Below are 72089 nucleotides of genomic sequence, written 5' to 3' on the forward strand. Positions count from 1 at the left end.
AGTTCCCCCAAATAATTTTTTTAACTGTGAAATTCGGATAAGTGTCATTTCAAGATAATTTAACTGAATATATTAAACTTACAGAGAGATTATGTATTTGAAACTTTGTTTTATAGCATAACAAAGGAAGCAATTAATGTTAAAAACTTCAGGTTGATAAATGGAGATCTCTACTAGTGAAAAAATGTAAAGGTCTACACTATTCTTTATATAATATAAATAATAGTGAGGTTAAAGATTAATAAACTGATCGGAACGTATAACACCTCAATTTTTTAAATTATTACCTTCGTAAGTAGTAAAAACACAACTTTAAGTTGAACTATAAAAGCCTGAAGTGTAAAATGTCGCATCTTAGGTTGATAAATGATTACCTCTAAAAATACAAAAATATATACTTGAGGCTAAGAAATAATAACCTTAGGTAGGACATGGAACGCTTCATGTTAATAAAAAATAACCTTTCCAATTGTCAAAAAATACACCTGAAGTTGATTTATAATAACCGGAAGTATAAATGGCACACTTTACGAAGATAAATAAATGCCTAACAACCATATAAATCAACACTTGAAGTTTAAAAATAACGACCTATAGTGGAGCATCGAACACCTCACGTTAATAAAAAATAACCTTTCCAATTGTCAAAAAATACACATGAAGTTGATTTATAATGACTGGAAGTATAAATGGCACACTTTACGAAGATAAATAAATGCCTAACAACCATATAAATCAACACTCGAAGTTTAAAAATAATGACCTATAGTGGAGCATCGAACACCTCACGTTAATAAAAAATAACCTTTCCAATTGTCAAAAAATACACATGAAGTTGATTTATAATGACTGGAAGTATAAATGGCACACTTTAAGAAGATAAATAAATACCTAACAACCATATAAATCAACACTCGAAGTTTAAAAATAATGACCTATAGTAGAGCATCGAACACCTTACGTTCGTAAAAAACAACCTATCCAACGGTCGAAAAATACACTTGAGGTTGGTCGATAATAACTTGATGTGAAAAACGACGCAACTTAAGTTGATACAAAAATGCCTCTACAAGCACAAAAACATATACTAGAGGGTGAAATATAGTAACCTGAGGTAGAACACAAAACACTTCACGTTAGTAAAAAACTACCTTTACAACAGTAAAAAAATACACTTGAGGTAGATCTGGAATGACCTGAAGTGTTAAATGAAACATCTTAGGTTGTTGAGTAAATACTTCTACTGGTGTAAAAAATATACTTCAGGTTGATGAGCAATAACCTATAGATAAAAAGGAAGCACCTTAAAGTTGTAAATATCTACCTCCGCACAGATGTAACATGAAATACCTCAGGTTGATAATGTATTTTAATAACAACTTCATTTATACCTTTGAAAAACACCTCATTTATACCTCAATTTTTCCGCAAGGAATCCGCTTCTGGATTCATAGCCTAGCTTGGTCTAACGATCTGTTCAAAATTTTACATGTTAAACGATTTTAACTCTACCGTTCATTCAGGCATTCGAATTCGCTTCTGGACTCATAGTATAGTTGGGTCTAACGATCTGCTCACAATTTTACATGTTAAACGATTTTAACTCTACCGTTCAGTCAGGCATTCGAATTCGCTTCTGGACTCATAGTATAGTTGGGTCTAACGATCTGCTCACAATTTTACATGTTAAACGATTTTAACTCTACCGTTCAGTCAGGCATTCGAATTCGCTTCTGGACTCATAGTATAGTTGGGTCTAACGATCTGCTCACAATTTTACATGTTAAACGATTTTAACTCTACCGTTCAGTCAGGCATTCGAATTCGCTTCTGGACTCATAGTATAGTTGGGTCTAACGATCTGCTCACAATTTTACATGTTAAACGATTTTAACTCTACCGTTCATTCAGGCATTCGAATTCGCTTCTGGACTCATAGTATAGTTGGGTCTAACGATCTGCTCACAATTTTACATGTTAAACGATTTTAACTCTACCGTTCATTCAGGCATTCGAATTCGCTTCTGGACTCATAGTATAGTTGGGTCTAACGATCTGCTCACAATTTTACATGTTAAACGATTTTAACTCTACCGTTCAGTCAGGCATTCGAATTCGCTTCTGGACTCATAGTATAGTTGGGTCTAACGATCTGCTCACAATTTTACATGTTAAACGATTTTAACTCTACCGTTCAGTCAGGCATTCGAATTCGCTTCTGGACTCATAGTATAGTTGGGTCTAACGATCTGCTCTCAATTTTACATGTTAAACGATTTTAACTCTACCGTTCAGTCAGGCATTCGAATTCGCTTCTGGACTCATAGTATAGTTGGGTCTAACGATCTGCTCACAATTTTACATGTTAAACGATTTTAACTCTACCGTTCTTTCAGGCATTCGAATTCGCTTCTGGACTCATAGTATAGTTGGGTCTAACGATCTGCTCACAATTTTACATGTTAAACGATTTTAACTCTACCGTTCATTCAGGCATTCGAATTCGCTTCTGGACTCATAGTATAGTTGGGTCTAACGATCTGCTCACAATTTTACATGTTAAACGATTTTAACTCTACCGTTCATTCAGACATTCGAATTCGCTTCTGGACTCATAGTATAGTTGGGTCTAACGATCTGCTCACAATTTTACATGTTAAACGATTTTAACTCTACCGTTCAGTCAGGCATTCGAATTCGCTTCTGGACTCATAGTATAGTTGGGTCTAACGATCTGCTCACAATTTTACATGTTAAACGATTTTAACTCTACCGTTCAGTCAGGCATTCGAATTCGCTTCTGGACTCATAGTATAGTTGGGTCTAACGATCTGCTCACAATTTTACATGTTAAACGATTTTAACTCTACCGTTCAGTCAGGCATTCGAATTCGCTTCTGGACTCATAGTATAGTTGGGTCTAACGATCTGCTCACAATTTTACATGTTAAACGATTTTAACTCTACCGTTCATTCAGGCATTCGAATTCGCTTCTGGACTCATAGTATAGTTGGGTCTAACGATCTGCTCACAATTTTACATGTTAAACGATTTTAACTCTACCGTTCATTCAGGCATTCGAATTCGCTTCTGGACTCATAGTATAGTTGGGTCTAACGATCTGCTCACAATTTTACATGTTAAACGATTTTAACTCTACCGTTCATTCAGACATTCGAATTCGCTTCTGGACTCATAGTATAGTTGGGTCTAACGATCTGCTCACAATTTTACATGTTAAACGATTTTAACTCTACCGTTCAGTCAGGCATTCGAATTCGCTTCTGGACTCATAGTATAGTTGGGTCTAACGATCTGCTCACAATTTTACATGTTAAACGATTTTAACTCTACCGTTCATTCAGGCATTCGAATTCGCTTCTGGACTCATAGTATAGTTGGGTCTAACGATCTGCTCACAATTTTACATGTTAAACGATTTTAACTCTACCGTTCATTCAGGCATTCGAATTCGCTTCTGGACTCATAGTATAGTTGGGTCTAACGATCTGCTCACAATTTTACATGTTAAACGATTTTAACTCTACCGTTCAGTCAGGCATTCGAATTCGCTTCTGGACTCATAGTATAGTTGGGTCTAACGATCTGCTCACAATTTTACATGTTAAACGAACTTTAACTCTACCGTCCATTCAGACATTCTAATCCGCTTCTGGATTCACAGTCTAGTTGGGTCTAACCATCTGCTCAAAATTTTACATATTAAACAGGCTTTAACCAGTGCCGTAACTTCACCCCTCGGGGCCCTGGGGCAAACATTTTTGGCGGGGGCCCTTTCAAAAACTTTCAGTACTCCATCTCTAACCGTCATTTTAGCTATTTATGTATTATGTTCGTGAATATATTTATGAAAACAAGTTATTTGTATGCATATAAATTGGATTGCAAAACATTGTAAGTTTTTAACATGACGAAATGCAAAATTTCAGCGAAATCGACTAATCCTGAGAAATTAAATTTTAAAAAAGTCGTACTTATAAAACTCGATTTCTCAGGAACTAATGCACTATTCAACCAATTTCGCTCAAATTTTTATTTTCCATGTGGAATTGAACACTTTAAAATGATACAAAAAAAAAAAAAACTATATGCCTTACGATTCAAAAGTTTTCAGACTACTATTGTCCCAAAAGGACAATAATAATAATAATAATCGTTAAGACATGGTTTCTAGCAGATCACCGAAGTCAAGCATCAGTGGCTGTGGTCAGTGTGCGGTTGCGTGACCACTTGGGTCAGTCTGCGTAGGGACCGAGGGTGTGCGGTATTGGTCCTCGTTAAGCTGTTCAACGATAAAGTGCTCGACTTCGCGTGCAGGTCACCGGCTACCGAAGCGGGGGTGCCATCCCCTCTACAAAGGATCAAACCTCAAGGGATGTTTCCCAGACCGTCGCCAATAGCCTATTATTGTGCAGCACTAGTGCGACGTAAATGATCAACAACAGACTATTATTAAATAAAAAATAATAAATATTTACTAAAAGTTATTTTATGCATGGAATTATCTTTAGATAACAGAATTTTATAATCGTGTGCAAAAATTTTTCAATTCCCTTAAAAAGCTCTCGATCTGTAGTGAAATACAAAAAAATAAAATTAACATTTGGGGGTCCAAACTTTGGACAGCTCACCCGACACAACTATTGGGACCATATTCCCCATATTACAGCTACCTCCTATACTACGGGGGTTAGGAAATCGAATCTGTTGAACAAAAGTTATGTTTCTTCAGAGAAAGTATGTTTTTGTGTCTGATTACGTAACTTAAAATATCGTGCACTAATTAATTTGCCTGTTTGATGTCACACCCTCGAATTATTAAGATGGAGTCCTAGAACGTGAAGATCCGATCATTAAATCAAATCAAAAGTTATTCAGGGTGGTACTTTTTTGGTTCACTGTACTGTACGTAAATGTTACCAATTTACGACATCTCACCGAGGGAATTTGACTTAGGGGGAAAATAGCTATTCATGTTGTCCACTCCTGTCCCCCATGTCCAGAGTAGCTTCCTTTTCCTCTAAATATAATGCTAATCATAAAGTGCCAATTTTATAAACCTGTTAAATCCGGTTACTATACCGTTAGGAAGGTCTTTTCAAGCAAAACCATTATAAAAATTAAAATTATTTTTTAGTTTCAAATCTAAAAGTTTTTGATCGCGTTATGGAAACAGAAGGAAATTACAGACTTTGTTTTTCTATCGGCACATGTACCCACATTTTAAAAAGTCCTATTTAAAAAAATATTCAGAAATTGTTTCTCTATATACATCGATTAACAAAAACAAAGTTGCCTTACTCCAATATGGACATGTCCCCAGAAAATCGCTCTTGAATATTTGTCCTATGTATTCATGAAGCCATGTAATCATATGTGACAAAATTATGACAAAGAGTAATAGTTTTTTTTATGAAAGAAAAATGAGAAAAACTCAAAGCATATTTGCTAATTAAAAAAAAAATTCTTTTTAATGGTTTGTCTTGGAAACGAATTTTAATTGCCACGGATTTCTAAGCTGATATTCATAGCTTTTTTATTAAATTAAATGCGTTCTTTTATTAAATTAAATATGATTTTTTTTAATATAAATAAAGATTGCATTTCACTTTTCAATGAAAACAAAGTTGTTAAAAACACTAAAAATTTGAAGTTCCAATTTAAAAAATTTAAAGGTCTTAATAATTTGAAGAATATAAAATAAGAACAAAATCCATGCACACAATAAGCAGTAAAATTATAAATTAAAGTATTTAGTATACAAATTAAATTTTATATACGAACATAAAAAAAAGCAATTTTTATGTTACCATTCTTATACAAGAATTCTAACAGTATATAAATATAAAATTTAAATGTATTAAATGAGTTAATGCAAACATTTACTTACCTCCTTATAAATAAATTTACATTTGGTTTTCTTGTTTTCCAAAGAAATTTTTTATTAAGAATGGGAATTATTGATATCATGATTTATGTTAGAAAAAAAGGAAGTTGCAAGTAATTTCAATAACTCTTAATTAAAGTTAAATTTTAATATCAAAAATTGAATAAAATAAAAGCTAACAGAAAATTTATACGTTTGTCTCAGAAGAAATCTCTTGACAAAATGACCTAAGTAAATGTCAACAAGACTCATCCCCTTTGATCCCTTAAAAGCTTACATCTATTTTCCTAGAACATCTAGATAATTGCTAGTTTAAGACAACTTAAGGGACATATAGATGGTACTGTAAATATATGACATTTTATAAAAGCACAAAAGAGACCAGGGTCACAAAAATGATTAAGGCAATTTAAAGAAGCAAAAGGTCAGTTTCCCATGGTGTAAAAGGAGATGGCTATTTTTTGAGGAGTCAGATAACTGTGGGTCAACTCTGTGGGTGGTATGAAGGTTTAAACACTTTCATACCACCCACAGTCAAAGGATTCTTTAAAATATATCTATTAGTCTCAGTGCAGGATGCATTTTTCAGGATGCAAAACAGTGGTACTTATTTTAGTTTTCTAAACACTTGTTATGTTTTTTTATGATGTGCTCCTATTCTCCTTTCGTGTTTTAGTTTTAAATTTTTTTAATGAATTAAAAGTCGTAATATGTAGAAAAAAATTGAAACAAAATCGAAGTATTTTTCTTGTGGGGGGGGGGGGGGAGTTTCTACTTCAATTTGGAAAATTGCTAGTAAATTGGAAAATAAAGTAGTTTCTTTTTCTAAAATTCTCAATTCTATTTTACATTATTGTAGCAAACGTCAAATTTTCAGAAGGGGTGGTGCACATTATCTTCCATCTCAATTGAATTTCAGAGGAAAATAAAGTTTTCGATTTGGAAAATAGCTTTAAAGTCGAAAATAAGAGTTAAATATATATTTTACTTGACTCTATTCCTGCGAATGTCTGAATTCCAGAAGGAGTGAAGTATATTCTTCGCCCCTCACTTTAATTTAAGAGGAAAATAAAATTTTCTTTTTGGAAAATAGATTCAAAGTTTTTTTAAAAAAAAAAAAAAAAAAAAAAAAACTTTTACTAGATTTTATTATTTCAAATGTCTAAATTTCAGAAGATATATAACACATTTTAGCCCCCCTTACTTTATATCAGAAGAAAATAAAGTTTCCTATCCCTTTACTATAATTTTAAGAGGAAAATGAAGTTTTCGATTTGGAAAATATCGTCGAAGCTATGAAACAAAACAATTCTTTTCTTCTAAAATTTCCTACATTACTTGATTTTATTCTATTAACGTCTAAATTTCTGAAGATGAGAAGCAAATTTCCCGCCCCCCTCACTTTTATTTCAGAAGAAAATAAATTTTTCTATTTGGAAAATAGATTCAAGGATGAAATTTTCCTCAGTTACCAATTTCAATTATTTTTTAGCACTTTGAAATTTCAAAAGGGGCGAAACACTATATTCGACCCCTCATTACTATTTCGGAAGAGTGAAAATTGGAAATAAAATATTTTTTCCACTTTCACTTTACATTTCCATGAGTCGAAAAACACATTAATTGCCCATAAAAAAATAAAGTTTCCTACTTGATGTATAACTTCAAAGCTGAGAGAGAATAGCTTTTCTTTTCTTCTCTAACATTACCTATTTTAATGGACTTCGTCTTGGCGAATAACTAAATATCAGAAGAGGCAAAGCACATAAATGTTAGTGGAATATAAAATTTTCTTATTTCAAAAATAGCTTCAAAATTGAAAAAAAAATTTCAATTTCCGATTATACTTTATTGTTGTGAGTGTCTAAATTTCAGGAGGGGCGAAACGCATCGTTTGCCCCATCACTTAAATTTTAGAGGGGCACTCTGCCTCCCTCTGGTTGGCACGCCACTGGGTCTGACGCTAGATAATAGCGGAAACAACTAAGTACAGAAGTGCAATATACAAAGTGTGAACAATCAACTACATGCAGCTGTGGCCTTTCCCATTCTCTGCAGAGCGTGTTTGTTCTTCTGAGAAAGGGAAATAATTCGCGAAAAGGTATTTTACCGTTTTATACCCTTTCCTTTATGTTATAGTAGGTACGTAATTACAAAAAAGGAAATTTTCAGCAACTCTATCTTAACACAATTTCTTTCTTACATATATAGAGTACTGTATTTTGAAAAAACATGATGTGGTCACTTCATGTGGGGCGCCCTTGACCGTCGGGGCCCCGGGACGGTGCCCCGGCTGCCCGGCGTAGTTACGGCCCTGGCTTTAACTCTACCGTCCATTCAGACATTTTAATCCGCTTCTGGATTCACAGCCTAGTTGGGTCTAACGATCTGCTCAAAATTTTACATGTTGAACGGACTTTAACTCTACCGTCCATTCAGACATTCTAATCCGCTTCTGGATTCACAGCCTAGTTGGGTCTAACGATCTGCTCAAAATTTTACATGTTGAACGGACTTTAACTCTACCGTCCATTCAGACATTCTAATCCGCTTCTGGATTCACAGCCTAGTTGGGTCTAACGATCTGCTCAAAATTTTACATGTTAAACAGGCTTTAACTCTACCGTCCATTCAGACATTTTAATCCACTTATGGATTCACAGCCTAGTTGGGTCTAACGATCTGCTCAAAATTTTACATGTTAAACAGGCTTTAACTCTACCGTCCATTCAGACATTTTAATCCACTTATGGATTCACAGCCTAGTTGGGTCTAACGATCTGCTCAAAATTTTACATGTTAAACAGGCTTTAACTCTACCGTCCATTCTATTTTCTGAAATTTCAATAATTTTTTTTACTCTCTTGTATTTGATCCTAGACAATTTTTTTTCGTTTTAAGATGAAGCCGATATTTTCTTATGGTAATTTTTCATTTATTATTATTATGCAAAAAAAAAAAAAAATTATACTTTTTTTGTCGAAATTTTTTTTTGACCAACCTTAATTAAAATAATAAATATTTACTGAAAGTTATTTTTCAGAAGGAAATATCTTTGGATAAACGAATTTTATAATTGTGCTCAAACATTTTTCAATTCACTTTAAAAGTTCTCTAGCTATAGTGAAATATGCAAAAAGTAAACTTAACATTAAGTGGTCCAAACTTTGGAGAGCTCTCCTGACCAAACTATTGGAACCACATTTCGCAGATAGCGGCTACCCGCTATATTTTTGGGGTCAAAAATCTAAATCTGTTGAAAAAAAGATATGTTTATTCAGAGAAAGTACTCTTTTGGATCTGATTTCGTATTTTAAAATATCGTCTGCACTTATTATTTAGCATATTTGAGGTCACTCCCTCAAATCTTTTAAGATTGAGTCTTAGAACGTGAAGATCCGATCATTAGATCGAAAGTTATTCAGTGTGGTCCTTTTTTTAAAATCTTTTTTGCCCAACATATTTTCAGAATTAATTTCTGATTTTTTCATTTTAAATAAAGTTTCTGTGAACAAAATACCGAACATCGAGGAATTTTTTACTAACTAAATACTTTAAAGTTGCAGTAAGCTTCGCAAATTATGAAAATATAATTTAAACACATTACTTGCAGAAAAATGTAATTGTAGAATTGTTACATATCCACTTTAGAGAAAAATAAGGAAATATAAAGTCTTTATAATACGGAAAAATAAATCCGAATGAAGCAATTTATTGAGGTGAATAGTCAAGCTTTACTTTCAAGGTTATAGGATTTTACAGTGAATATCGTTACTTAAGCATTTAAATTTCTATACAATGGTAAAAATAAATATGACATTCATTTTACATTTGCTTACATTATATACTGAGCGCGAACATGGGCTGATGAAACATAAAAAGGTAGAACACTAAAAAATTCCGGAAATCAGATTGCCCGTTCTTCTTACCGGGGCATGTTATAAAACAAAAAATCTGTCATATCAAATATTTACAATGAAAATTGCAGTAAATCATATCGAGTTAAATATTATTGTAAAAATTACAGCATAATACTTAATGGTAAAAATGAATTTATGGTAAAATGGAATTCAAGAATGATGCACCCAAAGTACAGGTATTTAATACCGCAATTTCATCCAGAATTTTTTGCGGTGCACAAAAAAGTACTATCAGTTGTCTTTGAGTAAAAAGGAGAAAATAAACGCAATATTGTGAGCAAATTATTCTGTGTCTACCGCAATCTTCAATCTTTTCTGATTTTTTATTGTTAAACTATTTTCGTACAGAATAAAGCATATCGGGAAATTTTTTTCCCTAGAAAACGCTATCGAGCTGCAATAAAGTTGCGCAAACTATGAAACTCTAATTGCAACTAATTACTTGTTCAAATATGTAAAGGTAGAATTTTTTCCCATTGTAATTATACATTAGAGAGCGATAAGGGAATATTAGTCTACATAATCCGGTAAAATAAATCGAAATGAAAAAAAAAACTATATAATACTTACTAAATTATACTGAACTGTATAATACTTAAGGGTAAAAATGAATTTACGGTATAATGGAATTTAAGAATGATACTCCCAAAGTACTGGTACTTTATGTCGTAACTTGATCCGGAATTTTTTGCGGTGTACAAAAAAATTCTATCAGTTGTTTTTGAGTTGAAATGAGAAATAAACGCTAAATTGTGAGCAAATTATTCTATGTATAACGCAATCTTCGAATCTTTTCTGATTTTTTATTGTTAAACTATTGTTTTTGTACAGAATAAAGCATATTGGGAAATATTTTTTCCTAGAAAACGCTTTCAAGCTGTAATAAAGTTGCGCAGATTATGAAACTCTAATTGCAAGTCATTACTTGCTTAGAAATGTAAAGGTAGAATTTTTTTTCTATTGTAATTATACATTAGAGAGCGATAAGGGAATATTAGTCTACATAATCCTCTAAAATAAATCTAAATGAAAAAAAAACTATGTAATACTTACTATATTATACTAAACTGTATAATACTTATGGGTAAAAACGAATTCACGGTAAAATGGAATTTAAGGATGATGCTCCCAAAGTACTTTATGTCGTAAGTTGATCCGGAATTCTTTGCGGTGTACAAAAAATTCTATCAGTTGTTTTTGAGTTGAAATGAGAAAATAAGCGCTAAATTGTGAGCAAATTATTCTATGTGTAACGCAATGTCCGATTTTTAATTTTTAAACTATTGTTTTTGTACAAAATAACGCATATTGGGAAATTTCCTTTTCTTAGAAAACGGTTTCAAGCTGTAATAAAGTTGCACAAATTGTGAAACTCTAGTTTTAACACATTACTTGTGAAGGAAAATGTAAAGGTAGAATTCCTCCACCTTCCCTAATTTAACATTAGAGAACGATAAAGGAATATTAGTCTACATAATCCTCTAAAATAAATCTAAATGAAAAAAAAAACTATGTAATACTTACTATATTATACTAAACTGTATAATACTTATGGGTAAAAACGAATTCACGGTAAAATGGAATTTAAGGATGATGCTCCCAAAGTACTTTATGTCGTAAGTTGATCCGGAATTCTTTGCGGTGTACAAAAAATTCTATCAGTTGTTTTTGAGTTGAAATGAGAAAATAAGCGCTAAATTGTGAGCAAATTATTCTATGTGTAACGCAATGTCCGATTTTTAATTTTTAAACTATTGTTTTTGTACAAAATAACGCATATTGGGAAATTTCCTTTTCTTAGAAAACGGTTTCAAGCTGTAATAAAGTTGCACAAATTGTGAAACTCTAGTTTTAACACATTACTTGTGAAGGAAAATGTAAAGGTAGAATTCCTCCACCTTCCCTAATTTAACATTAGAGAACGATAAAGGAATATTAGTCTACATAATCCTCTAAAATAAATCTAAATGAAAAAAAAACTATGTAATACTTACTATATTATACTAAACTGTATAATACTTATGGGTAAAAACGAATTCACGGTAAAATGGAATTTAAGGATGATGCTCCCAAAGTACTTTATGTCGTAAGTTGATCCGGAATTCTTTGCGGTGTACAAAAAATTCTATCAGTTGTTTTTGAGTTGAAATGAGAAAATAAGCGCTAAATTGTGAGCAAATTATTCTATGTGTAACGCAATGTCCGATTTTTAATTTTTAAACTATTGTTTTTGTACAAAATAACGCATATTGGGAAATTTCCTTTTCTTAGAAAACGGTTTCAAGCTGTAATAAAGTTGCACAAATTGTGAAACTCTAGTTTTAACACATTACTTGTGAAGGAAAATGTAAAGGTAGAATTCCTCCACCTTCCCTAATTTAACATTAGAGAACGATAAAGGAATATTAGTCTACATAATCCTCTAAAATAAATCTAAATGAAAAAAAAACTATGTAATACTTACTATATTATACTAAACTGTATAATACTTATGGGTAAAAACGAATTCACGGTAAAATGGAATTTAAGGATGATGCTCCCAAAGTACTTTATGTCGTAAGTTGATCCGGAATTCTTTGCGGTGTACAAAAAATTCTATCAGTTGTTTTTGAGTTGAAATGAGAAAATAAGCGCTAAATTGTGAGCAAATTATTCTATGTGTAACGCAATGTCCGATTTTTAATTTTTAAACTATTGTTTTTGTACAAAATAACGCATATTGGGAAATTTCCTTTTCTTAGAAAACGGTTTCAAGCTGTAATAAAGTTGCACAAATTGTGAAACTCTAGTTTTAACACATTACTTGTGAAGGAAAATGTAAAGGTAGAATTCCTCCACCTTCCCTAATTTAACATTAGAGAACGATAAAGGAATATTAGTCTACATAATCCTCTAAAATAAATCTAAATGAAAAAAAAACTATGTAATACTTACTATATTATACTAAACTGTATAATACTTATGGGTAAAAACGAATTCACGGTAAAATGGAATTTAAGGATGATGCTCCCAAAGTACTTTATGTCGTAAGTTGATCCGGAATTCTTTGCGGTGTACAAAAAATTCTATCAGTTGTTTTTGAGTTGAAATGAGAAAATAAACGCTAAATTGTGAGCAAATTATTCTATGTGTAACGCAATGTCCGATTTTTAATTTTTAAACTATTGTTTTTGTACAAAATAACGCATATTGGGAAATTTCCTTTTCTTAGAAAACGGTTTCAAGCTGTAATAAAGTTGCACAAATTGTGAAACTCTAGTTTTAACACATTACTTGTGAAGGAAAATGTAAAGGTAGAATTCCTCCACCTTCCCTAATTTAACATTAGAGAACGATAAAGGAATATTAGTCCACATAGTCCTCTAAAATAAATCCAAATGAAAAAAAAAAATTATTGACGCACTCATTCAATGTGTATTTTCTCAAGGTTATCGGATTATACAATTAACACTAAAATTTTTGCACTTCATAAAAGCAAAACGTCAACCGTATGATGAAAATAGACGAGGAAGCAATGCCCCTCATTACATACCTGTAACTTCTTAAAGGAAACAGAACTCATTTTTCATTCCTAATTACTAAAAAAAAACGTCTCCAGTTCATATACATTGAAGAGGATGTATTTAAAGCTAAAATAATAATAATAAAAAAATAGTTTTTAAATCACATTTTTGATCCTAGCCTGATCAATTGTGTTTGAAAGGTTTAATACTTCTCGTCTCTTGGGAGGTTATATTGATTCAGGTGAAGTATTTAAAAAGGAAGATAGGCATTGGTTTTTGGGTATTTTGTCCATTTTGTGTTTGTATCGTTTTATTTAACATTTTATCTAAAAATGGTATGGAATCATGCTGTGCAGTTTTATAACAAATTATTCGATGACAAATCTGGTAAGCCTTTTGTTAATAATATATTTTTTAATCCTGTATGCTGTAAAATATTTAAATATTGTCTGCTTCAATATATTTTGTGATGCGACTTATTTTTTTTTTTGAACTAGTAAACTTCAAATCATATTTTCAATTTTTTCACATTTGATTTTTAGTAATTTTTAATTATTAAGAGATTTTTTTTAGTACAGCGTTATAATATGTAACAAATATGTTAGTGAAATAATGCATGTTAATTTTTTTTTTAAATTTTACTATCGCTTTTTAATTTTTTTTTCGGATTTTATTTGGGCTGTGTTGAGTGATAGTACCAATAGAAATACTTGAATAGAAAATAAACAATCATAAATGCAATAATAAAGGCGACTTTTCTCTGAACTAGTAACCTTCAAATCATATTTTGAACTTCTACACATTTGAGTTTTCTTAATTTTTTGTCAGGAGTATTTTTAGTAAAACATTATAGAAATGTTAATTACATAAGGTATGCTAAAATTTTTATTTTAATTTACAATCGCATTTTCAGTTTGATCACATTTTATTTATTTTATGTAATAGAGCCAATTCTAAGAACTCAAATGAAAAATATACGATCATAAATATTATACAATACTAATTAAAATACACGATATATTTTAAAGACGGCTCTTTTCTGAACTTTCGAACTTAGATAATTATTTTCACCTTTTTCATAATTGTCTGTTAGTTTTTTTTATTAGGAGATTTAACATTAACATTACATTAAACATGTACTGTTAATAACAACATTAAATAACATGTAAATGGTTTATTTTAAGTCATTTTCTTCACATTTTATATAGGAAATGTTATGTTGTAAAATCAACACAAATACTCGTATAACAAGAACATTATTATTATTATTATTTTTTTTTGTTGAAAATATGAGTTTGATACAAATTGCTTAATTATTTGAATAATAACTATTTACTTCTAATAAATGTTGTCCTCTTCTTTAACTACTGTTTGTAACAATTCTTCTATAACTCTTATTATAGTTTATCTCTCTGTTTACGATAATTTTAATATTTTATTCCCCTGATTTTGATTATCGTGAGACATTAGGAGGAGTAGTAAAATTATTCAAACATTTTATGTGCATGGGTCTGTGTGTCTCTTTTATAACTACGGAAGCCTTTGTACTAGGATCTCGTGATTTAGGCAGCGTACTCAAGGAAAAATTTTAGCTACGTATCGTAAAACAAGCATTAAAATCCCGATTAGTTAGTTTGTTTCAAAAATAATATTTTTTCATGGGTTTAGCATTAGGCATTCCTGCAAATTGACACTTCTTTTCATTTATTTAAAGAAGGGCGTCATTGATGTTTACAAGTTTTCAGATCTATTTAATCAAAAACGAGTTTCCCTGGGAGTCTATTGCGTGCTCTTTAACTATCTTTTGTTTGTTATGACAGGTAAGATCAAGGATCAACGTGATCGGTATGTGTGGTTATGCCTCCGAATTAGTGTTTCTAGAATAATATGAAATAACGTGTTCATTTCGTTTATAGTTTGGTTCTTGCAACTATGTCTTATCAAGTGGTTTTTCATGGCGTGTTAATGTTACAGTCTTGGATTTATTATCCCGACAAAACAATTTTCGGATTTGACTTAAATGGATACCTGCAAGCGACATCAGACCTGCCTGTCGAACTTGTCGTGTTTTTATAAATCTAAATAATGTAAAATCAACTATAAATGAAATAAAAAAAGTTATGTTTTGTACTGAAGTGCGGAATTATCGGAAACAATGACTCATTAGTGGTATTGTTTGACTGTCATAAGTTGGACTCGAGCAATAGCATAATTTTTGGTGACAATGTGTAGTTAATTTTTGCATTGATAAGTTCAATTTCTGAAAAGTCTTTCGTAATATACGAGGTGTGCTACAATTGGGTATAATATGAAAAAAGCACAACTACTTCCACTTACTAGGAATAACATTTACCTTTTAGTTTAATTAATAAACTGAGTTTTAAATATGCTTACTAAATTCATAAACTTCGGTAAAACAACAATATAAATTATTTCCAAAGGAACTAGACTAATACAATTCCAACCTGGCGAGTAGCGACTTATAACAAGACACTTCGTTTGATGCTTTTACTTGTTGCTAGAAATCAGGCTCGCAGAAAATGCTGTTTACTAGTTAAATTTAGTAGGAATAATACGATCTGTGACGTAGGCTATAGTATACCCAATTAAAAATTATGATAAAACTAGTGGGCTGCGCCCCCTGCTCGCTGACGCTCGCCAACCCCCGAAAATTGCTACGCAATCTTATATGGTTTGCTTCGCAAACCAAGCTCGCTTCGCTCGCTACTAACTTAGATACATTGCAAATTCACAAAATTCTAAGAATTCAAAACAATCATTCAAATCCATATAACGACTTTTTTTTTTTTAAAATTTACATCTTTTTAGTAAATACTAAGTCAGTAAAATAAATTTTAATTCAAATAAATGACATGTAATTCGTTAAACCTATTAGTAATGTGCTATAGTATAAAATCTTAAGATAAAATTTCTAAAACTGATATCTCTTTAAAAAGGTTAAAATTTTGGCTATAATTAAGTATATTAAAAGTTGAAATAAGTGAATTGCAATGGAAAAACCCGTATAAACAAAACATTGAATTTCGGAAGAAATCACATTTGGTGAGAATGCTCTCTCTTGTCAAAAAATACAAAATAAACTGACCTCAAATAAAACTCAAAGGACTTCGAATCAAATAATTTAGGTAACTACTATCACGTTTAATACAAAAGGAAGATTTATTAACTAAACAATAAAATTACAGCATCGCAGTTCCAAAAAAGAAATATCACACTCACTCAAAAAAAAAAATAAATAAATAACAATTTACATTCTAAATAATCACCATAGCAACCACAAAACTCTTCTCGTTACCACCTATAAACTGATATATAATAAATAAATTATTTAACAAAAAATACGATGCGCATACGCACATAATATTTTACACTCTGGTTATTTCAGTTTCCGCTTTTAAAAGCGCTATATGTTGAGCCACCTCACCATGTGACATTCTTAGCAGCAATGATTGGTCGATTTTCTAGCGTTGCCATTCGGGGAGTTGTAATGTGGCTTTTTTTTATCGCCGTGTAAGAGAAATATATATATAGATATGCCTAGTTGCGTAGTGTTAATTATTATCGATATATAGATTGCTTAAGTTTTCTATTCCATACTACAAAAAACGGTATACGGCTAGCTCGTAACTTAGAAAAACACATAAATATATTTACCATGTACTCTTAATACATTTCTGTAATAAAAAGTAAATCAATAGTAGAAAAGTTAAAGAAAACAGATAAATATCCTTTTAATGCATTTGTAATTTCATTACATCGCAATACTAGAATTGTATATTAATATTTCACGAAATAAATATAATATTTTTATGGAAAAAAAACATCTATGCTTGTATTTTAATAAATATTTATGTATTTTGGAATTAATAAAAATGTTTTTTTTTCTTTACGTTTTTGGACCCTTTTGTTGTGACCTTAGACTATTATCTAAATGAAATCAGAAATTTATAATTGTTTGTATGATTTTTATTTTGATAGATACAAAACTGATTCATAACTTCCACGCAGAATACAAAGCAAATTAACGATTTGAAATGTATTCCGAAATTTTTTGATAGATACAAAACTGATTCATAACTCCCACACAGAATACAAAGCACATTGACGATTTGAAATTTATTCCGAAATTATATAGAAACAAAGGTAATATGTCATGTGTCGCTGCTCGGTATACATTCGCCCTGTATTCTCTTTATTGATGATTTTAAGGTTATAGCTACTGCTCGGTATATACTACCCTGTGTTCTCTTTATTGATGGTTTTTTAAAGGTTAAGTCCTACTGCGTGGTATGCATTTGCCCCGTATTCCCTTTAATGATGATATAATGTTAAGAAGTGCCCAGTATGCATTTGCCCGTATTTCCTTTACTGATGTTATTTAGGATTAGAAGCTACACTGGTCGACAAAATTAAGAGATGGAAGACATTTTCCCAAATATCTTAAAAAATACAGAATATAAATAAATTAAATTTGGTATGGATATAGCTTATTCCATGATAATAAAGTATGCAAAACAAAAATTAAAGTGACACTCACTGGCAAGACCTATTGCCAATAAATCCAATGTAGTCTTAATTTAAGGATAAAAGATGACAATAAAGGAGAGGCTTGTACAGTGTGTGTTGCCTCCAGTATGGTCACCCCTGACAGACAGACAGCATGCACAACGAGTATGCATGCTGTTAATAAGGGAGTTAATGAGGACTTGTGGAAGACCCTCCCATTCTTCCACCAGAGCAATTTTTAACTCCAGAATGGTTCTGGGGGGAGGTTGGCACATCGCAATAGCTCTCCCAAGAGCATCCCAAGCATGTTCAATAGGATTCAGGTCAGGGGATTTGGCTGGCCCATCCATTCGTTGAATATCCTCGCTTTCCAGAGACTCATCAGCCATGAGAGCCCTATGTGGTCGCGTATTGTCGTCCATAAAAATGAACTCAGGGCCAACAGCGTCCCTGAAAAGACGCACATAGGACTCTAGGACCTCCTGCCAGTACCACTGGGTATTCACGGAACCATTGTCAAACACATGGCATCTTGCATGATTCCTGACCAAACCATGAGTCCTCCACCGGCATAATGGTCCCTTTCGATAATGTTGCTGGGATGGTATCGGGTTCCAGGTTCCCTCCATATCAATAGCCGTCCAGAAATAGCGTCATAAAAGAATATAGCGTCATAGAAATGTGCGAAAAGGCTTTCCATCTCTTAATTTTGTCCAACAGTGTACAATCTTGTATATATTTGCACGGTATTCTCTTTACTGATGGATTAGAAGCTACTATTTTGAATATATTTGTACGATATTCTCTTTACTGATGTTTTTCAAATGCTTTTGTCTGGTATACAATTGCCTACATTTTTTATAGATTTTTTATTTAAAAGTTAAATGCCACTGCCCGGTGTATATTTTCCTGGTGTAAACTAGAGAGAAATTCAGACTCGCTTTTAGTTGTTTAAGTCAATCAGAGGCCAAGGAATTTTTATCCGGGTCAACCCCGAGCCCAAGACACGTCGGATAACTTATAACCCAGGTCCGAGTGAGGCCAAGATATATGTCCATTAAAGACCAAATTTTGAGGTATCGCTACTCAAAATTTTTTTTATCTAAACATTTAATTTAATCATTAAATTTTCCTTTCCTATAACCTGTAAAAAAAACTTACTGAAATATCAAGATGACTAATACAAAAAGGAAAATCAAAATCTTGAGTAAAATTAAAGTCAATTTACAACAATTGGTGTAAACCTTACAAAGTAAAAACACCAAATAGAAATAGTAGATTGCTGTAATTATAATACATTTAAGTGTTTCATTTTCTTAAATATTTAATTACTGATCAGATCATCAGTTGACGAGGAAGTCTCCTTTTTACCACTTTCAAACGTTTGTTTGAAAATAGTAAAAAAGTTTATGAAATTTTATCATGAGTCTGAAACCTGTTTTCAGTTAATGTCGTCCGAGCTCGCGTCGATCCCAGGCTAGGGCCGAGCACTGTCAGTTGTAGTTTAGATTTCTTTTTTTTATCATTAGAACATACTTGTATTTTTCGACATACGCTGGTGATGGTCTGAATATGCATGAATATAATCAAATATTCAGTCTTTCATACAACATTAGGTATGTGTTGACTTTCACTAGTGAAAGTCGACATTTTCCGATTTCGGTTAATCACATCAACATTTATAAAATAACTCGCACAAATTAGTATAACATGTAATTTGTTTCAGCTTTTGTCAGTTTGGTTACATCAATAGCTCTGTCTCCAGCTATTTTACAGTGTGCATTAAAATTAATAAATTCAGTGTTATAAATGCTTCAAGATTATTAATTCTCTAAATATAAAAAAATCAAGTATAACTACTACCAATATATATACAAGAATTAACCTATTACCATTTCGCCATAATGTATTTTTTCGTATTTTACTTTATTTTCACAACAATAAATTAATATGCAAATTAAAAACTAATGTGTCTGAAAGGAGACCAACTGAAATATATGAGATTCCCCACCTTACAAAAGAAATTTCACGAAAACAGTTTTTTTACTTAGCACCTAAATATATAATAAATTACCATTTCAGTTGCAAAACATCAAAATATATTCTTCTTTTAAGCGTGCTTTATTTCAATTTGTGATGAACATTGACGATTTAGATCTCTATTTTTCACTTTAAAGGAAGCATTTGATTTTTTATACCAGTCTTGTGCCAATCCAAATGAATTTCTTATGTTGCCTTTGTTATGTAATTTTGTTATTTTTTTTATATAGTTTCATGCATTTTTTTTGCTTTCTATTATTACAGTGTTCAACAATATATGACATCTTATGATGAGCAAAATAATTTATGATTGTAATACCCCCCTTTTTTTATTTCTTTTTTTTAATTTCTATTTTAAATTTATTGTATTACTTTTCTTTGTCGCCTGGACAGGAATTTCCACTTGACGACGAATGAGTCTGAAACTGAATGATTGATTCCTTGTATTTATGTGTTTTTGTTCCCAATAAAGTTATATTTGTTTGTTTAAAAAAAACGTTACTATACTGTTGCAAATTGTGAAATCTTTTTAATTTGATTTAAACTTTTCTTCTGGAGATTGTTGATGAATTTTTTTAAAGTAATAATGTCCGTAACTCTTTTAGATCCTCGAATTGAAGATTGGGTTATGACTAAAAATCCCATTCCCACACTATTTATATGTCTTTCATATGTGTATGTAGTGAAATACTTAGGACCTAACCTAATGAAGAACAGGAAGCCTCTAGATATTAGATGGATGATGATAATTTACAATTTTTCGATGGTTATATTTAACATTATATTGTTTTATGGTGTAAGTATTGAAAATTATTACTCTTATATAATACAGAGAACTAAAGCCCCTTGCGCGCTATCACTTGCAAACCTTCATAACAGCACTTTCTTTCGCATAACTTCATGATTGTTTCTTGCTTCATGCGCTTACCGGCAAATACTAAAATATAGTTATATAATTTAATGTTTGTTTAAACAATATATGATCACACATAAATCAAAACTATCTAGCATTTCGACAGGTAAAATCTATTGGTAAAATGATGGAATACGTTGGACAATTGGAGCAATTTTCCAAAAAAAAAAAAAAAAAAAAAAAAAAAAAGGCCGCCAACGCCGAAGTGAAGCGTCGACACTTGTTGTCAAACTGTTGCTAACCCAGAAATAACGCTCTTAACATTGTCGCTGAGAATTGGCTTAGGCAAAAAACATATTAAATCATAACCTGAAGAGGGGAAATACATAAACATAAAAACCCATCCCTAAGCTAGCAAAATCAAGCTCAAGAAATTTCCAAATCTCAAGCTCAACCGCAAAATCACGCCATGAATTTCAAAATGAAAATGCAACCCACCTAATAAAAGCATCGATTTTTCTTACTCTTATATTTTGAGGTGCCCCATAGATTATCGGCAAGTCGGTCTTCAAAATTGATGATATTGTTTTATTTACGGAAACTCAGTTATTTTATGATACATCTCATGTTTATATGTTTTTGTTATGTTAGGCTTTGTTGTCGTTGTTGTGGCTTATCTTCCAAATGCCTGACGAAGTCAGACAAGATCCATCAGACCGTTGACCCTAAGGTAATCGAGAACCAGAAGGGGGGATGAATATATGTCCTCTCTGGAAAGTCCCAAACAGTTCAGGATGTGCTCGGGAGGAGCCTGCTCAGTTTGGCATTTGGAGCAGACTTTGAAGACCGTCACGCTGGCTAATCAGGGTTTAGGCAGTGGGCCATAAGTGTTAAATAATGCTAGGCTTTAGTGTATATAGATGCTTTTTTTATGTATTACTATTTCGCCATTTTATATGGCAACACGTAACACGTGAGACAGGCTTAATCCGATCCGCCCCTGAATTGGGGCATCCGGAGTATACTAGGTGACTCATGGTTACAAAGATCCTCAAAGTCAGACGGCGGAGCCGGTGGTGCATGGACACTTGAGGGTCCATGGCCCCGAGTCACGCACGACAAAGAGCACCACTTCTTGTCAATGAGCAAAGGAGAAAAGTTTGTCAACGAGTCCGAACCCACAGGGGCGGCTTCAAATCACCTGCAGATGAACCAGGTCGACAGCAGTGGGCGTCTGCCATCCTGCGGTCCGTCGAGATGTCCCAAGACTGGAAGTCTCCAAACCAATACTTTATTCAAAACTTAGAATACAAACAAAAAACCAAAAAACAATTGATCACAAACAATTTGAAAAAAGTAATGAAATAGTCAAGAGTTACAAAAATACTGGCTGTGCCAGAACGCTCTCACAATTCCGGAACTCCCAGGAAAATCTAATACTTGGTGTTTTGCTGAATCTTTTCTCTGGCCCATTGCAGAGAAGGACATGTTTGATTCCATGCGCTATGATTTATACGAAGTCTCGTATTATACTTTTGGTTTGCTTCTTTGCAATTAATGCAGGAACTCTTGTTACTGCAAGCATCTTTCTTATGTCCTTGTTCTCCGCAATTAACACAAGTTTCTTGATGTTCACACACTTTCGCGACGTGGCCAAGCCTGTTGCACTTATAGCAACGCAAAGGACGGATGTATTCTTTCAGTCTCACGAATGTCCAGTTAAGACTCAGCCTGCCGCGCCTTATTATTCTTTTAAATGCACTCGGTTTAGTCGTAATAACCCAGGGAGTTTTCATTCGACTCCTGATTGGAAACAAAACTTTGGGTGTTGACTCTTCAAATTCCTTATTCGAATTTTTCAATATTTTTTCAAAGTCTTATTTGCAGTTCGTCTCTTCTACTTCATATAATATGACTCTAGGATTTCTCTTTTTAATTTCCTCGCAATGAAACACCTCCGTCAGGCCCTTTTCTTCTAATTCATCCATTATTGAGCTTTTCTTTTCAATTTTGAGTAATACTCCGCCGTCTTTTATTTTCTTTATCCTTATGAGACCCAGCTTTAGGTCACCGGGATTGATCTTTTCTTTCACGACCTTCTCAATGTCAGTGTCGATATTTTTGCTCGTGGGTTTTAAAGTAATGCAGTGTTCGATAATTGGTCTGCGTGAAATGGTGACTGATGCACGTTAAATCTGTCGAGTCTCAAAGTCCTCCATGTTCCCATAACAAATCAATACCTCTGGGGGTACTGATCCAGGAGTTTCCTTGTCTTCTGGATTGGTTCAAAATTACAAGGCTACGGAGTTGAACGTAAGTAGTCGTAAACCCGTGAAAGTGGGTCGGCTGTTCAACGACGGTTATAAAATAAAATAAAATTGGTCTGTGTTCTCCAGCACCTTGACTCCTTAATGCGTCTGCGTAAGATTGGCCTTTCTGCTTAGTTTTATTCTTTTTCCCTTTTATGACTTCATTCAGCGCTCTTTCTGCTTCGTGTTGGAGTCCTTTAGTGTAAGACAACACTTCATTCTGCTTCGTTATTATATCACTGAACTCAAATGCCATAGCTATTAGCTTTTGCGCCATGACCAGATTCAAGACTTACTCTTGGTTATAAATTTCAATAATTTCTCTCTTAAGAAAATTCCAGACGTGGCCCATTCCTTAAGTGATTCCTCAAACGAGTTATTAAATGACTCGGGAGAGTCTTCCTCCTCCGAATCACACCCTGTCTCGGACGTGAATAAAATGAGAAGTTAATTCAGCAACTCTAAAAAGAAAAAAAAAATTCTTTCACTTCTCTCCTATGCTCAAATCTAGATCACTCAAATAGTGCTCGAATTCTAAAGAGCAGTCTAAAGCTCCTCCGTCTGCGTTAGCCGTCCGAAGACGTTTGACCCTCGAACCACGATGAGGTGCAGAGCGGGGAAAATTAAAAAATAGAATTTGATGTTAATTGGTAGGCCGTTTAAGAGTTTGGCGCTGGGAATAGACTCTGAGCCTTGTTTCGCTGCGGGTATTTGCTACTCAAAGTAGCTTTAATGATGATATCTTACCAAACTCTAAGGGGCTCGAGGGATCACATAAGCAAAATTCGCAAAAAATTACCCGTCTTCGCCAAGGGGTACAACAGTATATATTTATCCTTTTTACTTTCCAAACAAGAGAGATCCTAACTCTACTTCTCTTTTATGGTAAAATTCTAGAATAGTCCAACCGTCGGCGACCTTTTGAAATCTCGTAAAGTTGGCTATTATTGCTTAGATCAACGTTGTTTTTTTATTATTAGCAAAACAGTTTAAATTATTACCAATTTATAAAAATGTTTTTAATAAAATAAAATAAAAAATATCTCACATAAAAGAACAACATATCTATCCGAAATATCTTCCAGAAACCTAGTTTAGCGGGATTTCAAAGAGTCGCTTGGCGAGATTTCAAAAAATCGCCACGGGATTGGCTATTCTAGGATCCACGCTCTTTTATTTTAAAAAATGAATTTAGTTCAAGAAATCTTATTTGAAATGTAAATGATATCATGCTGATGTTTGCCACTTGCTATCGCGCGATAGATATCGGTAAATTATAAGTAAAAAAAAATTCTGCTATATTTCCTTGAAAATAAATAAATAAAACACTACAAATAGGACAATGAATATTGGCACTTGTTACTAATGCTCACACATTCTTTCTTTTTTTTTTTCTCGCAAACATTACAGGCAAGCAAAATCAAGCGCTTGTACGTCGTGGCATAAGCAAATGTCAGAAGCAAATTGATTAAGCAATTTGAAGCCTAATAGCTGTATAGTTAACATGCCATCTATGTTCATTGCGCTCTATATAATAGTGTTTAATGTCATATTTGATCATTAAGTGTGATGATGTGTACCATAATGTGACTGATCATATAATCGTGTTTGTATAGCAAACATTTATTAGGTCTACCAAACCTTTAATTATATTGATTGAAATAAATGTTGCACTATTGCTTACGGCAATAATTTTCATAAATGTTACTAATTATTTGCTAATGTTATAAATGTTACTTAATTTTTATGTTTCTATATTTCTAAAAACGGTTCTATATTACGATTTCTTTTTGAATTTTCTGACCTGTCCATCTTTTCCTGAGTTCGTCATTTTATTTCATTTGTATTGCAGATGCAGTATGAAATATTACATATCATAATCAATAAATTTGATGAGAACTGTTTCTCGTAGAATTATAAGGGTGAAACATATGATTTTTAATATATTCTTTATTTTAGCTTGGAATCTATGGTTGGTTTGGTTTATACAGTTTTAAGTGCCAACCAGTTGATTATTCAAGTAGCCCTGAAGCACTTGGTGTGAGTTAATCATTTTATTTTCCTTAATATAAGAACAGTGTTCTGTATTAAGTTAATTTAAATTTTAAAAATATTTGTTTAAAATTAGGTAGCAAATCAAGATTTAAATAAGAAAAAAAAATGCTTAAAAAATCTTTAAAAAATAATGTTAATTTAAAACTTGGTACGTCTGGCTATAAAACGTGTACTGTCTGGCAATTGAGTACTTGCAACACGAGAAGAAGTCAAATAATTATGCCTAACCATGTGATTTAAATCAGATTTAATTGGATATCTGTAAGTGACGTCACGTGTGAGCATCGAATATGATTGGTTTCTGAATCGACAAATGTCACTGTTTGCCTAGCCTAGGATGACGTCATTTGTAGGTATTTAATCACTAGCTGAGTCCCCAACCGTATTGCACCTAGAAGACAACCTCACGGAAAACTCATGGATTCAAACAGTGGGGAATTTTTTATTTAATTTTTGACCAGTATGTTGAAAATGCATGGGAAATACTGTATAAAAATGTACTGTCTGTTCAATTCTATTATTAATCTATTATTATATAAAAAATATTTTTACAAATTACTATTATTACAAATATATTTAATTATATTTTAAGTAATAGAGATAGGTGATAATAGCTTCTTCCAAATAACTCGTTACTTTACAGAAACCTTTTCCTAAGAAACAAAATAAATTTTAAATACTTCTCTATCATTGTAAAGAAAACTTAGCCAATAATTTATCCGTGTCTATTTTATATTTCAAATCTTTTGATATATTTTAATTGTAATGTCTTTCCTTATTTGTTTCAGATGTTATCCATCTCCTGGTGGTATTACTTGTCAAAAATGGTGGATTTTACTGACACAGTAAGTATAAAATGATCGAAATGAAAAGTTAATTGGGTTTCCAATGATTATTTTTCTATTATTATTATTGCTAAATTATGATTATTATTTCAAAATTCTTTTGACATTTTTCAATTTTAGAGACTTATTTCGTTTGTCTGCGCAGAGGGGCACAAACGTGGCCAAACTAAATTTTTCATTTAAATCTATCAAAGAAGTAACGTTACAAAATCTAAAACAAATGTAAAAGATGCTGATGCATTACAGGAAAGGATTAAAAGAAAGTAAAAAAAAAATAATAAGCAAATTATGAGAAGCTTAAAATAGAACAAAGAATTAAACATTCAAAGATTAAAAAATTAAACATCATTAAAAAGGTTTACAAAAATTAACATTAATTATTATTATTTTTAAATTTTAGAAAAAATGATTTAAAAAGAATTTTTTTCTCTTGTTTTTGAAGAACGCGCATAAAACAGAATCAAAAGTAAGAGACTCATAAAGAAAGAAAAAATAGCATGAAGTCACTCAAATACTGGGTACTAATGCACGATTTCTAAAATTTGAACTAATTCAGTATGAGGCTAGTTAGGAAATGATCAAATCGTACACTAAGAGTACTGGTAGCTATAAATACATATCTGCCAACTTTTACACATTTTGCAGAAAATTTACACATTTTGCGGGTTTTGAAAAGAACATTTTAAAAAAAATTAAATTGATTTTATTTTAAATTTTGGAAGTACTTAAATATTTCCCCTTCAATATAAGTTTTTTTTTATACACATGCATAATTATTTAAAAATCCTGTATCGTAAATTCATTTCTAATTAATTTTTAAATTCTAAGAATCAAATTTTAAAGTATAACCATTATTACAACTTGATAAAACTCTTAAACAAAACATTGCACTGTATCTCCGAATGAAATTACGGTAAAAAGTGCACCCTGAGTATGCATCCGTAAAATTCACTTTTCCATAAAATCTACCTTTATCGTAAAATTTTTAACCCAGTTTGAATTCCAGTGATGACTGGTCAATACAAATTCCGTATCCGACTTGCTTCGACCATAGTGCTGGCGTAAAAATATCCTCGTGGGAGGTTTTCGTCGTCTTGCTCACCATGTAACGCAAATATGGTTTAGTTCCTTCTAAAGATCCTCCACGAAGGCAAATTTCTCCCAATACTTGATCCAGGAGTTCCCTTGTCTTCTGGATTGGGTTCAAAATTACAAGGCTACGGAGTCGAACATTAGTAGTCGTAAACCGAAAATTGGATCGGCTGTTCACTGACGGTTATAAAATAAAATATAGATAAAAATCTAATGATAGTGTCGCAGTTTTCCATTGAATAATTAAATTCTGCGTTACATTTTAAGATAAAGTTGTTTACATCGGAGTCGAATCTTATTAATCGTTTTACAATTATCTCTTTTGGTGCAAATTACATTAAATTACGGTTAAAGTGATTCGTTAAATGATTTAGAACTTAACTTCCAGATTTATACGCAACAATACGGTAAGTGCAAAAATTTTATTCAAAATACATCCGTCCGTTTATTAAGCTAAAATATTAAATTACAGTTGCAAGCTCACCAAATTTGTTATAACAATATACTTTTAATTTTATATGTTATTTCAAAAAATGATTACTTAGAAAAATGATTTATGTTCACTTATACATCTTAAGGGAAATAATTAGACATGGGAAGTGGAGGCACAAGTGTTCTTTTTAGTACATATATTTTTAGTTGAATTATTATTTCAACTGTCTTATTCCAAGAAACAGCAATTATTGCGAAGCAATCCTCGAGGTTGGTGAGAGTGAGCGAACCTAGTACATTAAGCTTAGCCCCCTAGTTAAAGTGGTTCGGTGACTTAGCGGTAAATATTAGTGTATAAAAATTTCAGTATAGAAGAGTTTTTGTTCCGTAAAACACTACTATAAGAATCCCTAGCTCGATGAGTCATCACCTCCTACATCAAGAAGCCTCCACACGGTCTTTCATAAGTAGTCCGCGCAGACTGCTTAAAAAGCGAACCAGTTGTGCGCATGTACCTAAAACCTTTTATAAAAGTAATTGAGAGAAATTTAACTTATATATTTGAGAATTGAATCTGTAGTGGTTGACAAGTGAATAAGGCATTTCAATAATATTCATAAATAAAATAAATTTTTAGTCATATATTTGCTACCACTTTCTTTTTTAACTATATTCTGTATTAAATGACTCGTTCGGTAAGTGGATATCCTCCACGATCGGACTACCAATAAAAAACCGTGTGGAGGCTTTCAGTTGTAGGAGGAGTTGGCTGAGCGCTTATACTTTTTACCGCGCAACTTGATCCGGAATTTTTTACAGTGTGTAAAAATTGGTAGCCAGTCATTTTAGTTATTTCTTTCATTGGCTATTTCATAATGAGAATGGCAAATCTTATGAACAATAACTCCATAAACATAAACTACAAACTACATACATATGAACATAAACTACATAAATATTAGTTAGATATTATTTTAATATTTTTGATGAAGAGTTAGTTATTGAATTCTGGGGCAGTTTCGCCTAATCTTTGGTTTCTAAAGTTCATTAAGAAGTTAAGGGTAAAGCAAGCATATTTAAGTGAAATGAAGTATGACCTAAAAAAGCAAACTTTAGAATCGCTGCTTATTGCATTATTGAAAAAAAACAAACGATTTAGCTATCTTTCGTTTCTACCGTATAACTAAACTTGCCCAAACTTTGTATGGGTTCAAATTGTATGATTTAAAAAAAAAGTCAGGCTTTAATAAATCAAAATGTATAGTTTAGCAAGTTATACAACCCACTTATATGGTTATATATAGTTATATACAATCTTCTATACAAATATGGTTACATACAATCCAGAAAATGTTGTTTTAGTCAGGAAGCAAACATATTAACAAGCATTTAACGAAAATGGATATTTTTAGTATAACAGTATTTTAAATAAGCAAGATCTGTACTCAAACTTGGAGTATTCTGAAAAATATTTTTAGAATATTGTAATTTAAATAAGATTTTTTGCACTTTTTTAAGCATACTGTTCTCTATAATTGGACGACCGGAGGCTAAGTGGTAGCGCTTCGCGCTCCCATGCCACAGGTCCTGGGTTCGATCCTTGGGCCGGGAAAGGTTGACTCAGCCTTTCATCCCTTCAGTGAGTCGATAAATGAGTACCAAGCAGGCTTGGGAACTAAACACTGGGGGTTCTGCGTTCGGCTGACCGCCTAATCGGAACATCTGCTCCTGCACTCCAGAGCCCAAGGTCAAGAAAGCTGAGATGAGCACAGTAGGCCTTGGCCCTCTATGGACTGTAGCGCCACTGAGTTTAGTTTTTTTTTAAATTCTCTATAATTGTATACAGTATTTTATGATTGTTACATATTTTTAGTGCATTGTATTTAAAGTTAACTATATACTCTTTTAAATTTAAAGCATTCTATAATTTTATATAGTGTTCTATGATTGTAACTCATTTTTTGTAAATTATTGTTTATATATCTGTACTTTTTTATACTTACAGTATTCAATAATTAAAAGATAATTTAAAAATATTGCCGATTATATAAGCTATGACTTAACTCTTTTAAACTTACATTGTTCTATAATAATATACAGTGTTTTTAAGTAGGAGATTTTTATTATACAGTAGATTAAATAAGCTATATTTCTACTGTTTTAGATTTACAGTGTTATGTAATTGAAGTAATCTAAAGAAAAGTTTGTTAATATAAGTTGAAATTTAGAAAAATATTGAATTACAGTAATTTTGAATACGATGAAATTAAAAAAAATCACTGTGTAAAAACACTAGAAAACTATTTTTGTTACATAATTTTCCATTAAAAGTTTTAGCCGGGTGTAATGAAAGTAACTAAAGATTCGAAAACGGAGCGGCAAACTGAATTCTGCTTAGGAAACTAAATAATTTAATGATGTGTTTTCATAATGTGATTACCCATGATCATTCATCAATGCTTTCAGTTATTATTTAGACCATTTCATACGATACCGTAGCATACGTCAAGTTTGCTATTAATAAAAATAATTACAATCAGGAATTACTTTATTTCGTTTCAGATATTTTTTGTTATGAGAAAGAAATATAATCAAATTACAACCCTACATGTAGTTCACCATGGATTGATGCCCATGAGCTGTTGGTTTGGTCTTAAATTCACACCAGGTAGTTTTTATTTATCCTTTTTTTAAAAAAATTAAAGTTTTTTTTCTTTGAGAAAACTAGTTGTCACTGTTTTGTTAAAAAATGAATGTGCCGAAACTTCTGCTAAATTTGAGTAGACGCTTCTTATAAATTTTATTTCTTGAAGTTAAAAAGAGGGATTATGATATGTGACTACTACATTTATTATGAGTTATATTCAGTTCTCTGCAAACTGCCGTCATAATTTCGAAATGCACCTACAAAGCTCACTGAAGTAAGCCTAACAAATAACATCATCTGCTTACAAAGAGTTGGATTTTCCAATTAACTTACAACATAGATGCAATTATCAAATTATCCAGAGTAAATATATAGGCTATAATCGCGAATCACAAGTAACAATAATCACGAATAGTTAATTTTTATAGTAAAAAGGGGAAAAAAACTAGAAATAAAATGTATTATTTCACATTTTCCAAAAATTAATTGTTCACGGAGAAAGTAATTCTGGTAACTAGAAATTCTGGTTTACTGGAAATTCTGGTTTTCAAAATTATAGTTTTTATTATCACACATTCAGTAAAAGATATAAAACTGAAGAGTAAATTCAACCAAATAAATAATATTTTGCCAAATTTTATAAAACCAAATAAATTGTAATAGTGCCAAATTTTAACACTCTTAACAAATTTTATCACGTATTAAAAAATCATATTTTATTTTTAATTTTACCAAAATCATTACCAAATCACTTTGGTAAAAATTACTGTAGTTTTTAATGTTTCCATAGAGCTAGAAAAGCGTTAAATTTCACTACATTCTGGTAGTTTTGGCCATACTTCTTACTCAGTGTTACTTTGTTTAGCAGTGTTTACAGTTTACAGTTCACTCAGATTACCCAGTGTTAATCTCGTGTTTGGTTTCCTTTAATTCATCGTGGAAAACTACATACGAAACAATGCTTCCCTTGCCTATATTTTATCTAGATAGTACGGTCAATTGATTAGATAACTTCAAACCGAAAACTAGTAATTTTTATACATAAAAACCCTTTAAATTTATGAATTGTTAGTCCTGCTGATTAGACTAGCTGTAGTAATTGCTTTCATTCGATTTAGCTTAATAAAATACACGAATTGTACATCACTTTTCTAGATGAAAATGTCAAATGCGTTAATAGTGACAGGTAAAAATTGTACTTTTGTTCATAAAACATTTATAACTTCAAATTGCTAGTCCGATTGTTTGTTCTCATCTAATTCAGTGAAGGAAGTTACATCATAATTCCTTGTTTGTCTAAATAACAGTATTTAAGTTTCTCATCTCATTTACCCTCTTTTGCCGTAAGCCGTGACAAGGTGAAACTCCATATTTACCTTTGTACATAGAGAACTAAAGTAATGCAATGGCACAACTCGGATGGTCAGAGACAAGCTAAAGAGCTGAATCGTGACTGTCCTAGAGTACGTCAAAAAGAGCTTCTTAAGCTAGGAAGGAGCGGCTTGAGGAATATCATTGGTCCTCTCACTGGACACTACACCCTCAGTAGACACCAATACGTAATTGGTATTGAATCTGATTCTCTTTGTCGATGAGGAGGAGACTACACGACATATGCATTGTAATTGTGAGGTCTATCCTGCTCAAAGATCATAGCATTTAGGGCACCATTGACCTGGGAACTGCAGGACGTTCCGGATCAGGTGTTTACTGAACTTCATTGCAGTCATAAAGCTTTCCTGTTAATCATCATGATTTAGGGTTTGGGTACAATAGACCTCAGGTCGATGTGACCTGCTCTTTGGAGCTGTCCAACCTCTAAGGTAATCTATGCCTTTAATCTCCAAAAACAAATTTCAGCATGTTCCGGCTTGTAATTTTATATGTATATCTGAAACTCTAATTAGACTGTACTAAGCCTTAGACTTTGAGGTAAAAAATGGGTATTAACATTTTTGTAGATTAGACATGTATAGATTTTCCTGTCAGATACTGCAGTAATCTGTAGCTGCTTCAGAAGGTAAACAAATATTGTGTTGCTGTCTCATGACAGTAACCCTTATTGATTGTGAAGAATGAAAGTTCTGGTTGTATGTAATTATTTGCAGTATGGATGTGAAAATTTTATTACTGTGGGTTGTGACTTTTTGCCCAATTTATTTTCAATTAATATATTATTCGCCCCACTACGAGTTTCCCGTTTCCCCACTTTAATTTCTCTGATCGTAGTTCGGAGGAGATCCGGAGTTCCATCTGATTATTGAATCATGTAGGATTGGATTAGTTTCAAGCTTTAATATTAGCTGGCTTTTAGCCTAGCTCTTAAGGCGAGTGATTATCCTCGGGGAAAAAAACACTACTTTATCCGGAATCTAAGCTTAGCTTGTAAAGGGGTTTCAATGAGCATTTAAATGGGTGATAAATTGAAATTGGCATGCATCCTTCGAGATTATAACAAGATGAAAATACGATTCAACAGTGAATTTCCTGTCATTTAATTAGTGACGTTTTACCATTGACAATAAATATTATAAATGAGCCTGTAATACTGTTACATTGGCTTTAACTTATGCGCTTATACTGTATGTACTATATTATTTTATTGCTTTTAACTTATCATATATTTGATTACCTTTAACTTATGTAGTGTGTGTTATTCTATTGCTTTAACGTAACATGTGTTATATTACTTGAGTGACTTCACTTACGCAATATGAGTTAGATTATTCTATTATCTTTAATTTATGTTACATTGTTTTATTACCCTTAACATATTGTAAGTTTTTTTATAGGTGGCCATAGTACATTTTTTGCATTTATAAATTGTTTCGTCCATATTTTGATGTACAGCTACTACGGTTTGGCTGCAATTGGTCCCCATATGAATAAATACCTGTGGTGGAAAAAGTATATGACCACATTCCAAATGGTGAGTTTTAATCTTTTTGAGTTAAAAACCAGAATATTTTGATTTTCCATGTTGTTGGTTCGAATAATTTAGCTGCAATTATTCAAACAACTTTTAATTATCAAATTAATTAATGCTTGATCGCTATTGACTGTTGTCGTTCTGCCATAGCCATCCATAAGAAACATTTTATTGATTACGGTAAGAAAGTAGATACATTTTAGATTAAGTATGATTATGCTTACTTGTAATCAAAATTATAAATCTAACCTAGATTGAATGCAATCATTATTAATTATAATCATTACAGTCGTTGTTTTGTATTAGTTATAATAACGCCTACAGCTAATATTGTAACCTGTTATTGCTTCAAATTGCAATTAAAATTGTAATCAGTAATTATTATTAAGCCACGATGGTTCAATGGTTCAGGTACTAACAGATTGCTAGGGACTGAGGTTCTATCTTTGGTGGCAGCTAGAAGTACCCAGCGTTGTGTGCCAGATTATCTGAAAACGTTAGAGTGTACATTGATTAATTTTTATTGATTAATTATTGGGTTGGAAAAGGGTAGGTTTCTTTAAATCCCGATTTGGCCTTATGGTCCGTATCGGCCATGCCCGTACCTGGGTCGCTTAATTTAGTGCTTTAATCCCAATTTAACTATTTGTTTTGAAAGTATTTCTTCAAATTTGAAAGCTCGTGTCTTTTCCATTTAAATATTAAACAATGTCATTTTAATGTGATTATTTTTAAAAACTTTTTTCGACAAATCGAAAGAATCTTGCCCAGAATTCTGCATAGCCGTAGAGGAAAGAATTATTTATTTTTACTGATTTATTGCTCGATATATCTGGGAAGGATTTGGTTGCTTTTTAATCCTGCTTTAACTGCTGTTGGCTTCGAATGTAATTTTGAAACCGTGTTTTTTTTCCTTATTAAATATTCAACTGTAACATTTTAATGTGATTCTTTTTTCAAAACTTTCATTGACAAGTCGAAAGATTACTGAGAATCCTGTTCAGTATTCTGTACAGCTGTAAAGGAACGAAATTCAATTCCGTTGTTTCACAAAAATAATAAAAACTGAACAGAAAGAAGTTAATTTTTGTTATTGGCTAGAATGTGTATTTTCATGCAAATTTTTAACTATTGTTCACATGAATTTTAGTTAATCCTCATTTATTGTTGCAGATTCAATTCATAATAATCTTCGTACATGCATTTCAATTGCTGTTCAGAGATTGTGATTACCCAAAAGCTTTCGTATGGTGGATTGGACTTCATGCTGTTTTATTTTGGTTTCTTTTCGCTGATTTTTATAAAAATACTTACAGTGCGGCTGAAGCTTCTAAAAATCAAAAGGGAAAAGCCACAGGGTCAAATGAAATGGAAGAAGCATTATTAAGTGGCTACTCAGCAATGGATGGTCAAATGATTTCTGACGATGACTACAAAAAACAAAAGAAAGTTTTCAATAACAATGGTACTAGCCATAGCAACAAAGAGGCATCATTAAAAAAAAATACTGAAAAGAAAGTTAATTAAATATGTTCTTTCGAATTAAAACAGGCGCTTTTTGTAAATGTGACTAAATAAGAGTTGATTTATCACCTGCCCTCCAAAAAATTGTTTATTATTTTTAAACAGGGAAATGTTCTTTTCAAATCCCCTTCAGAACTGTAATACCTGATCACGTGATTCTCCCCTCACGGCCCACGGTATCATTCATGATTTCTCTCTGGCTCCAGCGACCCAAAAGCACGGACATGATCTCAATAAAGCCTTCTTGTGTTGCATCATGTATTAGTACGTATAAACTCCGTGCGTGCGGGCCCAGGGAAGTGCTTGTTTGGGTCCTGAAGAGGTTAAAGAGGTATAATAAATATTCTAAACATACTTAACCATAACATATTACCATTTGATTGCTGTCTGATAGAGTTTTAATTTAAAATTGCCAATTAAAGTCTTAGCTTTTTGATAATTTAAAATGTAGTTAAAATTAAATAGGGTTTTCAATTAAAGTATGTGTTAAAAAATATTTTTATATCTGCATTGTTAAAATCTGCACAGTATTCGCTAAATCTGTTGTACATTTAAAATAAATTATACAAGGTGTTCAACGCCTTCAATGTACATATATTTTCGGAATACTTTTCAAAAATGAAGTGAAAATTACTTGCACGTTATAAGTAGCAAATTTAAGGAAAAAAAAACAATAATTTTATTTTTGAAATCTGAAGAGTTACTAATGAATAAGGCATCGAAACATCAAAAGCTATTTATTTGTCAAATAAAATTGAGAGGAGATGAATGGTGGTTATCAAACCGAAACACCTACAAATTTCTTCAGACAATCAAACTTGTTTTGATGCCTTAATCACTTTTTTCTATATAGTGATAAAACAGAGTTTGAAAATAATTTTTTTTTGCCTCTTAAATTTGGAATCCATAATGAATAAACAATTTCGACATCATTTTTGACAGAGATTCTAAACAATTATATTAAGAGTGGCGATGTGTGTTACAACAAGTTAAAAAGCGTATTAGAATTGAATATTACTTTACTCAATGTATTAATACAGGGGCAAATGTACAGTTCAAAAAGAGAGAAAAAAGGAACACCCTGTATAATTTTTGATCTAGTGTTCTTCACGTGTGATGACTCAATCTTAAAGGTTCAAAGCTGCGACCTCAAATATGCTGATAAATAAGTGCAGATAATATTGCAAGCTGCAAAATCAGACACAAAAAAGAATTTCTCTATATAAACATGATTTTTTTTTCTACGGATATGTATTCCTCACCCTCAAAATAAGGAGAAGATAGTATAATGTCTAAAAATATTTAAAAAATGTCTGGCTAACAAAAGCATGCATAAAAGAAACAAAACATATAACGAGATAAATTAAAAATAAAAGCACAAGACAAATTAATGGTTCACCAGACAGTTGCTGATTTTTTAGGAGATAGTTTTAGTTTTTGATTTTGAGGTTTATAGTAACCGGTTACAGGTTTTTCTATTTTTTTTACAAGTTTATTACTAACCCGTTACGGGTACTTTATTTTTGTTAATTTATGTATGGTTGTTTAATTAATGTTTTATACATAAAAAAAAGAAAGAACTATTTCTTAACCCCTTAACGATCGGTTGATCTTCAAGAAAACGGTCATAAAAGTGCCTATTTTGCCAAATACACGTATTTGATTAGTGCTGACATCTAGTTTAAAATAAACTAACTGTCTAGAATTACCTTAAAAATATCCTGGTACTGCCATCTGGTGTGTAAAGTAGAAATAAAGTGTTTTCCGGGCAAAAGGAATGAATTAGTTTTATTCTTAGTGGCGCGTTACTACTAAACACTCCAGCCAGGAAATTTCACGGGAGGGAGAAATAGAGGGCGAAGCCTTGCCCCGTCATTTTAACGGGAGCGAGAAGGAAGGGGTTAATATAACTTGATTCGTTACAGTAGCCATAATGCGGGACATATGGTTCCAATAGGTAGATCAAGAGAGACGCCCGAAGTTTGAATTTCTTAATGTCATCTTACTTGTTGCGTATTTCGCCATATCTCGAGAACTTTTTAAGTAGTATATCGTAAAATGTGTGCACACAATTATAAAATTCAATTAATCAAAGACAATTCCACGCCAAAAAAATATTTTTTTGTTTTTTATTATGCTTCGTTATTTTATAAAATGATAGTCGAAAATATTTTGAATTGTAAAATATACAAACTTTTGCATCTTCTTAAACAGTGTAATTTTGAAAGGCAAATTACAAAATTTCAACATAGTCGATCCAATAATTTCTGAAAGATCGATTTTTAAAAAAGTCGTATTTTTAATATTACCGATTTCGTTTAAATTTTGAATTTTGCCATATATTTTTTAAAATGTTCAAATAATTAATATTGAAAAATTTGTATACCTATTCGCTAATTATCAAATAAAATATAAAAAATATCATAAAATGATAAATAATTATTAAAAATTATTTTTTGCCTTGGAATGTCTTGGATCGAAGAAATTTTATAATAGTGCTTTTCAACTCACTTAAACAGTTCTTGAGATAGGGCAATAGGAAAAAAAAAGTAAAAATTAAGAGTGCCCGAACTTTAAACGGCTCTCCTGACCAAACTATTGTGACCCTATTTCCAAGATTGTGGCTAACTCCGTATTTTGAGGGTCAGAAATCCGTTGAAAAAAATACACGTTTATACAGAAAATATTTTTTCTCCCTGTCTAATTTCGTAACTTAAAATATAGTTTGCACTAACTAATTAGCATAGATATATAGCATTGAACCAATAGATTGTCTGGTTGGCAGGGTGCTGGACTTACGTTTGTGACATCGAATCCAGCCGGTCGAAGACTTCTCGCGTAGTAAATGGTGACTGGTGCACGTTAAATCTGTCGGGTCACCAAAGTCCTCCCATGTTCCCAAAACAACTCAATATCTCTGGGGGTACTGAATTAGAGATTGATCGTTTTCTGGTTTAGGTCAAAATTGCGATCTGTGGATGAATGAATGGATGTATGAATCGGTTCGCCCTATAAACGGGTGGCATAGAGGGCGCTCTGGCCCTATAAACGGGTTGACCATAGAGGGAGCCCTGGAAAACAAGAGCTATCGCACCGCTTCTGCCTTAATGGCCGACGACAACAGCCACAGCATTTGAACCAATATGATAGGGGACCTTGTAATAAAAATCCAAACATTTTAGTTTTTCGCTTTTTTTGTGCCTTTTTTGAGCTAACTTTTTTTTTATGAACACATTTTTGTGCAGTGCAGATTATTTTCATATTTTTTTTTAAAATTGTGTGCCATCTCCATATTTTTGCTTTTTGAGATACAATGTCTGATGGATGTATTGTTTTCCCTGTATTGTCTGAGTTGTGGTTCCTTTTGTTTGACAGCTCACCACTGTTAAAATAAGATTAGCATGAAAATGAAAACCAACTCCATTTTCTTAAAATTATTGGAATCTACCCATTATTTAAATAACCTCTTTAGATTTTTAAAAATTGAGAAAAATTTTAACATTCTGCTTATTTATTTTTTCATATTTAAAGTCTGCATTTTTTTTAATTATCAAAGATTTGTCGCATTGTAATGATATACTTGTATTATTTTCAGTTGCATGCATTATTTTCAGTTTTATGCTCCATTTGTAGTTATTTATTTGATGTATCCATTGTTTGTAATTGTATTCCATTATTTTATCTATCACTTGTTTTATTAAAATATGCAACACATTGATTCTAAGTGAATTTTTACCTTTCTTTTGGTTAATAAGATGTCCACTAAACGCTACCATTACTCATATTTGTAGAATCTTCGTAAGAACGGAAAGTAAAAATGTACTGAAATTTTGGGTCACAAATTAGTATTTATGCTAGGAAAATACTTAAAACGTTATCAAAATTTAACAAATAACTATTGAGAAAGGTAGGATTAAAAAAATGGAATCAAATTTATTATTGGATGAAATATCCAGATTTATCTAATATCAGTTATATACGAATTGTGTTTTTACCCATATAGTAATTTAATACCCTGTTTCATTTGTTAGATTATTAAGTTGATTATTTAGGTTAACCTCAATAATAGTTCGTCAAGTTTTGATAACGCTTTGTATTAATGGCAATGATTGTGGAACACCTTGTACATGAACAAATCGTTGATACTTTGAGAATGAAAAATTATTTAAAATGTAGGTACAGTGTTGAAAATAAATTCATAATAAATTTCATTTGGATATTTCATAACATTTAATTTCGAAACATTTTCATAACTTTTGATCTAATGGTCTACTAAGATACGATCATGAAGCTTTGAGAGCCTATCTTTAAATATGCTAATTCATAAGTGCAGACGATATTTTGAGTTAAGAAATCAGCCACAAAAACATATTTTCAATGAATTAGCATATTTTTCCTCTAGTGTATTTAGATCCTAGACTTTAAAATACGGGGATAAACACAATCTGGTAAATATACAGTCAAACCTCGATATCTCGAACTTGAAGGGAGAGGTGAAAAAATTCAAGATACCGAAAATTCGAATTATCGAAAATCGCATGCTATCGATGGTAGAATAAAGAAAAATGCTCTTTACATACTTTATTTATTATTCCATATTTATTCTAAAAACACTTTTTACACTTTCATTTAAAAAAAAGATTCTATTGTTGTTTGCTTTAGAGATGTGTAAGAAAAGTTTGTCTATAACACTTTCTAAGTGGACTATAGCTTTAAATGTCTCTTCTGACATATTCGGCTGCCTCTTAATAAATCTCCTTACAGTGTCCACTGCAGAAAGTGCTTGATTGTTAGTAACATTGGGCAAATCTTGTAGGCAAATCTTCGATTTCCTCATCCTCTTTCATTTAAAAAAAGTTTATCATTATGAGAAAAGTACCTCGATTCTTAAAATTTTTGATTTTTTTTAGAATATATTTTTATATTCAGAAAAAAAATCTACACTACTTACGAAAAAAAAATTCAAGTTATCGAGGGATTAGAAAAAAAATCGTGAAATCAAGTTTTTTTTAACATTGAGTGCATAGAAAATTTGAAGGGAATATTTTTTTTTGTTGGAGATATCGAAAAATTCGTGAAATCAAGTTTTTTTTAACACTGAGTGTATAGAAAATTTGAAGGGAATTCTTTTTTCTTCGAGATATCGAAAAATTTGTGAAAGCGAGGTTCGACTGTATTACCAATTTTTAGTATTGAGATAAGTGGAATACTTGAAATCCCTAATCTTGATTTCTTTTTTCACGTATTCCATCTTATTTATTGTACTCTTTAAGTTAATCACAAACTTTTTTGCCCACAATTGTGAAACTCGTTTATATAAAGATAATTCCATGTATAAAAAATATTAATTAATATTATTATTTATCACTTAATGTACTAATGTCAAAAACTTTTTAATTGTTAATGTTGCAAATCTTTACACCTTTTTATCTGCGTAATTTAAGTGACAAAATACGAACTTCGAAAATAATTGGTTGAACAGTATTTAATAAGTAAAGAATGAAGGAAATGACTTCTTTGAGACAAGCAAAATAAGAAGAAAATACAAGAAATCCAAACTTCTAATTGATCTCCTGACCAAACTATTGATTGGGATCGTATTTTCCAGATTGCGCCCCCCTCCCCTATTTGGAGGATCAAGAATCCAAATCCTTCTAAGAAATATCATGTTTACATAGAGTGGTACGTTTTTGTGCCTGATTTCTAAAAATAAAATACCGTCTATATAAATTACTTATCATATTCAAGATTAGCATCTCGAAACATTAAGATTGCTTAGTACTTAAATTACACGATTATTTGTTCAAAAATTATAAAGGTGTTCCTTTTACTACCTTGTGGACTGTAATATTATATTTTTTTATCCATGTTGAAAATTTATTAGGTGTTTCTTAAAATTCTGTTACAAATTAAAAATATTTTTCTAGTTTTATGTTGTTTTTGTTAGTAATTCCATTCATATTTAGATATGTTTTTCTTGATAGAGGATGCAGTAAATCTTATTAGATATCAAATCTATGTAAGAGAACAACAGATGTTAATAATTTTGTTTTATGGGCTACCGCACGTTTAGCTACTAAAGACCCCATATCCCAATTTTTAGGTGATAATAAAGTTCAGATACCGACCGAACTGTGCAGTAGTCAGGGAACTGATCTCAGATCAGAAAGGCCCTGAGTTCGAATCCCGGACAAGGCATGGATGTACATTCATTCTTCCTACTATCAGAAACGTTGGTCCACCTAATATGGTGTCCCTGAAAAAAATCTGCCCTACTAATACCTGATGACGAGTGTCAATTGAAAAAAAAATAAAGTTCAGATTCGAACAATTAAATATAAGACAATTTTCATTTTAAATTCATTAGAAGTATTTTTGTGATAGCTTAAAAATTCCGTGTGAAATTTTTAAGCATTGCTTCTTTTTCTTCTGACTCCTTTTTCTGAACAACCGCAGATTCCTTCGTGAAAAGAAACTTTTTTTTCAAAAACTATTGCTTTTAATCAAGCTTGTGGGTCAATTTCTAGAAAATGTTCCTTAAAATAATGATAAGAGACGCATTTAAACATAACTGGTATAAGGATTAAGCTATAGGCCAATTTTTAGAAAATGCTCCTCAAAATAATGACGAAGAAGGCATTTAAACATAACTGGTATAAGGATTAAGCTATAGGCCAATTTTAAGAAAATGCTCCTTGAAATAATGACGAAGAAGGCATTTAAACATTACTGGTATAAGGATTAAGCTATAGGCCAATTTTTAGAAAATGCTCCTTAAAATAATGACGAAGAAGGCATTTAAACATAACTGGTATAAGGATTAAGCTATAGGCCAATTTTTAGAAAATGCTCCTCAAAGTAATGACGAAGAAGGCATTTAAACATAACTGGTATAAGGATTAAGCTATAGGCCAATTTTTAGAAAATGCTCCTCAAAATAATGATGAAGAAGTCATTTAAGCATAATTTTTATAAGGATTAAGCTATAGGCCAATTTTTAGAAAATGCTCCTTAAAATAATGACGAAGAAGGCATTTAAACATAACTGGTATAAGGATTAAGCTATAGGCCAATTTTTAGAAAATGCTCCTCGAAATAATGACGAAGAAGGCATTTAAACATAACTGGTATAAGGATTAAGCTATAGGCCAATTTTAAGAAAATGCTCCTTGAAATAATGACGAAGAAGGCATTTAAACACTACTGGTATAAGGATTAAGCTATAGGCCAATTTTTAGAAAATGCTCCTTAAAATAATGACGAAGAAGGCATTTAAACATAACTGGTATAAGGATTAAGCTATAGGCCAATTTTAAGAAAATGCTCCTTGAAATAATGACGAAGAAGGCATTTAAACACTACTGGTATAAGGATTAAGCTATAGGCCAATTTTTAGAAAATGCTCCTTAAAATAATGACGAAGAAGGCATTTAAACATAACTGGTATAAGGATTAAGCTATAGGCCAATTTTTAGAAAATGCTCCTCAAAGTAATGACGAAGAAGGCATTTAAACATAACTGGTATAAGGATTAAGCTATAGGTCAATTTTTAGAAAATGCTCTTCAAAATAATGATGAAGAAGGCATTTAAACATAACTGTTATAAGGATTAAGCTATAGGCCAATTTTTAGAAAATGCTCCTCAAAATAATGACGAAGAAGGCATTTAAACATAACTGGTATAAGGATTAAGCTATAGGCCAATTTTCAGAAAATGCTCCTCAAAATAATGACGAAGAAGGCATTTAAACATAACTGGTATAAGGATTAAGCTATAGGCCAATTTTTAGAAAATGCTCCTCAAAGTAATGACGAAGAAGGCATTTAAACATAACTGGTATAAGGATTAAGCTATAGGCCAATTTTTAGAAAATGCTCCTCAAAATAATGATGAAGAAGTCATTTAAGCATAATTTTTATAAGGATTAAGCTATAGGCCAATTTTTAGAAAATGCTCCTTAAAATAATGACGAAGAAGGCATTTAAACATAACTGGTATAAGGATTAAGCTATAGGCCAATTTTTAGAAAATGCTCCTCAAAATAATGACGAAGAAGGCATTTAAACATAACTGGTATAAGGATTAAGCTATAGGCCAATTTTAAGAAAATGCTCCTTGAAATAATGTCGAAGAAGGCATTTAAACACTACTGGTATAAGGATTAAGCTATAGGCCAATTTTTAGAAAATGCTCCTTAAAATAATGACGAAGAAGGCATTTAAACATAACTGGTATAAGGATTAAGCTATAGGCCAATTTTTAGAAAATGTTCCTCGAAATAATGACGAAGAAGGCATTTAAACATAACTGGTATAAGGATTAAGCTATAGGCCAATTTTAAGAAAATGCTCCTTGAAATAATGACGAAGAAGGCATTTAAACACTACTGGTATAAGGATTAAGCTATAGGCCAATTTTTAGAAAATGCTCTTCAAAATAATGATGAAGAAGGCATTTAAACATAACTGTTATAAGGATTAAGCTATAGGCCAATTTTTAGAAAATGCTCCTTAGAATAATGACGAAGAAGGCATTTAAACATAACTGGTATAAGGATTAAGCTATAGGCCAATGTTTAGAAAATGCTCCTCAAAATAAGGACGAAGAAGGCATTTAAACATAACTGGTATAAGGATTAAGCTATAGGCCAATTTTAAGAAAATGCTCCTTAAACTAATGACGAAGAAGGCATTTAAACATAACTGGTATAAGGATTAAGCTATAGGCCAATTTTTAGAAAATGCTCCTCAAAATAATGACGAAGAAGGCATTTAAACATAACTGGTATAAGGATTAAGCTATAGGCCAATTTTAAGAAAATGCTCCTTAAACTAATGACGAAGAAGGCATTTAAACATAACTGGTATAAGGATTAAGCTATAGGCCAATTTTAAGAAAATGCTCCTTGAAATAATGACGAAGAAGGCATTTAAACACTACTGGTATAAGGATTAAGCTATATGGCAATTTTTAGAAAATGCTCCTCAAAATAACGAAGAAGGCATTTAAACATAACTGGTATAAGGATTAAGCTATAGGCCAATTTTTAGAAAATGCTCCTTAAAATAATGGCGAAGAAGGCATTTAAACATAACTGGTATAAGGATTAAGCTATAGGCCAATTTTAAGAAAATGCTCCTTGAAATAATGACGAAGATGGCATTTAAACACTACTGGTATAAGGATTAAGCTATAGGCCAATTTTAAGAAAATGCTCCTTGAAATAATGACGAAGAAGGCATTTAAACATAACTGGTATAAGGATTAAGCTATAGGCCAATTTTAAGAAAATGCTCCTTGAAATAATGACGAAGAAGGCATTTAAACATAACTGGTATAAGGATTAAGCTACATGCCAATTTTTAGAAAATGCTCCTCAAAATAACGAAGAAGGCATTTAAACACTACTGGTATAAGGATTAAGCTATAGGCCAATTTTTGGAAAATACTCCTTGAAATAATGACGAAGAAGGCATTTAAACACTACTGGTATAAGGATTAAGCTATAGGCCAATTTTTAGAAAATGCTCCTCAAAATAACGAAGAAGGCATTTAAACATAACTGGTATAAGGATTAAACTGTAGGCCAATTTTTAGAAAATGCTCCTTAAAATAATGATGAAGAAGGCATTTAAACATAACTGGTATAAGGATTAAGCTATAGGCCAATTTTTGGAAAATGCTCCTTAAAATAATGATGAAGAAGGCACTTATACATTACGGTTATAGGTATTAAGCTATAGGCCAATTTTCAGAAAATGTTCTTTAAAACAATGATGAACAACGAATTTAAACATTACGAGTGTAGGCATTAAGCTGCGTGAAATGATACTCATAAAATATAGATATTTCGCATACAGAACACCTCATTATTTGGAACCGTCTATAAGTGATGACACTTGAAGGGGTGACAATTTTGAAATTGTGACAGTCTGTGACAAGTGGGTTGGAGGAGGTAACAAAAAGCGGGGCAACACACATTTTGGTTAAAATATCAACATTCAGCTGATCAAACATTTTTATGTTAATTATTTATGCATATTTTTTTCATAACTTTTATCAAAAAAGTACAAACATAATTAATATTATTATCATGCATATACGTCATTGAAACGCTTGTATAGTTATAAAAAATAAATATTGAAATATAATCCATGATTAGATTTGTGTTCTAAGTGCAAGTAATGTGCGCCAAAAAGAAAACGGACCACCCTGAATAACTTTTAACCTAATGATTTGAGTATTACATCGTATTTAGAGAGCTTTTTAATCGATTTGAAAAAATTTTGCACACATGTATAAAATTCGTTTACCCAAAGATATTTGAAATTTGAATTCCAGGCAAAAATTTAATTTCATTAACTATTTATTATGTTTTACTATTTTATTTAATAATAATAAAAGAATTTTGAATTGTAAGTATGTAATTTTTTACATCATTTTAAAGTATGTAAGCTTACGTGGCAAAATACAAAATTTGAGCGAAATCGGTCGAATAGTTCCTGAGAAATTGAATTTTTAAAGAAGCCGTATATTTGAAATTTGATTTCTCAGCAATTCTACCAATTTCTCTTAAATTTTGTATTTTGACATGCAAAATTACATACTTTAAAATGATGTAAAAAACTGTAGACCTTACAATTCTAAATTTTTTCGTCTATTATTTAAGGAAATTACAAAAAAAATTATAAATATTTACTAAAAAATAATTTTTTTTGCATGGTATTATTTTTAGAGAAACGAATTTCACAATTATGAGCAAATTTTTTTTATTCTGTTTAGAAAGTATACGAAATATAGCGAAATACGCGAAAAGTAAAATCAAGGGATCCAAACTTGGGATAGCTCTCCTGACCAAACCATGGGAAACATATTTCCCAGATTGTGGCTTCCCCCTATATTTTGGGGGTCAGAAATCCGAATCCGTCGAAGAAAGGGTATATATATTCAGAGAAAGTACGTTTTCGTGTGTGGTTTCGTAACTTAAAATATCTTCTGCACTTATTAATTAGCATATTGGTGGTCAGCATCTCGAGCCAATAAGATTGAGTCCTAGAGCGTGAAGATTTGATCATTAGATCAAAAGTTATTCAGGGTGGTCCATTTCTTTCGGCTTACTGTACATGTTTATGGAATAAAGCAAAAAAGGGGTTAGAGGGTTGTGATTAAGGGTTAGTTTTTTGTGAAAAGGGAAACGGAGGGGAGATGTGATGTGACTGAAATGTGACTGCCTCTTATTTTCCTGATCTGGAAACCACATATCCACTAGTATGCTAATTTCATCACTTCAAATTTTTATTTTGCTTCTATAATACATCATTCCTCACACAATACATAAATGTATAAACCCTTAATAGTATAATTATTGTTATTAAAATTATGATTATTAATAACAATCATAATTTAATTAATAAAAACAGGTACAAAGAAATAGAAATAGAAATAGCTAATAGAAGTGACGAGAGCTGAGGGGATAGAGCACTCGCCTTCCAATGAGGTTCGAATACCAGCAATTGCTGGTCGATATGAATTCCGCATCCGGCCCACACCGACCACAGTGCAGACGTAAAATATCCTCAGTGGTAGACGGTTAGAGTCCCCTTGACGTCAGGCTAACCGTGGGAGGTTTTCGTGGTTTTCCTCTCCATGTGACGCAAATACGTGTTAGTTCAACCGGAAAGTTCTCCACGAAGGAAAATTTCTCCCAATTCTTGATATAGGAGTTCCCGTGTCTTCTGAATTGGGTTCTAAATTACAAGGCTACGGAATTGAACATTGGTTGTTGTAAACCCAAAAATTGTGTTGGCTGTTCAACGACGGTTATAAAAATTAGTTAGTTAGTTAGTAGTAATTAGTTAAATTTGGTAACCTAACAGCAGATTTCAAGTAGTTTTCCTGAATTCATTTGGCAAATACATTCCAAACAAATGTATCACGTTGTTCATAATATCTAACAATCCTAACAATCTTCATAAAAAAAGAAAAAAAAAGAGTTCAATTAATAAGGCGCAAATTTCATTAACTTAAGTAGACATTTTCTAAACCTTAGAAGTGTTCTCATTCTCGCCAATCTTAACCTTATCCTGTTGTAGTTGTTGTTGTTAATTTACGTCGCACTAGAGCTGCACAAAGGGTTATTGGCGACGGTCTGGGAAACATCTTGGAGGATGATCCGAAGACATGCCATCACAATTTTGATCCTCTGCGGAGGGAATGGTACCTCCGCTTCGGTAGCCCGACGACCTGCGCGAAGTCGAACACTTTACGGTAGCACAGTTTAACGAGGACCAATACCGCACACCCTCGGTCCCTACGCAGACTGATCCAAGTGGGTCACCCACCCGCACACTTACCGCAGCCAGTGATGCTTGACTTCGGTGATCTGCTGGGAACCGTGTCTTAACGATCAGTCCACTGCGGGACATCCTGTTGTAGTTGAAGTGGTTCATGTATAAAAAAGAAGCCTGTAATTGATTTCTTTCAAGATAAAACTCGTGAAGAAGAATGTCATCAGGAAAGATATTCAGCAGTTGTTGTTTTTGTTGTCGTCGGCCATTAAGGCAGAAGGAGTGCCATTGTTCTTGTTTTCCAGTGGCGTCATCTATAGCCAAGAATTCGACTTCTGCCGCACCCATGCATCACACCCGTTTATAGGGCAGCTATTTATACATCCATTCATTCGTCCACAGATCGTAATTTTGACCATAACCAGAGAAATATCAATCTCCAATTTAGTACCCCCAGAGGTATTGATTTGTTATGGGAACATGGGGGACCTTGTGACCCGACAGATTTAGCGTCATCAGTTACCATTTACTACACAGGAAATCATCAATAATTGTATTCTAGTTTATTTATCCTACTAAAACTCATTATTTTCTACATAATCATCAATAATTTTATTCTAGTTTATTTATCCTACTAAAACTCATTATTTTCTAATCATCAATAATTGTATTCTAGTTTATTTATCCTACTAAAACTCATTATTTTCTACATAATCATCAATAATTGTATTCTAGTTTATTTATCCAACTAAAACTCATTATTTTCTACATAATCATCAATAATTGTATTCCAGTTTATTTATCCTACTAAAACTCATTGTTTTCTACATAATCATCAATAATTGTATTCTAGTTTATTTATCCTACTAAAACTCATTATTTTCTACATATAATAATAATAATGTTCATGATAATGATGATGATAGGCTAAGAAGTCTGGATAATGCGTATACCAATTTTTACCAAATTGCGTTCATAAAATAAAATGAATTGAAAACACGACCAAGTCATTCCTTTACTGCCCAAAAGTATGTTTTCTAATATATAGAATGAAAAAAACCTTTTCTAAATAATGGATAATCAATCTAGTATTTTTAGTCACGTATATGAAATTCCACTTTCTTCAAATTACTCGATAATTATTCAGCGCGTAAGTATTAAATTGGTCTTACGGTTTCTTGTTCTTGGCGGAAATTATGCCAAACTTGCGGTAAAAAATAGGTTTCGGATTTCGTTATCATTTTTTAAGTTAATATAATACATAATATTGAGTTACGTAAAGTTAATATTTTAGTAATAGTTTCACGTCTTATTTTCCCATGACGTGAAAAACAATTTCAGAACATGATACACAAGAAAAATTTTAAATTAGACAAACAATAAATAAGTTAGTTTCGAATTAAGTGAAAAAACTACTCTATGAATTAGTTTGAGTTAATTAAAATCGTTTTGTCAAAACTCAACAATATTTCTGTTTTAATATTTCACTATTACCTCTGTTTTTTAAATGAAAATGTTAAAATTTAAATCACTGTAAAAAATTTTTCGTATAATTACCAACAATTTTAGTTGTTAAGGTAAAATAAAATTTTTTAACAGTGCATGTAGTCACATAATTTTGTTTGCTTTTTGACTGCTATAGTTTTATTTATTCATTTCTTGTTTCTTTGTTTATTGACAATATATGTTTTCATGCACATTAGACTCAATTTCTGACTTCATTGTCAAAACATTTCATTTGCAAAACAAGCACATTTTTAGTAATATATCATCCCTATTTGTTTCAAACAGTTGTTATTCTGTCAATTTTATAGAATTTTTTTGTGCGTTGACTACATTTCTGTACTTAAAAATGTATTTAGTTTAACTGAATAACATAAATGGTGGCAACTGAACGCAAAAAGCCGTTTTGCCTGTGCTTTTTTTCTGTATATTTGTGAGAATAACAGCTCCCAAGTTCAAAAGAAAATATTTTTATAAGTTTAACTGTACTTAATGCCCATTCTGCTGAACGATTTCTAGCAGATAAAGTTGTTGAAAGTTAATAAAATCTCTCTCATGAAAAAAATTCCAAGAAACAAAAGAATTGGTTGACTAAGTGAAGTGGTTATAAGAACTTTTCAAAAATCCAAAGGTCTGTCTGTTTTTCTTCCATGTCTTTCCTCATTATATCCGGGAAAATCTTTTTTCTGATCTCCTATTAAAATCTTTTGTCGTCATCATTATTAGTATTACTTTTCTATTCATTTTAAAGAGGTATAAAGGAATTTAATTCTTCTACCAAAACGGAAAATTTAAGCAATCTGTTATTCGTGCAAAATATATAAATTCCATCTTAGAACGGAGACTCGTTAACATTGCAGTCGTAAGTATTATATTTCTTTGAGAACATCAACAACTTTTTCGTCTATAATAAAGATGTAATAAAAATGATTAAAATAAAATGTTTTAAAAACTATCCCCTCCTCGAAATGAAAATTAAAACTAATGTTTCAGTTCAATCAATCCACCGATTGTAAATATGCTTCTCTTATTATGATTATGTAAGTTTTGAGTTGAAGATAGAAGTAATAATTGCCTGAAAAAAATTATCCCCTTTCAAAAAATATTACCCAACGAAATATATTTTTAAATCCCCCCTAAAAAAACGTGCTGTCTTTAAACTAAACCACTTGTTGTAAATGCGCTTCTCTTACTTGTTATTTTATGTAATTGTAAAGTTGTGCATTGATGATATGATAAATTTTGTTGGAAAATTGTCCTTTATAGAAAAAGATTTTTAAGACCATCCATCTCCTAAAGATAGAAAAATGACCACTTGAATAGTCAACAATGGAAATCTTTAACCGAAACAATGCCGGTATTTCTTATGCTTAAGGCAAAGAAAATTGATTATAGATCCCACCCCCCAAAAAAGTGAAGATAAAAGATGCAGTATTTACAGTAAAATCTAGATCGCGAGTTTGAATCCCGTGGCCGAAGAATCCCTGTGTACTAAATGGTGACTGTTGTATGTTAAATCTGTTGGGGTCACAAAATCCTCCAAGATCCCATAACAAATCATTACCTTTGGGGAACCGAGGAGACTTAGGTGATGGTGTACTCGCCTCCCTTTGAGTTGCCCCGAGTTCGAATCCCAGCGATAGCTGGTCGATACGAGTTAGTTCCGTACCCAGCTAGCACAGATCACAATGCTGATGTAAAATATCCCCAGTGGTAGACGGATCATTGGTTAGAGTCCCTTTGCCGTAAGGTTAAATGAGGTTTTTTTTTGTGGCATTCCTATCCATGTAACGCAAATGCGGATTAGTTCCATGAAAAAGTCCTTCAGGAAAGCAAATTTTTTTCTAATACTTGATCCAGAGCTCCCTTGACTTCTGGATTGGATTCAAAACTACAAGTATTAGGAGTTTAGTATTAGTAGTCGTAGACTCAAAATTACAAGGCTATGGAGTTTAGTATTAGAAGTCGTAAACTCAAAATTACAAGGCTATGGAGTTTAGTATTAGTAGTCGTAAACTCAAAATTACAAGGCTATGGAGTTTAGTATTTGTAGTCGTAAACTTAAAATTACAAGGCCATGGAGTTCAGTATTAGTAGTCGTAAACTCAAAATTACAAGGCTATGGAGTTTAGTATTAGCAGTCGTAAACTCAAAATTACAAGGCTATGGAGTTTAGTATTAGTAGTCGTAAACTCAAAATTACAAGGCTATGGAGTTTAGTATTAGTAGTCGTAAACTCAAAATTACAAGGCTATGGAGTTTAGTATTAGTAGTCGTAAACTCAAAATTACAAGGCTATGGAGTTTAGTATTAGCAGTCGTAAACTCAAAATTACAAGGCTATGGAGTTTAGTATTAGTAGTCGTAAACTCAAAATTACAAGGCTATGGAGTTTTAGTATTAGTATTCGTAAACTCAAAATTACAAGGCTATGGAGTTTAGTATTAGTAGTCGTAAAACTCAAAATTAGGTCGGCTGTTCAACGACGGTGATAAAGTAAAAATGCCGTTGAGGGTACTGATTTGCAGATTGATCGTTCTCTGGTTAATGTCCAAATAACGATCGGTGAATAATTGAATGGAGTATGAACGAGTCCTCCCTATAAAACGGGCTGTGACGTGTGCTTAGCAGAAATCGTATTCTTGTCTATAGATAGCGCCACTGAAAAACAAGAATCGCGCCTTCTTCCTTAAATTGACATAGCAGGCTAGCTGGTTTCATAAGTAACAACTCAACAATAACATAGAAATCGTTCTTGAATTTTGTAGCACGTAACATCATGTTCAATTTATACTTTATTAGTTTATAATACTATTTTTATATATGTAACAATACAAAATTTAATAGCACATTTTTTATTATATTAATAAACAATTTTTTTTTTGGTTGCACGTAATCCTCTCATTCATTTAATCATAAATTCCTAATATTTTTAAGGTTGGTATGATTAAGGGAGCAGGTGGTACGAATTAGGCATCCGGTTTCCTAAATATCCCCACTTGCAGACCTGGCGAAAAATATTAATGGCGAAAAATATTTTCAGTATTTACTGCACAATTATTGCGATAAAAAGATTAATATAAGTAGCTGAATTACTGTATTTTAATATTAAAATATATCAAATGCAATTGGCGGTGCTTTGCGACTGATAAATATTTAAATGTGAAAAATGGTACGATTTAGGTAACTCATCTCTGTAATGCACAGAGAAAAAAATTCTGATTAAATTATCGTGCAGTATGGTACTGAGATTTATGGTAAAAAAATTAATTCTTTTAATAAAAATAATTCATTTGGTTATTGTTTCATTCCTATAGTAACAGTTCACCGGAAATTCTTGTGTTCTCCGGAAATTATAGTTCTTATTAACGTACATTTAGTAAAAAATACAAAACTAAGTTGTAAATTTTTCTGAATAAATTTTTTATGCTATGCTCTAAGGTATCATTATTACCAAATTTCCCCATATTTACTCAATTTTTTCTCATATTATTAAATTTATTAAATTTAAAATTTAATTAAAATCAATAATAAAGTACTTCGGGAAAAATTACCGAGCTTTCCGTGTTCTCATAGTTCTCATTTTTCCGTTTACCAGAAATTCTGATTTTCAAAACTGTATCTTTTTTTACCACGCATTTAATAAAAATTACTAAACTGAAATGTAAATTTAATCGATAAAATGATTTTTATGCCATTTTATTAACTGGCATGTTTCCAGGCCAGTGGAGGGTTGAAATCGTTCCACCATCAGCATAAATCTAACAGAGGGAAAACAAATGATAGAGAGGAAATATTATATGCGACAATATTCTTCTTTCTATGCTTTTATCTGTTGTTTAGCTTTTCCAACTGCTGAATAGGCCGGGAAAGCCTAGTTGGCAGGGCGCTGGACTCACGTTTGGGAGAATGGGAGTTCGAATGCAGCCGGCCGAAGATCCCCCGTGTAGTAAATGGTGATTGATATATGCTAAATCTGCTGGATCACAAAGTCCTGCATGTTCCCTAAACAAATCAATGCCTTTGGGGGTAGTGAATTGGAGATTGATCGTTCTCTGGCTATGGTCAAAATCATATATGGCAACGTTACTTTTTAAAAGTAACGAGTAAAAGTACAAGTATTTTTAAAAAAAGTAACGCGTAAAAAGTAAAAAGTTCGTATTTTAAAAAGTAACGAGTAAAAAGTACAAGTAAAAGTACAAGTACTAAATAAAAAAAGTAACGATTTAAAAGTACATTTCTAGGAAATCGAAAATTCAAAATAACCTAAAATTTTATTGAATAATATTCTTATGTTCTTTAATGTTTTTGCAAAATTGTTGTTTTTTATTTAATTATTTTTAATTTTGAAAGTTATGGACATTAATTTATTTTTAAAATCGGAAGAATATTATAATATAATTTTATAATATAATCGTATAATATAATTTTAAAATCAAATATAATTTTAATATAAAACTTTTTATGGATTCGCACGAAAAAGAAATTTTATCTATTGATTTTAATTTTCAGTTTATTACTTTTATTTATTCAAATTACCATTGATTTAAAATTGTTTTACTCTATAGAAGTGTGTTTTACAAGCACAAACATAAACAGAGCAAAAAGCAGATAGCCTTGTGATCTTTGAGCTAGTAAAAAATAATTGAATGTACAGTATAAGTTGAAACAGAACAGTCTACAGTTTTATTTGTAACAATGGCTAATGCTGAAGTCATGCGAGAAAATCATTTTCCGAATATTTCTGCCTAACGGAATAATTAAAATTTGTAAACGAATTTTAGTATCAGCGGCTAAATTAATACCCTCTAGTTTTCAAGATTTAAAATAGTAATTATAATAGTTTTCAGTAGCCGAAATAGTTCTGAAGTTCTTAGAGATTTGACTGGGCGTTGTTTGACAAGGTAGGCGTAAACATAATTTTAGTAAAAAATGTACTAGGTAAAAATGTATTTAATAAAAAATGTATTAAGACAAAAATGTATTATTAGTGAGTTCAAAAAGAAAATTGAAAAATATAATAACAAAATCCAACATTTTTGATTAAAATTTATTAAATAAATGCATAAAACTCGAAAATGAATGAAAATAACTTGCTAATTAATATTTTAATTCATTTTGCAAAATAATTGCATTTCGAAAGTGGTGCCACTGAGTCTGCTGCGAGAATTTCTCAGAGCGTGCTTAGCCACGCTGAATAAACGCTCCACGGGAGCACTAGAAGGTACTGCAGTATTATATTTCACATATAATTTTTTTACGATTGGATATCGATTCAAAATTGATATGCTTACCGTTTCGACATTTGAGCTCATGTATGCCATAAATTCTTCTGTCGCTGGTGATTGGCATGATGTTTTCAACTTTAGAAAATTTAAAATCCCTGTTTTTTTTTCTGTTACGTCATTAGTTATAGCAGGGTGTTCAGCTTGGACAATTCTTTCCAATTTTTTTGTAGCCTCCTCCCTAGCTTTTTCTTCCAACCAATTAAATTTGATGCAAGGTGCAAGATGCAATTAAAAAAACATAAGAATTTTTTTTAATTTTTATTATTATTTTTTTTAGAAAGCTTACCGAGTTTTAGAAAAAGTAACGATTTCATTCGACATTTCCGTTACAAATACTTGTATTTTTCCCCTAAAAAAGTAACGATAGTACAAGTAAAAGTACTAAATTTAAAAAGTAACGAAGTACAAGTAAAAGTACGTACTTTTTACTTGTACCGGCGGTACAAGTAACGAAAGTAAAAGTACTGCCATATATGGTCAAAATTACTGGTTATGGGTCCGTCCTATAAAAAGGTGTGACGCATTGGTGTGGCTGAAGTCGAATTCTTGGCTATAGATGGCGCCACTGGAAAACAAGAACAATCGCACTCTCTCTACTTTAATGGCCGACGACAACATCAACGTCTGCGGAATATCTCTAATGATGACATCCTTCTTCAAGAGTTTTATCTTGAAAAATATTAATTACAGGCTTCTTTTTAATACATGAACCACATGAAAACAGGATAATGTTATGTTGAGATTGGTGTAAATGAGATAGGGTTTAGAAAATGTTTGCTTAAGTTAATGAAATTTGTACTTTATTAATTAGACCCTTACTATTTAGATGTATTGTGAATAACGCGATTCTTTTGTTTCGAATACATTTGTCAAACGAATTCAGGAAAACTATTTAAAAACTGCTCTGAGGTTACCAAATTTGACTAATTACTACTAACTAAGTAACTAACTCATTTTATTTTTATTTTATAGCCATCGCTGAACAGCCGACCTAAATTTGTGTTTACGACTACTAATGCTCAACTCCGTTGCCTTGTAATTTTGAACCCAAACCAAAAGACAAGGGAACTCCTGGATCTGGTATTGGGAGAAATCTAACTTCGTAGAGGACCTTTTGCGTCACATGGAGAGGAAGAACATGAAAACCTCTCACGGTTAGCCTCTCACGGCAAGGGGACTCTAATCCATGATCCGTCTACCACAGAGGATATTTTACGTCAGGATTGCGGTCAGTGTAAACCGGATACGGAATTCGTATTGACCAACCATTGCTGGGAATCCAACCCGGTTCATCTAATTGGAAAGCAAACGAATTGAAAGGTTCTGAAGTTAATTAATTATCAAATTATACCTTATTCACCCAATTTTATCATGTAATATAAAACGATATTTAATTGTTAATTTTGTGAAAATCATTACCAAAGCACTTCGGAAAAAATTACTTAGCTCTATGGTGTTTCAGTAGGGTCAGAAACACCACATATTTAATTTTGATTTAATTTTTTTCTCAGAGAGATATCATGTAAAAAAAATTTTAATTCTGAAAATTGTTCAAAATGGAAAAAGTTTTAAAAAGTAGGAAATTTAAATACAATTATAGACTTTTTCTTTATTTTTTAATAGAGCAACAGCTTCATTGTAAATCTCAAGTGTCAAAGGTTTCTATCCTTCACACAAAACTTATCTTTAAGATCTCAGCAGAGGAAACAAAAGTATAAAAACGGAATTGGATAAAAGCCCAACTTCGCAATCTTTTTTTTCCTTCCACTTTACATTCGTTGAAGTTTTGTTTCCTTTTATGTTTCACTTTCTTCATATTTTGGCTGAGTTGTTTTTAGGGAGAGTTACGATTCCAAAATATTTCAACAGAACAATTAATCTTTTTAATATGCGACTTGAACTAAAACAGAATGAAGACTTGAAAAAAGAAATCTTGATTAAGTGTAATTTCATTTAAGTAGAATATAATTAAAACGTATATTTTTTATACACATTTTAACTGCGATGTCATGACTAGCTGTTAAAATTATGTTCCTTAATGCCGATCTCAGTATTAAAAAAATTATAGTTTTATCTATTCAAAATTTAATCTAAACATAAACCTTTTTTTAACTTTTGTATTCTATCTTTATGGCTAGTACAATAAATGGGCCAGAATGCCTACCTCATGCTAAGCGCAATAAGCAAAAGATTAATATATAAAAATTAGACCGAATTTAAAAATGAATTTTTTTTCTACCAATGAATTGCTGTATCCTAAAATTATATAGTTTTAATTTAGCAATAAAACTAATTTGAAACTTAAACTTTTATTTTATTTCTTAATTATAAAATTATGACTTTTGATAAAAAAGACTTTTCTTTAACCCATTAATGCTTAATTACTTGCTTAAATTTTCCATTTATTTTTGAATTATAAGACTGTAACTGAATGTAAAAGTGTTGCCTTTTGACTCAAATGTGCTTACCTCCATATTAAAATTTTAATAAACTTTTATACAATCTGAATTGAGTTAAAATTAAAGTTTTTTTTAACTTAAGTAACTATTGATTTTAAAAAATAAGTAACAGGAGTACTTTAATAACGTCGCACTAGAGTCGCACTATGGGTTATTTTATTTTATTTTAGAACGGTCGCTGAACAACCGACCAAATTTTTGGGCTAAGACTAACAAAATTTAACCCCGTAGGATTGTAATTTTGAACTCCTGGACCAAGTGAGAAATTTGCTTTCGTGGAGGACTTTTTAATGGAAATGCGTTACAGGGAGAGGAAGGTCACGAAAACTTCCCACGGATAACCTTACGACAAGAGGACTCTAGCCCATGATCCGTCTACCACTGAGGATATTTTACGTCAGTACAGTGATCGGTGCGAGCCAAATGCGGAATTCGCATCAGCCAGTCATCGCTTGAATTCGAACCCGGTTCACCTCATTGGAAGGCGAACGCTCTATCCCATGAGTCACCACGGCTCGCTATGGGATATTGACGCTGGTCCGGGAAATATGACATGCCATGACAATTTTGATCCTCTGCAGAGGGGATGGCTCCTCTGCTACCACGATTCTTCAATTCTTTCGTAGACTGCCAGTGATGCTTGACTTCGGTGTTCTTCTAGGAACCGCGTCTTTATGATCGGTTAGCTCTCGGTGAGACTTATAAATAATGTTACTAATGATTAATTGCGGTGCTTATTTTCTTAATTGCAAAAGTATGATTGACTGTAAGAATGTCCTTAAACTCTTTAATTCCTGCTACAGTTTACTATTTACATTTTAGAAAAATGATATTTTTTAATTCATTACTGCCTAGTTCCTTATTAAAATTGTAATATTTAATTTTATAGAATGTAATGGAATTAAAACCTAATTTTTCGAATTACAGTCTAATGTACATTCTCTTAAGTAATGATTATAAAAATGATGTTCCTTAACCCACCATTGACCATTTGAGTTTTCAGTTAAACTTCTAATTATTTAATTAAGATTGACAGTAATAATGATGCCCTTTTAATCATAATTGCCTTCTTAGCTTTTTTTATGTTATAAATAAAAAATTAGGACTAACTAAAAAATTGAAGTTCATTCACCCAATTATGCCCACATCAGTTGTCTGTTAATAATTTAGTTATAAATTTTCTCTGACTGTAAAAAATGGCTACCAATTTTACTTATTGATAAATTTTAGAGATGCTTCTAAAATGCCCAAAAAGCTAATAATAATTAATATTCCGACTTAATTAAAAGGATATTTATGAAATTGATAGTTGGATATTGCTATTTAGTTGAAATTTTACAAGCATGAACACTAGGGAGAAAGTTTGATAAAGTAGGTTAACTTTAAAAAAGATTCAACTTCGTTAAAAAGCATAAATTTTACTTTAAAATTCATTCCACATTCAAGACTTAGAGCAACGAAGGTTAGACCGTATATGACTTGATCTTGGAATACTCTGACTTTAGTTAGAAAACTTTTTGATTAGAAAAATTTTCCATAAAAAATACGATGAAATGTAAAAAAATGAACTTAAGATTTAAATAAATATTTGTAAACTTTGGATTTTTCAGCTCAAAAGAATTCAAATAGTAATTTCATTTTTACATTTAATTCAAACCTTATAAAACCAATTAAACTTTTTAGAAGTTTGATTAGTTCTTTTAGTTTATAAGTTTGATCAGATTATAAGAATTTAGTTTTTTCACTCAACTGATTTGATTAGTTTATTTAATTGTTTCACAATAACTAAAACCTTTCGCCCTAAACATCTTCGTTTGCTTCAAATGTTAAAATTTAAATTATTAAAATAAATTTTTGCAACTATATTGCAGTTTAGTTTATTCATCTCTTGAAATCTAAATCAACGAAACTATCCGTAATTGTTAAAACCGTAAAATGGTACTAATGTTCATTCAGCTCATACGATCTTTTACAATAAATCAGATAACAGTATATGTGAATTCTATTCAATTTTTTTTAAAGAAATGATCTTAAATATAAAATTGAAAGTAAAAATAAATTTATGCTTTTTTACTGCAATTTAGTTTAACCATATCTTAAAATTTAAGTCAACGAAAATACACGGAATTGTTGAAACCGTAAAATGTTATAAATGTTCCATCAGTTCATACTATTTGTTACAATAAATTGGATTACAGTACACGGAAATTTTATGTGAATGTATTTTTTTAAAAATCTTAAATATACAATTAAAAGTAAAAATATATAAATTGATACGACTGTATTGAAATTTAGTTTAATATCTTAAAATCTAAGTCAACAAAAATATTCAGAATTGTTAAAACCGTTAAATAGTATAAATGTTCAATCAGTTCATACGATCCGTTACAATAATTCGGATTACAGTATACGTGAATTTTATTTAAAATTTAAAAAAAAATTTTGAATATAAAATTAAAAGTAAATATATACGAAAAAAAATATGGAAGAAAAAAATATGGCAATAGCATCTGTTATAAATAAATAAACGCACTCACACCTAAATCTATTTATAGTCCTAGTGGAGAACGTATTTTGAAAGTTCTTGTTTTCAGTAAAAATGATTTTAAAATTATGGTGCGCGTTTTTTAAATGACGATAATTGAGGTTAACAAAGATTTAAGCTGTTGATATTGATAAATTTCTTTTCTTCTTTTTTAAATATGTTTATAGACAATAAGGCAGTAATAAGTAAAAAAATTCTGCTTCTAGCCAGTATCCGGTTGTAACATTTTAAACAGTTACCACATTTCGTGGCCATTTTGTAAGAAATTGAAAATTTTAAATGATTAAAGATAGTTTATATTAATAATATAAGCATTCTTCAAGAAGAGGAATTATTAGAGAGTAAAGAGATGAGTAATTTAGAAATGATATTAGAAGCATTTTTGAAAATATGGTAATTATTCCTTCATTTCTAAATTGATTAAACTTTTTGAGAAACAATCGTGAAATAAAGTCATTTTCAGAATATTATGAAATATTCATAGTGATTTCATATTTATTATTTTATTTTATAATCGTCTTGTAAGAAAAGCCTTGTAATTTTAAACCCAGTCCAGAAGACAAGGGAACTCCTGGTTCAAGTATTTTAAGAAATTTGCCTTCGTGGAGAGCTTTTTGATAGAACTAACCTACCTTTGAGTTACATGGAGAGGAAAACCACGAAAACCTCCCACGGTTAGTCTGACGGTAAGGGGACCCTAACCCATAATCCGTCTACCACTGAGGATATTTTACGTCAGCACTGTGGTCGATGTGAGTCGGGTGCGGAATTCGAATCAACCAGTCGTTGCCTGGATTCGAACCCGGCTCTCCTCATTGGGAAGCGAGTGCTCTATCCCCTGACCCACCACGGCTCTTCAAATTTATTTAAATAATAATAATTGAAAATGCAAGTTTGGTACAGTTTCGTGCTAGCAGACAATTTTACAAACGCCATTTTGTTTAATTTAGTTACCCTATGGTTACTGTTGATTTTGCCCAATATTAGCAATGCATACTAATTAACTATTACTTGAAAGATAGCATAAATGTTAAATACATTTCAAATTAACTTAGAGTTTCAGAGGTATTTAATTTTTTTGTGTTAGAACTTTAGTTCATTAGTTTGATAAATCTCTTTAAAGTGAGAATGCGTGTTATGTTTTCTTATTATTTTTTTCATATAAAATTAATTGCTTTAGTGCTTTTTATTTTACTTATTTTAAATGCATTTTCAGATAAACGTTGATTTTGAGAAAATCTTAGTACGTATATATGTAGAATTCTTTAAAATTCGTATAATGTTAACTATGTTTTGAATTGAGATCTAAGTGAGAATTTATTATTTTTCATATACTTTAAGCAAGAATACTTAGAATTTTCTTTCAAAAATAAATATATTTAAGTTATTGAATATTTTTTAAAAACGTTAGCCTTAAAACTCAGGTAACCCGATTATTAATCCAGAAAAAAACTATTTTGATATTTACGAGTTGAGAGTTATTGAAGATTTGTTAGTATGACGCAATTTTTTTTCTTCCAATTCTTATGCTTAAATTTTTCTTTACACTGTTAGAATTTTCATTCTGATATCACGGTAAAATAGCCAGTAGCAGTCTGTCTATCCAATTAACCATGAAGTTTATGGTTGGGAAAAATTTCTTTATCTTCACTGTTTTGGAACCGTTTACATCTGATACAGTTAAAGAACCGTGAATCCAAAAACTATACAGTTTTGTAACCATTTACATCTAGCTTAGTTTCTAAACTAGAAAAATAAAACTTAAACGGACATTGAAACTCAGCGAGCACTGCGCCATTTATGCGTCACTGATAGTTTCGTGTTCCAATAGTCTAATGTCACCCATCGAAGGGTTCAGGTCACTAGAAACTTTTCATGTACTAAAGGAATGGAGAAAATATTGTGGTATCAAAGCTGGGATTCACACCCTTGTTCAGGTGGTCATGAGATTGATCTATTAGTCCACCCAGCTGCACGAAAAAAAAAATGGCTCCAAAAGGTGGACGTACTTGGGCCTTGGGTTTAGAATTCCTCGTGTTAAATCGTATTAGGTAAAAAGAATCTAGTAACGTTTTTTTTCCTCACATTTAACAGTTTTATATCATTTTTACGGTTATTTGACTGTTTTGGGTGAATATGGTAAAATAACAATTAAATAAATTGCTATTTAATCATTTTTAACTAGAAATTTCTAGCACTATATTTTAAAAAAAATATGCATAAATTTTTAAAGTTTAGTTTAAGTTTATGATTTTAGGACACAATAATTAATTTATTACAACAAAACTAATTTATTTAAGCAAAAAATAAATTTACAATTCTAATTAAGGCTCTTTTGGTAAAGAAATTGCGAAGAACTCAGTCGGGTATTTTAATTTTAAGTTAGTTTAATATTGTTAATCGTTGATAATAGAATTAATAAGAACACAGTTCTTTTTATTAACGAGTGTAGAGGATGAATCAGATTCTACAGATACATTTTGTGTCATAAATCTTAAGGTCATTTTCCTTCAAAGACAGATTTTTCTTTATTCATATGTTCCTTCATCTGCCGGAAAACTTTTGATTAATTTATTTCTGAACTTCTTTATGAAAATAATCATGAAAAAAAAAACATGTTTATTTTCTTATTATGTCAGAGTTATTTTTTCTATAATTTTTGTAACACCTTTGCAATTTCTTTTTATTTACCTGAAGTTGTTTTATTCTTTTCTGAAGTAAACACTAAGTTCATAAAATGTACATAAATTACTCATCAAATTCTATAGCCGTACATTTTTTTTTATTATTGTATCTTGGTTTGGTACTTTTAAGACAGATAGCCAAATTTATTGAATTTTTCTAATATTCTTCTTATTATTATATTTCCTTTTAAATGAAAATTTAAATTAATATTTTCTCCAAAAATATGCGAAAATTAGAAGTATCATAAAAATCGCAATTCTAAAAAGAAATTAATAGATCAAAAATAGATTTTAAAAAAAAAGTTAAATTAATATATTATCCTGAAATTCTTCCATAATCTCTTTAAATTTGAAAGTTAGTTTACATTTTTAAAGTTAATAGTTTTTCTCCAGAAATTTGTCGGTGGTGAAAAACGAGATTAATCAGATATTTTAAATAAAAAAATTGAAAAAATACAGAATAAAACTGTGAAAATTAAAAAAAACATTATAGCTAAATAATATATTTATTCATAACATTAATATTTATTCATAACAATTTTATTTAACTACTTGAAATCAAATGTATCTTAAAACTGTTTTCAAAGCTTATAACCTATAATAATATAATAAGCAAACTTCTCTAATTGTTTACGTTTATTTCGATCATTTCTTAATGAGTTTATATTTAGTTATAAATGTAGAATTCATAAATTTGGTTATTTATAAGCACAGAAGTTCAAGTTAATGGTCCATTCTTTATAATATGTAAATTTTAGAAAGTCGAACCCACTTCCCCACATGAAAAAAATTGCTCACTAAAATGAACTTTAGGAAACAAACTAAATGAATTTCTTTTCATAAATCAATTTAAATCCTGAAAATATTTAAATAAAGCATTAATAAGAAGTGCCACATAAAGGGTTAAATTTTACAAAATGCATCTGTGCAATAAAGAACAGCCATTTAACATTCCAATAATTTAATAGGCTCATTTAATAATTTTGAAGCCAAAGGTTTTATTTGTCAAAGCTGTTTCATGAAGATACAATTTATCTGACAAGCATCATAATTTACTATATTAATTTTTAATCATATAAATTTACTATATTAATTTTTAATCATATAAATTTACTATATTAATTTTTAATCATATAAATTTACTATATTAATTTTTAATCATATTTGTGTTATTTAACAACTCAAAAAAAAAAAAAAAACGCGTATCTTGAAATTATTCTCAAAACTTAAAGCCCCAAACATTCTGGCTCAGTGAAAATTTTACAAAATAGATTTGTGCAATAAGATCAGCTTATTTAAAATTAATTTTTATTCATATTAGTGTTATCTAGTAGCTTAAAATCAAACCTATCTCAAAATCCCTTTCAAAACTTATAGCTCCAAATTAACTAGCCTAGTTTGAATATTGCAAAAGGAATCTATGCAATAAAGATGAGCCCATTTAACATTTATTTTTATTCACATCAGTGTCATTTATGAGCTTAATATCAAATTTATCTTAAAATCCTGTTCATTCCCAAAGCTTTAAAAAAATGTGGCCTAGTTTAAATCTTAGAAAATGTATCAGTGCATTCTCCCCATTTAACATGTAATTTTTATTCATATCAGTGTTATTTAACAACCTAATATTCAACACATCTCAAAATCCCTTTCAAAACTTATGGCTCCAAATTAAGCAGCCTAGATTAAATATTGCAAAAGGAATCCATGCAATAAAGATGAGCCCATTTAACATTTATTTTTATTCATATCAGTGTCATTTATGAGCTTAATATCAAACTTATCTTAAAATCCTGTTCATTCCCAAAGCTTTAAAAAAATGTGGCCTAGTTTAAATCTTAGAAAATGTATCAGTGCATTCTCCCCATTAAACATGTAATTTTTATTCATATCAGTGTTATTTAACAACCTAATATTCAACACATCTCAAAATCCCTTTCAAAACTTATAGCTCCAAATTAAGCAGCCTAGATTAAATATTGCAAAAGGAATCCATGCAATAAAGATGAGCCCATTTAACATTTATTTTTATTCATATCAGTGTCATTTATGAGCTTAATATCAAACTTATCTTAAAATTCTGTTCATTCCCAAAGCTTTAAAAAAATGTGGCCTAGTTTAAATTTTAGAAAATGTATCAGTGCATTCTCCCCATTAAACATGTAATTTTTATTCATATCAGTGTTATTTAACAACCTAATATTCAACACATCTCAAAATCCTTTTCAAAACTTTTAGCCCTAAATAAACTTAGTTAAAAATTTACAATATGAATCTGTGCCTTCAGATCAGCACTCTTAAACATTTAATTTCCATTAATATCAGTGTCGCTTAAGGGCTTAAAATCAGACGTATCTTAGTATCCTTTTCATTTCAATCATCCTAAATAAACTCCCCTATTATAAATTATACAATACGGATCTCTGCCTTAAAGGTCAGCCCATTTAACATTTATTTTCATTCAAATAAATGTTGCTCTACATGCAACTTTAAATTCAGCAAATCTCAAAATCCCATTCAAAACTTATAGCCTCCAACAAGCTAGTCTAGTTTAATTTTACAAAATGGATCTGTGCAATAAAGATCAGCCCATTTAACATCTATTTTTATTCATATAAATGTTATTCTACAACTCAAAATCCAACACATCTTAAAATCCTATTCGAAACTTATAGCGTCGAACAAGCTAGACCAGTTTTATTTTACAAAATGGATTGGATCGGTGCAATAAAGATCAGCCCATTTAACATCTACTTTTATTCATATAAATGTTATTCTACAACTCAAAATCCAACACATCTCAAAATCATATTCAAAACTTATAGCGTCAAACAAGCTAGACCAGTTTTATTTTACAAAATGGATCGGATCGGTGCAATAAAGATCAGCTCATTTAGCATTTATTTTTATTCATATAAATGTTATACTACAACTTAAAATCCAACACATCTTAAAATCCTATTCAAAACTTATAGCCTCTAACTAGCTTGTCTAGTTTAATTTTGCAAATTGGATTTGTGCAATAAAGATCAGCCCATTTAGCATTTATTTTTATTCATATAAATGTTATACTACAACTTAAAATCCAACACATCTTAAAATCCTATTCAAAACTTATAGCGTCAAACAAGCTAGTCTAGTTTAATTTCACAAAATGGATCTGTGCAATAAAGATCAGCCCATTTAACATCTATTTTTATTCATATAAATGCCATTCTGCAACTTAAAATCCAACACATCTCAAAATCTTATTCAAAACTTATAGCGTCAAGCAAGCTAGACCAGTTTTATTTTACAAAATGGATTGGATCGGTGCAATAAAGATCAGCCCATTTAACATCTACTTTTATTCATATAAATGTTATTCTACAACTCAAAATCCAACACATCTCAAAATCATATTCAAAACTTATAGCGTCAAACAAGCTAGACCAGTTTTATTTTACAAAATGGATCGGATCGGTGCAATAAAGATCAGCTCATTTAGCATTTATTTTTATTCATATAAATGTTATACTACAACTTAAAATCCAACACATCTTAAAATCCTATTCAAAACTTATAGCCTCTAACTAGCTTGTCTAGTTTAATTTTGCAAATTGGATCTGTGCAATAAAGATCAGCCCATTTAGCATTTATTTTTATTCATATAAATGTTATACTACAACTTAAAATCCAACACATCTTAAAATCCTATTCAAAACTTATAGCGTCAAACAAGCTAGTCTAGTTTAATTTCACAAAATGGATCTGTGCAATAAAGATCAGCCCATTTAACATCTATTTTTATTCATATAAATGCCATTCTGCAACTTAAAATCCAACACATCTCAAAATCTTATTCAAAACTTATAGCGTCAAGCAAGCTAGACCAGTTTTATTTTACAAAATGGATCGGATCGGTGCAATAAAGATCAGCCCATTTAGCATTTATTTTTATTCATATAAATGTTATACTACAACTTAAAATCCAACACATCTTAAAATCCTATTCAAAACTTATAGCGTCAAACAAGCTAGTCTAGTTTAATTTCACAAAATGGATCTGTGCAATAAAGATCAGCCCTTTCAATATTTTAATCATTTAATTTGAAAACCAACGATTATCCATAAATCACGAGAGGACGATAAATAGGCGTCAACGCCAACTGCCCTCTAAAAATTTAAAAGAACATATTACTTTGAATAACTGAAGCTAATTCATTCACCAGTGAGTGCACTGTATAAAACCCCTCATCGCGTGCCTGGATCAATTGGTTCTGAAGGATAATTTTTTGGCGTCATCAGATCTCTCGTCGACTAGACAAGGGACCAGCAATCAATAAAAGCTTTCTATGAAGTTAGAACACTTTTTGGTATCCTCACACCCAGTCGAAATACATTAACTTTTTGTGTACGTCATGGAGAGTTTAATTTTCCCCGCTCTTTGGTTTAGAGCCAAATGGAACAAGCTAATAAGATCCAACACTTGTGGATTGAGCTTCTTGATGTTATGAAGACGAACATAGAGCTGAGATTATTGTAGAAAAGAAAAAGCTGTTCTTAATATGTTAGCTAATTTCTACCCTATTTTCCTTATTTAGATTCAGAATTCACTTTTTTCCAATTAACTATCTAAATAAAAAATTAGAAGAAAAATATAATTTAAAAACTTGTTTTTGGAATCATGGGAGCTGCCGGACCGGAGGAATAGTGTATATTGGGAAGGTTTGCTACCAATATGTTAGCATTTGATAACTAAGCTTTATTTAATTTTCCCTACTTAGCCACTAGATTTACATTTTTCAATAAAAAATTAAAAACAAAATATAATTGTAGAAATGAGATCTGATACTTGTGGATTTAGCTTTTTCGTAAAATAAAGAAAAAAAAATAGAACCGAGATTAGAGAAGAGATAAACAGGTTATGACTAATATGTTAGCGTCTGATAACTAACATTTACCGTATTTGTCTTATTTAGATTCTAAATTTTCATTTTCCAATTAACTTTTTAATTGAAACAATTAACTTTTAAATTGAAACAATTAACTTTTTAATTGAAAAATATTCTAATTAACTTTCCAATTAACTTTTTAATTGGAAAATATAATTGAAAAACTTGTACGATTGCTGTTTGGAGACTTTTGGGTAAAAAAAAGAATATTATTACATTTTATGTCGTTTTTCTGGACTGGTACTTTGGGAACTATCGGTTCGCGGAAACTAATGGTTCACGGGAATTGTGTATTTCTGGGAAAGTTTGCTACTAGTATGTTAGCATTTGAAAACTGACTTTTATTCAATTTTCCTGTTTAGATACTAGATACACATTTTTCAAAGAAAAATTAATAGCAATATATAATTGCAAAATCAAAATCTAACACTTGTGGATTTAGCTGTTTCATATTTTATGACGACAAAGATAGAGCTAAGATTACATTAGAAAAGAAAAAGTTATTATTATTATGCGAGCGTTTGATTACTAACTTTTTTCCTATTTGCCTTATTTGGATTCTGAATTTACTTGTTTCCATTTATCTATTCATTTAAAAAATTATAAGAAAAATATAATTTTAAATTTCAAAGAAAAAAACTTGTGAAATTGACACTATGGGACTTCTGGTTAAAAAGATTTATATTATTATATTTTAGGTTGTTTTACTGGATTAGAGCCATGGAACTACCAGATCACGAAAATCGTGAATGCTGGCAAAAAATTTTTTACGAATATCTTAACATTTGGTAACTAACCTTTATTCAATTTTCTCCAATTAGATACTTGATTTGCATTTTCAATGAAAAATTAAAAGCGAAATATAATAGTAAAAATAAGATTCAACACTTTGTGGACTAACTTCTTCACATTATAAAGACAAAAATAGAGCTTAGATTATAGTGGAGAACTAAAGGTTATTACTAATATGTTAGCATTTATAGCTAACCCTTACCCGATTTTCCTAATTTAGATATTAGATCTGTAATTTTTTCCCAACTATTCAAAGGAAACGATAAAGGCAAAATATGATTTTTAACTTTATTAAAAACTGTACTATTGCTGCTTGGAAACTTTTGGTTCAAAAGAAGTATATTATTAAATTTTATCTTGTTTTAAAAAAATTGCAATCGAAATACTGAAACCACGGGACCTATGAGAATCATCGGATTATGGGTATGGTATCGTATATGGTAAGTATGCTGGTAAAGGTTATTACTTGTACGTTAGCATTTGATTCTAACTTTTACCCAATTTTCTTATTTAGAGACTGTATTTACTTTTTTCTAAATTATTCAAATGTAAAGCGGAATGAAACATTTAACTTTTAGAAAAGCTTTTTTATTGTACCTTTTTGGAAACTTTTGGTTCAATAAATATATTATTATACTTCATTTTATTAAAAAAAAATTGAAATCGAACCATGTATACTAAAACCACGGGAACCTTCGAAACTTAGGAACCATGTATACCAGAAAAAGTTATTACTAGTTGTCAGCATTTGTTGACAAACTTTCACCCTATTTTTCTTATTTAGATACTACAACGAAACAAAAGTATGGTCAAAACTACAAGTAGCAAAATTTATCCTGTTTCTAACTCACCGTAAAGCAGAATAATTTTTAACAAAGCGCTTTGGTAAAAATGCTGGTAAAATTAATAATAAATTTATTCTTTTACAACACGCGTTAAAGTTGGTAAAAATGGAAAATGTTTGGTAATTTTTTAATGATACCTTAGAACATGGTATAAAAAACCATTTATTCGGTTAAATTTGCTTTTCAGTTTGGTGCTTGTTAGTAAGTATGTGGTAATAAGAACTATAATTTTGAAAACCAGAATTTTCATCAAACCATGAATGGAAAAAAACCAAGAATAATTGATGATGTGGAAAAACTGAATTTATGGTTCAAATTAGTGTTCAAATTATTACAGGGTGAGAAGTAATAATTTGAACAATGTTTGGAAAACAAATATTTTAATGCTTTTTTCTTGCGATCATGTACTTTTGGTAACAACTTTTTAGGTAACCCTTCATCAGGATTCTGCTTTAGCACGCAGAGCAAAAGGCTCGGAACTCTCAGTCATTGCTGAGATTTTAACCCGGTTAGATGGTGAAAGCTCAATCCCTGAACCATCACAGCTCGACTAATTGCTTTTGTCAAAATTTGGTGTGGAATGGTTGCAAAATTTTTCATTTAAATTCAGCTTCTGGCGACTTTTTAGTACATTGAATCAAAATTAAGCTGAATTAAGTTTTTAATGTTTTACAAAATTTTATTTGGAGAAACGATTGAGTTGGATTTGGTTTGATTTGATTGTTAACGTCGCACTTTCAGTGCTTTGGGCTTTCGGTGATGCTTTGGAATTAATTTTAATGATGATCTGGAGATATTGCAAGCGTATGCGTGCACTACGCTTCCCTATTTATATCAAAAGACAGGTGGTGTTAGTAATCCCCTGGCTTCCACACTACGCATGATTGAATAATTAGCTTGAAAGAGTTGACTGTTTTTTTTTCTTAAATTATATACATTGTTTGGTAAGGTAAAATAGTTTTATAGTACAACCATAAAACAGTATTCAATCATTTGATTCTTATGAACTTATGGATGGTGTTTTCTACACTGGGAAGCGCTGCAAGCTCTTGACTGCCTATACTTCCGGGCTAGTGTTTTTAAAGTGTTTTGAAGCCATTTGGATCACGATGTGATCACTGTGTTTTGAAGCTCTCTTCTTGTATAGGTGCATTTGTTACCTGATTTATTATCTGTGCTTAAAAGAATTATCGTTATAAGAATCGTCATTTGAGGAACTGTTATTTCCGAGACGTAAGAATTGTCATTTGTAAAAAAAGAATCATTATAAGACACTTCTTACCTTTTTAACAATATACCAACTTCGATTTTTAAACCTAAATGATAATTTGTGAAATGAACTTAATCTCGCTGTTCGAGCAATATTCTTCAGCTAACGTATGATGGCGAACGGCTTGTACCAAAAACAAATAATAATAAACATGCAAAAAGAGGCCAAATCAGAACTGCCAAAAAATCGAGTTCTTTCTAAATCTAGCACCCATGTCACCTTTTTCTTAAAAATACATCTCTAAATAACTAAAATCAATTTTCAATTCAAACTTACCAGAATGACTTAATATCATTAATATCTTGTGAAATACAGCAGATTTGAGCTGAGAAATTAGATAACTTATTTCTTTTATTAAAAACAAAATTATATGTTTGAAAATATCACCTAGCAGAATAAGCTGTAGTAAGCAGCTGTATACTTTCTAACCGGAAGAAGAGCAGGTTAAGAACTCGAGATTGTTGTTGTTTACATTTATATTGAAAACACCATATGTAACAGAACACCCAAAATCTGTAATTTTACATGAAAAATTCAGTACTTTTAAATTTAAATTAACAAAACTAACAAATGCATAATTTATTTTAAATTTTTTTTTGTTACATTTCTTCTTTTTTTAACTTTATTTATTGCATTGTTTCCTGATTATATCTTTATAGTACGAATTTTCCTCTGCTGAGAGCGAAATCTTGTTGCAACAGAATCACACCACTCCCTTTAATCAATATTTCAATGCCAGTTATTAACGATTCATTTCGAAGATCAGCATTAGACCGCAATACTGAAACAATTATTCTGACTTTCCTATTGCCGAGAACATTTTGAAAATTTTAACTGGAGCGGAATAATAAATGCTCTAAACAATAATTTAGTAGTTTCCTTTACTAGAAAAGCATAACTCTCATGTGATTCTGGTTCATTTAAAAATATTTTAAATATTATATATATATATATAATATTTACGAAAATTGGTTGATCGGAAGACAATGTACAGAACAGTAAATGATTAAAATTTCAGAACAATTGAATAATTTATTGAAGAGTTACAGTAACAAGTTCAAAAAGGTGTTGACCCGCCTCTAGCCTGGATACAAGCTGCCACACGGCGTGGCATACAGCGATAAAGCTCCCGAATGGTCTCTTGCGGTATTTCCTGCCAAATTCGATCCAATTGTCGAACGAGGTCATCAACATTCCGTGCCAGATGATATCGCCTTCCCATCATATCCCAGACATGCTCGATGGGAGAGAGATCTGGTGATCTGGCAGGCCAAGGAAGAGTTTGACAAGCTTGCAGACAGTTCATAGCAACACGTGCCGTATGTGGTCTAGCATTGCTCTGCTGAAAAACCAGCCCAGGGAGCTGCAAAAGGAACGGTAGCAAAACAGGTCTTAGGATGTCGTCAACGTACCGCTGTGCAGTAAGTGTACCTCTAATGACGACCATATATGGCAACGTTACTTTTAAAAAGTAACGAGTAAAAGTACAAGTATTTTTAAAAAAAGTAACGAGTAAAAAGTAAAAAGTTCTTATTTTAAGAAGTAACGAGTAAAAAGTACAAGTAAAAGTACAAGTACTAAACAAAAAAAGTAACGATTTAAAAGTACATTTCTAGGAAATCGAAAATTCAAAGTAACCTAAAATTTTATTGAATAATATTCTTATGTTCTTCAATGTTTTTGCAAAATTGGTTTCATTTATTTAATTATTTTTAATTTTGAAAGTTATGGACATTAATTTACTTTCAAATTCGGAGGAATGTTATAATATAATTTTATGATATAATCGTATAATATAATTTTAAAATCAAATATAATTTTAATATCAAACTTGTTATGGAATTGCACTAAAAAGAAATTTTATCTATTGATTTTAATTTTTAGTTTATTATTTTTATTTATTTAAATTACCATTGATTTAAAATTGTTTTACTCTATAGAAACGCGTTTTAAAAGCACAAAAATAAACAAAGCAAACATGGGGTTTCAGATAGCTTTGTGATCTTTGAGCTGGTAAAAAATAATTGAATGTGCAGTATAAGTTGAAACAGAACAGTCTACAGTTTTATTTGTAACAATGGCTAATGCTGAAGTCATGCGAGAAAATCATTTTCCGAACATTTCTGCCGAACGGAATGATTAAAATTTGTAAACGAATTTTAGTATCAGCGGCTAAATTAATACCTTCCGAGTTTTCAAGAGTTAAAATAGTAAAATAGTTTTCAGTAGCACAAATAGTTCCGAAGTTCTTAGAGATTTGACTAGGCGTTGTTTGACAAGGTCGGGCATAAACATAATTTTAGGAAAAAATGTACTAGGTAAAAATGTATTTAGTAAAAAATGTATTAAGATAAAAATGTATTATTAGTGAGATCAAAAAGAAAATTGAAAAACGTAATAACAAAATCCAACAATTTTTATTTAAAATGTATTAAACAAATGCATAAAACTCGAAAATGAATGAAAATAACTTCTTAATTAATATTTTTATTCATTTTGCAAAATAATTGCATTTTGACAGCATTTTTTAAAAATTTTTTTCTTAGAAAGCTTACTGAGTTTTAGAAAAAAGTAACGATTTCATTTGACATTTCCGTTACAAATACTTGTACTTTTTCCCAAAAAAAGTAACGAAAGTACAAATAAAAGTATTAAATTTAAAAAGTAACGAAGTACAAGTAAAAGTACGTACTTTTTACTTGTACCGGCGGTACAAGTAACGAAAGTAAAAGTACTGCCATAAATGATGACGACCAAAGGGGTCCGGCTGTCAAAGGAAATGGCACCCCAGACCATAATGCCTTGTTGAGGTCCGGTGTGGCGTGCAATAGTGAAGGAAGGATCCCCCCTCTGCTCTGTGCGTCTCCAAAAGCGTCTTCGATGATCGGCAGGACAC

At 31.0% G+C, this 72089-nt stretch overlaps 1 protein-coding gene across 1 annotated transcript; it reads left to right on the forward strand.

The window, feature by feature from the left end:
* Positions 1-13352: 13352 nt before the first annotated feature.
* Positions 13353-35932, forward strand: LOC107437978 (very long chain fatty acid elongase AAEL008004). Its single transcript, XM_016050131.5, has 7 exons — positions 13353-13719; positions 20505-20695; positions 25021-25101; positions 25905-25961; positions 30048-30153; positions 32925-33061; positions 34235-35932. The coding sequence occupies exons 1-7, from the start codon at positions 13665-13667 to the stop codon at positions 34586-34588; spliced, it is 981 nt and encodes a 326-aa protein (XP_015905617.3). The 5' UTR covers positions 13353-13664; the 3' UTR covers positions 34589-35932.
* The last annotated feature ends 36157 nt before the right edge of the window (positions 35933-72089 follow it).

This window comes from Parasteatoda tepidariorum, chromosome 5, assembly GCF_982258835.1.
Source record: "Parasteatoda tepidariorum strain Cologne lab strain chromosome 5, Ptep-v5.0, whole genome shotgun sequence".
Classification (NCBI taxonomy): Eukaryota; Metazoa; Arthropoda; class Arachnida; order Araneae; family Theridiidae; genus Parasteatoda; species Parasteatoda tepidariorum.

What these genes read in the sequence shown, in the direction of transcription:
- LOC107437978 (XM_016050131.5), top strand. Translation starts at nt 13,665, where the DNA reads ATGGTATGGAATCATGCTGTGCAGTTTTATAACAAATTATTCGATGAC. An exon ending in ACATTATATTGTTTTATGGT is followed by an intron (nt 20,696 to 25,020) that starts GTAAGTATTGAA and finishes TCTTTATTTTAG; the next exon opens with CTTGGAATCTATGGTTGGTT. An exon ending in TGGTCTTAAATTCACACCAG is followed by an intron (nt 30,154 to 32,924) that starts GTAGTTTTTATT and finishes GTTTTTTTATAG; the next exon opens with GTGGCCATAGTACATTTTTT.